Below are 72,089 nucleotides of genomic sequence, written 5' to 3'. Positions count from 1 at the left end.
AGGAGAACTCTAGCAACTGGGAAACCTAATCCCAAAACCTTCTGTGTGATACTAGTTGTATTAGCTAGAGTCGATTCTCCTTTAATCTTAGGTTTCTTATCGAGACCCTGTAGGTTAACGACTTGAAGACTTCATTGGGATTGTGAATCCAGACCCAACTATTTTCTTTGTAGTTGCGTGATTTGATCTTGCTGTTTCTATCTTATTTGAGTACAATCGTAAGATTGGCTTGAGATTGATTTCTCCGATATGCAAGATATAAAAGAAGTCACAAACACATTCGTCTCATCGTTTGTGATTCCGCAATATCTTCTTTTGCTAGTCGATAAGATTATTGTGAGGTGATTGATAATTCTTAGCTGTTTTTCGGGAATATAAGTCCGGGTTATCAACTGGTTCTTGTTCACCTTGATTTATCAAAAGACGGAACAAAAACTCGTAGGTATTTCTGTGGGAGACAAATTTATCTATTACCATAGACTTTTCTGTGTGATACAGATTTGTTTATTAAAGTCTTCGACTTTGGGTCGTAGCAACTCTTAGTTGTGGGTGATATCAACTAAGGGAATCAAGTGCATAGTATCCTGCTGGCATCAGAGACGTAAGGAGCACAACTTTACCTTTGAACAGTGTGAGATTGATTGGGGTTCAACTATATTCCAGACCGAAGTGAGTTTGTAGTAGGCTAGTGTCTGTAGCTGAAAAAGCGGGGGTCTAACAACCACACCCAATATTTTTTTTGGTAATCTGAGAGGACTTACAACGATATACTTTCAAGAGAATCAACTCGACAGTTAGACTCAATCTTATAGGAAGGTATATCAATGAGCGATATCTTTATTCTATTTCAACACAATCAGAGTTAAACAGAAACAAGTCTGTAAACCTGATTTTAGTGTGAAGCTCTTGAATCAAAATCGTTTGTGTTAATCACAACCTATTCAATATCCACCGTGTATAACCTTTTTAATAAACAATCACTAAAGGAATATTTCAACACAGTGTCCACTTGAAATAGGGTTAGTCCAGACTGGTCTAACAATGTGAAAAATAAGAAAATTAATTGATCAAGATCAATCAAGTCTTATCCAACAAACAAGGTCGGATTTAACAACTATGATTGATTAACGTACACCCTGTATTATTTCAATTATATAAATAAAATATAATGCGGAAAAGAAATAACACAGACACTAGAAATTTTGTTAACGAGGAAACTGCAAGTGCAGAAAAACCCTGGGACCTAGTCCAGAATAAACACACAATGATTATAAACTGTTACACCAATTTCCTACTAACTATTCATACTATATATAATACCCGCTTCAGTTGTATTCAAGCACTTATAGAACTCCTATCACAAAACCAATTTTCTTTAGGAATTCTTCTCGTAAATCTTCTAGCAGAACCCAAGGCTTTCTTTATTAGAAGATACAACAACACGATTGATACGATCCAATCTTTTGTTTGCGCAAAATACTGGTTTGATTTCCCTTTAGATGTGAATCAAGGTTTTCGAAATCTTGTGTTTGTTTTGAACAACTACCAAATAAAAAGTAGTGAAATCAAAACAAACTTGTAGATTAGTGTTTTAAATTACAATCAGTATGCGTACTCACAAGAAGTCCGTGAACCTGATTTTCATAAGTGAACTTGGGTGATTCCAAAGATCAATTTCCAAGTTAAAAACACCCTAATAATTCTACAACAAGAACAACTAGATAAATCTAGAGATATCTTATTTAAAACTTCTTATGGATTTTTACGAGATAATCGAAGTTTTCTTTCTAGCTTCCGATTTCGACTAACAAGTGTTGGTATATGATCGGAAACTGAAATCTATCAAAACCTAGGGTTTATGATCAACAAATCTTGAATGTTTTTATATCAGAATAGACAAGAGGTGAAAAACCTAGATTATAAGTTGTATAATCAATCACAAAGATTAAACACAACTTGGCTTTGTGATCCCAATACAAATACTTTTATCTCACTCTTGTTCCCAAAGAACAGAAGACATGGAAAACAACCTTATGAGCTTACACAAATTTTCCAAAGGGGATGAAAAACGTGTAGCACTCACGAACCCTTTATTTATAGTGAAACGTTGCTTGAAAGTTAAGCAAAGCTATTTTCCTTTTTCAAGACTCTCCTAATTTTGGGAGTCTTTCCTAAGTTACAACTCTTGCCAAAATAATTAATTAGAAAATATTATATTTATGTGAATAAAACACATTCTAACTTAGGAAGGAATCACAAACACTTTAATATGGTAATCAAATATGTTAGGATTAATAGCCATCTTGACTAGATAAGGAAACATCACCAATTTGACTAAAAAAGACTTCTAGTCACGTAATTGGGCCCAAGTCCGTGAACCGTTACAAGCAGTCCATGGATTGTTTTGTACTTTCGAACTGTAACAGTTACATCAACACTTATAACTGTTACTTTAATAAATTACTCATAACATCATCGTTATAACTCGGAATTGAGTGATTCTTTGCTCGTTGAATTCGTAGGCTCATTCACTATTACACGAGAACCTTTCCAGGGATAAAGGTTATTGTCACAAAAGTCGTGGCTCAAATAACCTCAAGTATATACACAAAAGTGTACATTTACCGTCATAGGAATTGTTCCATAGGGTGAGCATTTGTTTCGATAGATTAGAAAGGTAGAATTGAACAAGAATCCAAGTGAAATCAATTACCACATACCTTTGTTGATGAAGTCCTTGTTAATGTCTTCTTGTAGTCTTCAAACCTCATCCTTCAAGAATAGCTTTAATTCTACTTCTTAGACTTAATCTAGCCCGAAACTGTCTATAGTATACTTAATCAAGAATGCATTTTGGCAACTAAAATTGACAACTAACTTGACATACCAACGATAGTGGGTTCAACCGAGAAATGCTCTAACAGTAGCGGCATAATACAGTGTGTATTCAATCTGGACTAGGTCCGGGTTTTTCTTCATTTGCAGTTTCCTCGCTAACAAAACTTTTGGTGTCTGTGTTATTTCTTTTCCGCATTATATTTTGTTATATAATTGAAATATCACAGGTTGTGCGTTGAATCGATCAATTGGAAAATCTAACCTTTGGTTGTTGATTGAAATTGATTGATCCTTGAACATTGGTCTTGGGTACCGTTCAAGTAATTTCTCTTCTATTCAATTAGACTCGCAGATTTCTAGTTGCTTGAGTAAGTATTGAATCGAGAAAGAGAGATGTAACTCTTTGATATACTTTTATTAAGATTGAGTCTGAATGTCTAGTTGATTCTCTTAAAAGTATATTGGAGTTTGTCCATACATATTGCTTAGCGAAATATTGGATGTGGTTGTTATACCCCTGCTTTTTCACTTACGTCTCTGAATCTCAGCAGGACTCTATGCACTTGATTCCCTTTGTCAATTTTAGTGACAAAAACATTTTACATATGAATTGTACCTGTTAAAAGCATTACAACTCCAAAATCCGACATGCTTGATTTCCTAAGTTCTTCTACTCTCCGTATGTTCATCTTGTACTTGTTGAAGATCCATCATAGTATTATTACACAACATCAAAGTTTCATTGTATCACAACTTTGACAATAATACTACGGTGATATGTATCACTCCCCCTTAGTCAATACTCCATCTCAACATGAAAACCACTCCCCCTTACATAATGATCCGTAAACCATATGTATTTGTAGTGTGAACTAGACATTAATTCTCCCCCTTTTTGTCAATATAAATTGACAAAGGTACGAAAACTAGTGGGATCCTCATGAAATTTTCACGGAGACATTTCATGACCAAAAGAAAGAAACATATAAACTTTGTTTAATCATACTCGAAACTTAGTGACTTCATCAAGAAGTTTATTAAGATACAAGTTAACCCCTACTTGTTCCACAACCGCTTCTCCCCTCAAAGATATACTCCCTCTGTTTCCAAAAGACAGTCCGGTTTGACTTTGTCAAGATATTAAGGAGACTATGGTAGTTTACATTCCCACCCTTAATTACTTGCCTAATTTATTTCAATAAATATGTTAGTAGTAAAAACTACCAAAAATTGTATTTGGATTGTCAATAGAAAATAAAAAAAAAGGAAACTAAAACATATTGATTTATAGAAACAGTATCGATAAAGATTGTATACTTATGGAGTATAACCTTAATAAAGAATTTAATTTGGAATCATACATATATTGTCTTCAAAAGGATATATTTTTTTCCTTAATTATACATATTTCATTAATATTCTAGATTGGGTCTCATTAAAATAAAAATTATGAATATAAAAAACTTAAGGGCATGTTGGAGAGTTCATTGGAAAAATATGACTATAAACAGAAGCTGGACATATTTTTGAAACATACCAAAATGGAATAGAGGACGCTCTTTCAGAAACGGAAGGAGTAGTAATTAATCACAAGTTCATTTAAGAGCTCTCCCACATAAAATGTCATTCCCAATAGAACGACAAGAGTGACCTTTCTCTAGGGAGAAGGATTTATATATTGGTTTTTAGAAATCCTACAAGGAGATACGATTTAAGAACCAATCATTGAAAGTCTCTCATGATATCGTGTTACTAAAAGTTTAGAACTATCTCATGGTAACGATACACAATATGTAATCATGAAGATCAAGTATTGTGATCATCTTTTCTAAGATACAAACTTTTATAAACAAGAATTGATATGCTTAGAAGGAAGAATAACCTTTTCCACAAGGATTTACACCAAGAATGGTTACCATAAGTGTATGAAAAAAGTTTCTTTGACAATAAAAACCAATATCCAATGACTTTGATTATTGCTTCTAACCTGTTTATGCTTAAGAATTTTAATCATAAATCAAGTTAGGTAATTAAGAATCATATGCGTGGTATTTAGCCATATTCATCTTAACCATAACTAGTTCAATTTCTTAGATCTCATATAAGTATACAAGACACAATCGAAGAAAAATCGGTTTGATTCACTTGAATCGATTCATGAAAATTATAGCCATGGTTTGCAAATTGCATTCCTTATTATATAAATTTTTGAGTTCATGAATGGAACGATTTGATAAAGTAACCAGCTTAAGTATGCACACTTAAGCAACCGGATTTGAGTTTGTTAAGTTTCCAAACTCAACAGAAATTTTTGGTTCAAAAATTTCCACCAGTATGCGTACGGGTATGCATACTTAAGGTGACTAGTTTAGGAGTTTGTAATTCCCAAACTCAGCAGATATTTTCGGTTCCAAAACTTCCTCCAGTATGCGTACGGGTACGCATACTTAACCTGTCCCCTTTACCAATTTTGTATACACACATATGCATACTCTTGATTCCCGGTTTATGGATTTATACACTAATGTGTGAAAACACTATATATGCTTATAGCTAAAGATTGTTACATAATCTCAACTCTTCATTTCAATCATTGAAACATTCTTCTATAATGATAATAGCCGTTTTCACACACTATTAGCATCAACACAATGTTCAAGATATTGAAATAGTCAACATGACTTTTGTCAAGAACGTAAGATGAATCTAGCTAAAGCAAAAATGCTTCCACATATATATATAAAAAATACCCAACATAATATGTGCGCCCCAATTCTTTTTCAATCCTCACCGCATTTACAAGGGATTCTTGGTGAAAATGCAGTTCCAACACAATCGGGTTGTGTTGGAGTGAACAAAATCTTGCTCACAATAGGTATTCGAAACAAAATCATGCATGGACTCTAAGAATTTAACAGCTTCCTTGAAACTTTCAATAACTGTTCCGTACCTTTTTAAGATGTTATCCTTTGTCGAACTCTTGTCTGGGAGATCCTTCTTAATAGTACTCGTTGCTTTATTAATCTTCTTTGGTACCCATTTCTGAGTAACTTTTGGAGCAACATATTTTTTTTTTCTCCCCAATATAATTATGAAACTTCTTGGAGGGAATACTAGAAGAACTGAAATTATGAGTCTCAATTTTTCTCCAGTTTGGAACATCAGATCCTGTAATCTTAACAGAATCAGATCTAGTTTTATCTCGTTTAAAATATCTGCAGTTCCTTTGCAAGTGACCTGATTTTCCACAATAAAAGCAATGTTTAGTATAATGGAAAAACTTATGTTTAGTGTTACCTGAATGTGTATGTGCTTGCTTTGGATCTTGACAAAAAAAAAATTCGTCATCGACAATTGGTAGAGATACTTCACTTTTGTCAACCTTGGAAGGTTTTGATTGAGAAGAAACTTTAGCTCTGACAAATTTTTACCTCTTTGCAAATACCAGGAGCGTATATTCCTTTATATTTGATAAGCACGCAAGTGCGACACTTTTATACTAACTAAGGTCTCGATATTTTAGCTAATAATATTATTTTAAGTCATTTACAGGAATACCAAGGAAATCCGATCACCGGACCAAAAAGTGACCAAAGTGTCTGGCCTGGTATCTCTCTATATATCAGCAACCCTCAGGTTACTCACGGAACCAAGAGACAGAGCTCAACGGATGAAGTTTTGAGCTGTTAGGTGAAGGTCACCTGGGGTGAATAAACAAAGTGGATGATGTGGCTTCATTACATCCACATTTCATTAGTGGAATGTTCAAGCATCCAACATGTTCTTCTCTTTGCTTTACCTTCTTCATTTAAAGCAGCTGCAAACAATAAGGTTAGAAGAGAAATGGTAATCATTTCACGACTTCAGAGACCGCATAGTGAAATTGATGATAAAACAATAGAGGTTGATGTTGTTAGTGAAAAAGCGGGGTCTAACAACACCACCCAATATTTCGCTTAGCAATCTGTGTGGACTAACTCGAATATAATTTTAAGAGAATCAACAAGACTCAATCAATTAAAAGTATATCAACAAGTTTATATCTCTCTCTTGTTTTGATTTGCTCAAGCTAATAGAAATCAGAGAGTCCTAATCAAACACAAAGAATAACTTGGACGGTACCAAAGACCAATGTCTAAGGATCTATCAATGATAATCAACATCCAAAGGTTGGATTAATCTAATTGATGATCTAAACGCACAACCTGTATTATTTCAATTATAAAGATAAACAAGATAATGCGGAAACTGAAATAACACAGACACCAGAAATTTTGTTAACAAGGAAACCGCAGATGCAGAAAAACCCCGGGACCTAGTCCAGATTGAATACACACTTTATTAAGCCGCTACAGACACTAGCCTACTCCAAGCTAACTTCGGACTGGACTATAGTTGAACCCCAATCAGTCTCCCACTGATCCAAGGTATAGTTGTACTCCCTACGCCTCTGATCCCAGCAGGATACTGCGCACTTGATTCCCTTAACTGATCTCACCCACAACTAAAAGTTGCTACGATCCAAAATCGCAAGCTTTAACAATAAACAAATATGTCTCACACATACAAGTCTATCAAAGGATCAATCTGTCTCCCACAGAAAAACCCTAAAGTTTTTGTTCCGTCTTTTGATAATAATCAAGGAGAACAGGAACCAATTGATAATCCGGTCTTATATTCTCGAAGAACATCCTAGATTAATCAATGACCTCACAACAATCTTAATCGTATGGTAGCGAAACAATATGTTGCGGAATCACAAACGATGAGAAGAAGATGTTTGTGATTACTTTTTATATCTTGTCTATCGTAGAAATCAAACAATCTCAAGCCAATCAATATGATTGTACTGTTACGATAGAAGATGCAAGATCAGATCACACAACTATGATAAAAGTAGTATCGTTCGGGCTTCACAATCCCAATAAAGTCTTTAAGTCGTTAACCTGGTCTTAGAAGAAGAAAACCCAAGGTTAAAGAATAAACGACTCTAGTACGCAAATTAGTATCATACATAAGGTGTGGGGATTAGTTTTGCACAATACTAGATATCTCCTTTATATAGTCTTTCAAATCAGGGTTGTTCTTAGTTACAAAGCAATCAATATTCACCGTTAGATGAAAACCTGATTTAGATTCAAGCTAATATTTCTCAACCGTTAGATCGAAAATTTAGCTTGTCATACACAAATGACTGTACGCTTCTAGGTTTGTTAACCGCACCCAAACGTGTACATTGTTGGTTCAACAATAGTCTACCCAACCATATGAGAGTTTCATACCAACCATGTTCTTCTTCACCATAACTAGTTCAATTGACTCAAATGAACTAGTTAAGAGACTTGTTCAATTAGAAGGAAATCTTATGTAACTACACAAGACACAATTGAAGCAAAGATGATTTGATTCACTCGAAACGGTTCATGAAATTTAATAGCCACGGTTTGCAAATGAATTCCTTAGTCTTTTAAGATTGTGTTCAGAAATCATCTTTAGATATATAACCTTCTCAAGTTCGCAGACTAGGTTCGCGGACTTAAGACACCGGATAGAGTTTACAAACTCCAGCAAAAATTCTCGGGTTCGAGAACTTCGCTGGTTCGCGGACGGGGTTTGTGGACTTGGCTCACGCAAGTAGTTTGTCAACTTAGCAGAAATTCTCGGTTTTGAGAACTTCGACAGTTGGCGTAATTAGTTCGCGGACTTGGCACTTTCCATACTTCCGGTTCTCTTGATCAACAAAGTTCGAAAACTTCGATTCAAGGAATCCATTGGTTATGTACTCTAAACTCTCATTACAATCATTGAAACATTCTTAGAGGACTTTATATAGTTGTAACACTATCTATCGTCAAAGCAATTTTCGAAGTGATTGAAACATTCATGACTTTCGTCACTAGGTAAAGATAAACTTGGTCGAAGCGAAAAGCTTACCAACACATATTTCGAGATATAGATAGGCGAGGTATACTCGGCTCGAAATACCAAATGTGTATAATCTAGTGTATATATATAGTATACGAATTTTGTCTCAAAGAGTATGAGATAAAATAGATAGACTTTTGAGTGACAAATAAGTTCAAGTCTCCACATACCTTTTTGTCGAGAAGTTCCACCGGTTCCTTGAGTAGATCTTCTACTTGTGTGATGAATCGCCATGAAGTCCTTGAGCTCAACTACACTTATTATCCTAGTCCGAGATTTAGCTATAAGAGACTACAAATCAAGACTTATAGTCTTGATCACTAACATTGACAAACATGATTGAGATAGCAATGCATGCGAGTTTGACCGAGCAGTGCTCTAACAATCTCCCCCGTTTTCAATTTGGGTGACAAAACTATCAATACATATATAATACAAAAAAGATAATGAAACTTTAGTAGCTCCTATTCCACATGTCTAATCTTCAACATTCCTCGAAATCTTCTTCAGTTACAAGTACTCCAATGATCCCAAAGGTTGTAAGTTTAGCATCACCGTTGTTGAAGATCCGTAGCTACAACAATGAGAAAGCATCAGTCTCGATCATTGTTATACAGTGTCATAGTATTATTACACAGTGTCAAAGTTCAATTGTATCACAACTTCAAAAATAATACTATGGTGATATGTATCACTCCCCCTTAGTTAATACTCCATCTCACATGTAATCCACTCCCCCTTACACAATAATCCGAAAACCATATGTATTTGTAGTGTGAACTACATATTAATTCTCCCCATTTTTGTCAATAAAATTGGCAAAGGTACAAGAACGGGATCATAATGAAATTTCCGTAAGAGACATTTCATGAATGAGAGAAAGAAAAACACATCATCTTATTTAGATCCAATCATATAGCTGAAGCTAACAACATTCATCAAGGAGTTTAAAGATACAAGAGAACCTCTCTAAAATTCCACAGCCGCACACCCCTCAAGATATGACCATTAAGCACAAGTTCAAAAGAACTCTCCCCCATTTGATGTCATTCCCGAAAGAACAACAACGAGCGACCTTAATTTCAAGAGAAACGAAGGATTTTTATTGGACACCAAAACCATGAGAATGATTTTTATATCCAAAACTCAATCAAATTATTCATAAGTAAACCCATGAATAATTCAATCGGAATACATAATCAAATTAAACACAAAAGTGATCAATTTAATTCATTGTGCTCAACATAAGTAAACTTACGGAGCAACGACTAAGATAACCATACAAGAGAGTGATTGGCTTAATCATTCATATACTCAACACAAGAGAACTTGTGGAGTAATAACTAAATAAACAATAAGATGATTAATTTAGTTCTAAATGCACAACATAACATACTTCACGGAACAACCAACAAAGCTAATCAAGAATAATCAACTTGGTTGTATCGTGCTCAACATAAGATACATCACGGAGCCTCACGGTAATACAAAAACATGGATCAATGAAGATCAATACCGTGGAATACTCAAGGATTCATTCTTTTGCACAAGCATATACAATAGCAATAATCCTTGGAAACAAAAGATTTTAACTTTCATCAAAGATTGACAATGTAGGCTTAACTTTTGCATTTGTCAAAAGTCTATTTATTCTTTAACCAATACATGAACATCGATCACAAACGACTTTACTTTTGACAAGGTATGGGACAAACATAGTTCACGGACGTAAACACCAATATCCCATAACAAGTTGCAATATAACAAATCATAAAGATTAAATACTGCAAAAACATCATCCTCCAAATGTTTTTAGAATTTTAAACCAAAAAACCTAAAAAAAGAACAATAAGATGAAAAATAATAGTTATGTGTAGTCACAATCATTGCTTTTCCAAACTCTACTAATCCTTCTCAAAAATAACAATAAATTCTCATAAGAAGTTTCCTAGGAAACAAGACAAACTCGTAATGCACATACAAGATGATTTGTCCTTATAGGGTAGAATCAATCTTTTTCGCATGGATTTACACCAATTATAGCTACCAAAGGCGTATAAAAAGATTTTCTTAACAAAGAAGAACATACAAAGTCAATAACGACTATGCAACATAGTTCACATTCAAGAATTCCATAGCACTGCGTACTACTTTCCATTCTTGAACTTCCTTCTTTGTGATTAACCAACAACATTCTTGTAAAATCTAAAAATTATCTTAGAAGATAGTACTCCAAGAATCCAAGTTCCCAAGTTCAAGAGAAGTGGAACAAGTGCAACGAAACGGAGCAAAATACTCAAAAACAAGAGACAGGACAAACACCAATCTTAACTCATCCAAATTCAAGGTTTTTCTTCTCCATTTTGAAGAGAATTCAAAGAGGAAGAGATTCAAAACTAATGAGGTCAATCCGAGTTTGGAAAAAGTTACAACCAAAACAAGTTTACCGAATATCGACTTCAAGTATGCATACGCGGGTTTGCAAACGAATTTTCGTATCCTAAAGCAGTATGCAGACGGGGTTTGCGAACTTAAACCCATGGATTTTGGTTTTAAATGATGTTATGCATACTTGGTATGTGTACCATGAAGTCCAAACATCCCGAACTAATGTTTTTAAACCTAAACATTTAAGAACCATAAACACAGATCAAGTTAAGTAGAAATGAACGATAAGCAAGGTACATGGAACATTATAAGTACTCAAACAAGTAATAAAAACATAAAACTTGCTCAAGTTTATAGACATACCTTTTTAGAAAAGTCCAATTGAATTCTACAGCCTTACCGAATATAATCTGTGCGCCCCAGTTGTTGTGCTTCCCTCACCGTATACATAGCAGGGCATTTCATGGTGAGGATGCAATTTCAACACAAATAAGTTGTGCTGAGGTGAACAATGTCTTGCTCACCATGGCACCAAGAAAGAGTTTCTTTCCAACAACTCTTAAATCTTGTAGTGTTGAGAAACACCCACTTCAAGAGAACCCAAAAAGATTTGTGTTTCTGATTTCTTGTTTTCCAACTTATAAAAAACAGTTTCTGCAGATAGTTTTTAGTACTGCGAAGGGAAACTTTTTTGATAAAAGGAGATGTCATAGATTCTTCATAAAATAAGACAATACTACTATCTTGATAGGAAGTATCAGGAATTGAGCAACGAATCAATTCATGCTTTGAGGTGATACACTCAGATAACTGAGATTTAAACTCCTTTTGTAATTCGTTTAATTTATCACAACTAATTGGATTACGCAGAGGAGGAGCATTGTTCTCAATGATTAGTAAATCAATATCAACCTCAACATGAATATTCATCATAACTTGATTTAGCCTGTCAAGAGATTCTTGCTCTTTCTGGAGGTATAACTCAACATCAAGAAATAAGCTCTCAAGCTTCTTTTCAAGCCCTGAAAACACTTCAAGGGATTTTAAACCTGGTGGAGGTTTACATAGAATTTCTTCTACAGATTTTATTAAATCAGTCATGGAAGATAATTCTGAAATCCCTGGATCTGGTGGTGCATTTATTGAGATAGCACTACAATCCATAGAATCAGATCGCTACAAACACAGACTTGTACGGTCTTGAACGTGTTTGCATGCTCTGATACCAATTGAAAAAGCAGGAGTCTAACAACACCACCCAATATTTCGCTTAGAAATCTGTATGGACTAACTCGAATATACTTTTAAGATAATCAACAAGACTCGATCAATTAAAAGTATATCAACAAGTTTATATCTCTCTCTTGTTTTGATTTACTCAAGCTAATAGAAATCAGCGAGTCCTAATCAAACACAAGGAATAACTTGGACGGTACCAAAGACCAATGTCCAAGGATCTATCAATGATAATCAACAACCAAAGGTTGGATTAATCTAATTGATGATCTAAACGCACAACCTGTATTATTTCAATTATAAAGATAAACAATATAATGCGAAAACTGAAATAACACAGACACCAGAAATTTTGTTAACGAGGAAACCACAGATGCAAAAAAACCCTGGGACCTAGTCCAGATTGAATACACACTGTATTAAGCCGCTACAGACACTAGCCTACTCCAAGCTAACTTCGGACTGGACTATAGTTGAACCCCAATCAGTCTCCCAGCTATCCAAGGTACAGTTGTACTCCCTACGCCTCTGATCCCAGAAGAATATTGCGCACTTGATTCCCTTAGCTGATCTCACCCACAACTAAGAGTTCCTACGACCCAAAATCGCAGGCTTTAACAATAAACAAATATGTCTCACACAAACAAGTCTATGAAAGGATCAATCTGTCTCCCACAGAAAAACCCTAAATTTTTTGTTACGTCTTTTGATAATAATCAAGGAGAACATGAACCAATTGATAATCCGGTCTTATATTCCCGAAGAACAACCTAGATTAATCAATCACCTCACAACAATCTTAATCGTATGGTAGAGAAACAGGATGTTGCGGAATCACAAACGATGAGAAGAAGATGTTTGTGATTACTTTTTATATCTTGCATATCGGAGAAATCAAACAATCTCAAGCCAATCTATATGATTGTACTTTTACGATAGAAGATGCAAGATCAGATCACACAACTACGATAAAAGTAGTATCGGTCTGGCTTCACAATCCCAATGAAGTCTTTAAGTCGTTAACCTGGTCTTAGAAGAAGAAAACCCAAGGTTAAAGGAGAAAAGACTCTAGTATGCAAACTAGTATCACACGTAAGGTGTGGGGATTAGTTTTGCACAATACTAGATGTCTCCTTTATATAGCCTTTCAAATCAGGGTTTTTCCTTAGTTATAAAGCAATCAATATTCACCGTTAGATGAAAACTTGATTTATATTCAAGTTAATATTTCTCAACCGTTAGATCGAAAATTTAGCTTGTCATACACAAATGATTGTACGCTTCTAGGTTTTGTTAGCCGCACCCAAACATGTACATTGTTGGTTCAACAATAGTCTACTCATAGAGGTTAACCATATAAGCGTTCCATTCCAACCATGTTCTTCTTCACCATAACTAGTTCAATTGACCCAAGTGAACTACTTAAGAGAGTTGTTCAATTGCAAGAAAATCATATGTAACTACACAAAACACAATTGAAACAAAGATGATTTGATTCACTCGAATCGGTTCATGAAATGGAATAGCCACGGTTTGCAAATGCATTCCTTAGTCTTTTAAGATTAAATTCAGAAATCATCTTTAGATATATAACCTTCTCAAGTTCACAGACTAGGTTCGCGGACTTAAGACACCGGATAGAGATTACAAACTCCAGCAGAAATTCTCGGGTTTGAGAACTTCTCCGGTTGGAGGACTGGGTTAGCGGACTTGGATCACGCAAGTAGTTTGTCAACTCAACAGAAATTCTCGGGTTTGAGAACTTCGGCAGTTCGCGGACTTGGAACTTTCCATACTTCCGGTTCTCTTGATCAACAAAGTTCAAAAACTTTGGTTCAAGGAATCCATTGGTTATGTAATCTAAACTCTCATTCCAATCATTGAAACATTCTTAGAGGACGTTATATAGTTGTTACACTATTTCTCGTCAAAGCAATTTTCAAAGTTATTGAAACATTCATGACTTTCGTTACTAGGTAAAGATAAACTTGGTCGAAGCGAAAAGCTTACCAATACATATTTCGATATATATATTGGCGAGGTATACTCGTCTCGAAATACCAAATGTGTATAATCTAGTATATATATATAGCATACGACTTTTGTCTCAAAGAGTAGGAGATAAAATAGATAGACTTTTGAGTGACAGATAAGTTCAAGTCTCCACATACCTTTTTGTCGAGAAGTTCCACCGGTTCCTTGAGTAGATCTTCTACTTGTATGATGAATCGCCATGAAGTCCTTGATCTCAACTACACTTACTATCATAGTCCGAGACTTAGCTATAAGAGACTAGAAATCAAGACTTATAGTTTTGATCACTAACATTGACAAACATGCTTGAGATAGCAACGCATGCGAGTTTGACCGAGCAGTTCTCTAACAGTTAGGTCAGTGAAGAAGATAGGTATTGTTGTCGGGGATTTGAGAGAGAATTTGGGTATAAGAATCAATGGTCTGAGGTTGGTTTTGAGAAGAAGTCGATGGTCTGGGAACTACAACAGCAACAACACTGAATTTGGGGGTTTGGCATGAATCAATTTCTAGGGTTTGTATGTTGGGTATGAATTGAAATTCTCATTTTTGTAAACAAGCAGCACCAAAACTCGTTTCGTGTGAAGCTATTAGATCAGTGGAGATGGATCTGTTTTGGGGGTTCGCAGTTAAATGATGATGAGTACTTGGTTGTGGATCTGTAGTTTAAAGTATTGAAGGGTCCTTACTGTGAATTTTGGTCCGAACAAGAAGAGATTATGAGCGGCAACGTACCAGCAGGCGATGAAGTTGGATGAATCGGTTTGATGTCTATGGAATAGAAGTTGGGGGTTTCTCGGTGGTTGATTAATTGTTTTTTTTGTTTCAATTCGTAGCCATGACTTCGTACATGGATGGGATTAATCAAGGTTTGTATGTTGTTGGTTTGAATGATGTAGAACCAGTTAATTTAATTGAAAATGTTTGAATCTGGCTCTTAATTGCAACGGGGCGGATTTGTGATCTGGAGTATTTAGTATCGAGAGCGGGCTTGATGGAATTGAGAAATTATCGCAGTCAACTCAATTGGGAGACGAGATGGACATGAAAGAACAACTGTTGGTTTGATTGCATTTGTTAGCAGTGGTGCTACTGATGAGGTCATGTAAGAGAGATTATGAAGGGTTTTCGAAGAAAAATATTGCAAGTTAATGGTGATTTGTAAGATGGAGATGCTGGTGTTGGCTGCATTGGTTTAGTGGGTCTGAAATGGTCATGGCAGGTGGTGCTGAGATGCTGGTGTTATGGGTTCGATCTACAGTTTGGACCTGACTGTTGATCAGTAAATGTATGATTAACAACAAAGGAATTCTGGCTGGTGTTTACAGTGAATGAATGTTGAAAAGATGAAGATAGGTACTATTGGTTAAGCAAGGGAATAAGATGAGTGTGTTGCAGAACTTTGGTGTTGTAGTTGTACCAATTGTTAGCAGTTGGTGAAATTAGCCGAGGTGAATGTAAGATGAATGTAAGAAGTGTTGTGGCTGGTGTTTAAATGGACAGGGAACAGAGCTGGTGGGAATAGTAGTTGGCCAGGCTATGCAGTTGGTGGCTAGGAGTTCAGAAGATAGACAATTTGGTAGTGGTCTAAAGCACGATTGGGATTTGGGGTATTTGCTGGAGTCCATCACAAGGGGAGCAAGAAGACTATTTAAGCCTTGGCAGTAAGGAAAAGAAAGGAGGATGTCAACAGAGAAGAAACTAGGGTTTGTTGTTTTAGTTTTCTTCTTGCTATGATTTGCTAAACCATTGTTAGGGTGAAAGGATGAACTTGTAGGTTGTTTTTCTTGTGTCTTCGAACAAGGGTTTCTTCTACCATTTGAACTTAATGCTAAAGTTTTGTCTCTTTATCAATGTTTCATCATCTAATTATAACTTTTCATGTTCTATGCCATGTATAGTCCATTGTTAGGTTGTTAGAAGAACTCATTGAACCTTGATAATAATTTCCTTATGAGCATTCTCTCACTTTGTATGCCATGTATACCTAGTGGTTAGAAGTTTTACTTTAGGATGAGAACAAATACATATTTTTGTGAATTCTTGTCTATGATTATTAAATGCCATATCTTCCATGTATGAGTTGCTAGGTTTTCCACTATACATGAGTAAATCCGAGACCTTGGTAAGATAACATAAGTGAACCTAGCCTACAACAGATTCTTGAATCCTTAACACCTTCACATCCTGGTTACATTTTTAATTATTGTGCATTTCTAGTTTCGTAATCTTAGTTGACAATCCATAAAACTCTGAATATTGATTTTGATTAGTTAATTGATTGTATTAGTTAGAAGTAAAGAACACTCCTCGTAGGAACGAACCACATTTGCTACTGTGTGCAATTTTGACACCGTGCACTTGCGGTAAAACAAAGTCGGTTATCCGACCCATCAATATCCCAATCCTCGTGTATCACGATGAATTCTACATGCTCCCGATATTGAGGTTAATTTATTTAAGCTGCTATTTCTAGACAAGCTCTCTTTTAAGCTCGAGTTTTTTTCTTCCAATCTTTTGACCTTTTCAAGCGCAATAACTAGATCATTCTTGGATGATTCATATTGTACTTTGAGATCTTCTAGTTCTGAATTAAATAAAAAGTTCATCTCAATGTTCTCCAAGTTATCTAGCTTTGCTTTAAGATTAATTTCCCGATCACGACCTTCGGCAATTTCTTCTTTAAGGTTTCTTATTTCGTTGAGATAATCTCTTGCACCAATAGAATCAAGTTGGTCTTGCAGGTCTTTATTCTGACTATGAAGTATGTCATATTTAACTTTCTCACTAAAGAGTTTTTGATCACATTCCTTAAGAAGATTATTAGAAACTGGATCTTTATGGAACATTTCTTCGTCAGAATCAAAATCAGTATCCGAAAGAATTTTTCCAAAAGCTAATGCAACCTCGCCTGCGTACTCTTGGTGATCATAATCAGGTCCATCATCAAGAGTAGGCAAAGCTGCTGCATATGCCGATTGTCTACGACTCTAGCTAGGACATACTGAAGACAAGTGCCCGAAACCACGACAGTTATAACATTGTACATCATCATTAGGAGATGTTGTAACTTTAGAAAAAATCTTTTACTGTCTCTCAAGAGTTTTCTAAATTTTCGTGGAGTAACATCCTTAGTAGCTGGTCAACCAGATTTATCCTTAAGGGATTCAGAATTGTTTGCATCTTTAAGAGAAATCACCTCTTTTCTAGATGCGTGTTCATTATCAAAGATCTTTAACTTTCCAACAAGAGTATTTCTATAGAGTGTAGAAAGATCGTTTGCTTCTTCCATGGCATGTTTCTTAGACTCCTATCTTAATGTTAGAGACCTGAGAATTTTGCACACAATAAATTTCTCCGGAATAGTTCTTCCTAATGAATAAGAGGAGTTAACTATTTGAGAAAGTCTTTGGTTAAACTCATCAAAGGTTTCATCATTAGACATGCGAAGGTTTTCCCAGTCAGAAGCTAGATTTTGAAGCATTGCTCCTTTCTCTGCAGCATTCCCTTCGAATACGGTTTCTAAGATATCCCAAGCATCTTTAGACTTATTGCAAGTAGTCTCATGATGCTGGAGATCTGGAGTAATGGCATAGATGATAGAATTTTATCCTTTCGAGTTTTTCTTGGCAGTAAGAATCTCAAGATCATCATAATCACCAATATCCTTCAACAGTTACACCGTCTATTGTAACTAATGGAGGATTATAGCCATTAACAATACGAACCCATGATTGAAAATCCCGTGCTTGTATAAAAGCATGCATACCTACTTTACATCATAAATAGTCTGTTTTATCGAAGGCTGGTGGTACGTTTATAGAGATAGCACTTATGTCCATAGAATCAGATTTCTACAAACACGTACTTATGAGGTCTTAGTGTGTTTGCCTGTCTGATACCAATTGAAAAAGCGGGGGTCTAACAACCACACCCAATATTTCGTTTGGAAATACAAGAGGACTTACAACGATATATTTTCAAGAGAATAACTCGATAGTCAAACTCAATCTTATAGGAAGATATATCAAGGTCTCTATTCTATTTCAACACAATTAGAGTTAAACAGAATCAAGTCCGTAAACCTGATTTTAGTGTGAAGCTCTTGAATCAAAATCGTTTGTGTTAATCACAACCTATTCAATATCCACCGTGTATAACCTTTTTAATAAACAATCACTAAAGGAATATTTCAACACAGTGTCCACTTGAAATAGGGTTAGTCCAGACTGGTCTAACAATGTGAAAAATAAGAAAATTAATTGATCAAGATCAATCAAGTCTTATCCAACAAACAAGGTCGGATTTAACAACTATGATTGATTAACGTACACCCTGTATTATTTCAATTATATAAATAAAATATAATGCGGAAAAGAAATAACACAGACACTAGAAATTTTGTTAACGAGGAAACTGCAAGTGCAGAAAAACCCTGGGACCTAGTCCAGAATAAACACACAATGATTATAAACTGTTACACCAATTTCCTACTAACTATTCATACTATATATAATACCCGCTTCAGCTGTATTCAAGGACTTATAGAAATACTAGCACGAAACCAATTGTCTTTAGGAATTCTTCTCGTAAATTTTCTAGCAGAACCCAAGGATTTATTTATTAGAAGATACAACAACACGATTGATACGATTCGATCTTTTGTTTGCACAAAATACCGGTTTGATTTCCTTTTAGATGTGAATCAAGGTTTTCGAAATCTTGTGTTTGTTTTGAACAACTACCAAATAAAAAGTAGTGAAATCAAAACAAACTTGTTGATTAGTATTTTAACTTACAATCAGTATGCGTACTCACAAGAAGTCCGTGAACCTGATTTTCATAAGTGAACTTGGGTGATTCCAAAGATCAATTTCCAAGTTAAGAAAATCCTAATAATTCTACAACAAGAACAACTAGATAAATATATAGATATCTTGTTTAAAACTTCTTAAGGATTTTTACAAAATAATCGAAATTTTCTTTATAGCTTCCGATTTCGACTAAATCAAAACCAAGGGTTTATGATCAACAACTCTTGAATGGTTTTATATCAGAAGAGAAAACCTTAGAATAGACAAGCTAGGTGAAAAACCTAGATTACAAGTTGTATAATCAATAACGAAGATTAAACTCAACTTGGCTTTGTGATCCCCAATACAAAGACTTTTATCTCACTTGTTCCCGAAGAACAGAAGACATGGAAAACAACCTTATGAGCTTACACCAATTTTTCAAAGGGGATGAAAAACGTGTAGCACTCACGAACCCTTTATTTATAGCTAGTAAAAGGTAGCTTGAAAGCTAAGCTAAGCTATTTTCCTTTTTCAAGACTCTCCTAATTTTGAGAGTCTTTCCTAAGTTACAACTCTTTCCAAAATAATTAAAGAAATAATTAATTAGAAAATATTGTATTTATGTGAATAAATCATATTCTAACTTAGGAAGGAATCACAAATACTTTAATATGGTAATCAAATATGTTTGTATTAATAGACATCTTGCCAAGATAAGGAAACATCACCAATTTGACTAAAAAAAGACTTCTAGTCATGTAATTGGGCCCAAGTCCGTGAACCGTTACAAGCAGTCCATGGATTGTTTCCTGCTAACGAACTGTAACAGTTACAACAACACTTATAACAGTTACTTTAATAAATCACTCATAACTTCATCGTTATAACTCGTAATTGAGTGATTCTTGGCTCGTTGAATTCTTAGTCTCATTAATAAAACATGAGAACCTTTCCAAGGATAAATGTTATTGTCACAAAATTCGTGGCTCAAATAACCTCAAGTATATATACATAAGTGTACATTTACCGTCATAGGAATTAATCCATAGAGTGAGCATTTGTTTCGATAGATTGGAAAGGTAAAATTGAACAAGAATCCAAGTGAAATAAATTACCACATACCTTTGTTGATGAAGTCCTTGTTGATGTCTTCTTGTAGTCTTCAAACTTCATCTTTCAAGAATAGCTTCAATTCTACTTCTTAGACTTAATCTAGTCCGAAACTATCTATATTATACTAAATCAAGAATGCATTTTGGCAAATAAAATTGACAACTAACTTGACATACCAACGCTAGTGGGTTCAACCGAGCAATGCTCTAACAGTAGCGGCTTAATATAGTGTGTCTTCAATCTGGACTAGGTCCGGGTTTTTCTTCATTTGCAGTTTCCTCGCTAACAAAACTTCTGATGTCTGTGTTATTTCTTTTCCGCATTATATTTTGTTATATAATTGAAATATCATAGGTTGTGCGTTGAATCGATCAATTGGAAAATCTAACCTTTGGTTGTTGATTGAAATTGATTGATCCTTGAACATTGGTCTTGGGTATCGTTCAAGTAATTTCTCTTCTATTCAATTAGACTCGCAGATTTCTAGTTGCTTGAGTAAGTATTGAATCGAGAAAGAGAGATGTAACTCTTTGATATACTTTTATTAAGATTGAGTCTGAATGTCTAGTTGATTCTCTTAAAAGTATATTTGAGTTTTTCCATACAGATTGCTTAGCGAAATATTGGATGTGGTTGTTAGACCCCCTCCTTTTCACTTACGTCTCTGAATCCCAGCAGGACTCTACGCACTTGATTCCCTTAGTTGATCTCACCCACAACTAAGAGTTGCTACGACCCAAAGTCGAAGACTTTATAAACAAATCTGTCTCCCACAGAAAAGTCAATTTTGATAGATAAATCTGTCTCCCACAGAAATAACTACGAAGTTTTTGTTCCGCCTTTTGATAAATCAATTTGAACAAGAACCAATTGATAATACAGTCTTATATTCCCGAAGTACAACCTAGTAATATCAATCACCTCACAATAACTTAATTTTATGGTAGTAGAAAAAGTTATTGTGGAATCACAAAGAATGAGACGAAGAGCTTTGTAATTACTTTTTATATCTTACCTATCGAAGATAAATCTCGAGCAAATATTAGATAAGATAATACTCAATACGATAGAATAAGTATGATCAGAACACGCAACTACAGAGAAAATAGTTGAGTTTGGCTTTAGAATCCCAATGAAGTCTTTAAGTCGTTAACTTATAATGGGGTTAGGAAAAACCTAGGTTAAAGGAGAATCGACTCTAGGCGTAACTCGTATCACACATGAGGTGTGGGGATTAGGTTTTCCAATTGCTAGAGTTTTCCTTATATACTTTAAATCAGGATTTGATAGCTTTGAGACAAAGCAATCAATATTCACCATTAGATGAAATCTTGATTTAAGATTCAAGCTAAGTTCACTTAAAACCAAAGAAATATCTCTCCACGGTTAGATGGTCTTATCTTGTTACACACAACAATACCTAAACGTGTATATATGGAGAGAAAGAGGGTCGCTCTGCCTTACACCCCTTAATCTAGAAAAAATTGGTCTCGGGGATCAATTAAGCAGAATGGAAAAAGAAGTAGTGGAGATGCATTGAGAAATGGGATTTACCCATTCATCACTAAACCCAAAGGTAGATAAAGTTTATTTAATGAAGGGTCACTCTACTCTATCAAAAGCTTTGAATATATCAATCTTCAGAGCTAAGAAACCCTTCTTTTTTTTGGAGGTTTTTCATCGACTGTAGCAGTTCATGTGCTATGATTATATTATCCGTAATTTGTCTTCCTGGTAAAAAAGAAGATTGGTTTTGGGGATATTAACCTATTTAAAATGGGTTTTGATCTGTTGGTTAGGATTTTTGAGATGTGTTTATAAATTATATCGTTGAGGCTGATTGGTCTAAAATCCGCCGGAGTCTGAGGTGTCGATATTTTTGGTATGAGAATAACGAACGAGTGGTTGAAATATTTTTCCATAATCCTTATTCTAAAGAATTTTTGCGTAGTACTTATTATATCCGGATCAAAGATATCCTAGTTAACTTTGAAATAACTCGATTAAAAACCGTTTAGGCTTGGTGCATCCCAAAAGTTCATGTTAGAAAGAGTTGAGAGAATTTCTTCTTTGGATGGAATTTGGGTTAAAGCTATGTTTTCCGAGTCTGGGATACGCCATATTAGTCACTCCCATGGAATTTGGTATCTCGGAAGAGCTTTACTACACACACCGAAATCAAGCACCGTGATGGGTACTGAAAAGGATCGCACGGACACAGTGGAAGATTTTGTGCATTGGGATAGGGGTGGGCAGAAATGGGTCCCACCACTCCTCTCAAATGGTGCCCATCTCGATCCTTCTCCTTCGGTGCATCTATACTTTTCAACCCCATCTCGATTCAGTCTTAGCTTTACTGAAAGCATACGGATTTACTGAACCCCACTTTTCTAAATTAATCCCTAGATACCCAACCATCCTCTCATCTAAACCAGATAAAACCCTTAAACCTAGATTTGATGTTTTTCAAATCCAAAGGGCTTTATGGAGTTGACCTTGCTAACTTCATCTCAATTAACCCAACGATCCTGAAGCAGAGTTTTAATAAAGATATAATACCTTCCTTTGATATCTTTAAGAGCATTGTTCAGTCTGACCAAAACGTCATTAAAATGATTAAACGAAATTCTTGGGTTCTCTGTTCAAACCAACTTAAAAGAGTGATGGTCAACCTAGAGTTTTTGAGAAATCAAGGTGTCCCTCACACTAATATTTGTAAGTATCTAATTGACCAGCCTAGAGCATTTCTGGAAAATGCCAACAGATTTAAAGAGATTGTAGAGAAGCTTCAAGACATGGGTTTTAATCATTTGCAAACCACATTTCTCAAAGGCATAGTTGGATTCACAGCAATGAGTGAAGCCAATTGGAAAAATAAGATGGATGTTTACAAGAGATGGGGTTGGTCTGAGGATCACATTCAAACAGCATTTAGGAAAAATCCTCAATGTATGACAGTCTCTGAGAAGAAAATTATGGCGGTTATGAATTTTCTTGTGAATAAATGGGTTACGAGTCTTTGAGTATTGCGGAGTGCCCAACAGTTATTTGTTGTAGTTTGAAAGAGAGGATTATCCCAAGGTGTTCTGTTATCAGGATTTTAGTCTCCAGAGGTCTGATCAAGGAAAAGATTGCTATAAGCACAATTTCTAAAATGTTAGACAAGTCGTTTTTGGAGAAGTATGTAATAAAGTATGAGCAAGAAGTTCCCGAACTAATGGAGATATTCCGAGGTCAGTTGAATTACCAACAGCTACTTCAGAACTGAATGATTTTTCTGAGATGAATGTGAAGTGCCGGTACGTACATTATCTGAATTTACATATTTACAGCGTACATAGTCCCTTTTGGTTTATGCATGTTTAGTTATTTACAAAGTAAAAATTGTGTCACCTTTTATGTATGAACAACATGAACAACATGAACAATATATATCATCATGGTGTAGTTGTTTGAATCTTCATTATTGCCATGTTTATCTACAATTGCTGCTAGGACTTATGAATTTTCAAGTGTGAGGACGAATACGTCAGGCAGCGTATGGCTCATTAGAGAGAAAGGAAGCGTATGTGAATTCTGTGTATCGTTCAACATGGTAGGATAGAAAATGGGGGTAAATGAAAGCCAATTGCTGCATAGGTTATATGAATCTTAAGTGTGAAACCAAAGGATGTATGCTTACAGGCATGGTATGTCTCGATAGAGAGATGGGTTATGTGTATTGTTTTAATATGGTAGGATAGAGGATGGGGTAAGTGAAATTTTTACGAAAAGATTCGTTGTATGATCTGTTTTCTTATATTCTCCATTAATAGTCTACTGACGATGAGTGGTGACAATTGATCGGTCTATTTCTTTTGCTCAATCAGCTATCATACTGCTGACTAGCTATTGGCAATCAGTCAGAGTTCTGCCTCCTGCAGCATCAACATAAGTTTTCAATGCTGCAAGCAGAACTGGGAGTCCTCATGACAGGCTGCTGCAACAGATTCTAAGGCAGTCAAAGCACAGCTACACAAGCCTGGTTATCAAATTTCCGTTTTACTATTCTAGTTTGTTTGAGTATCTTGAGTTAAACCTTTCCTAGTTTGATATCGAGAGTTACTGTCAGAACGATACTTTGAAGTTTTACTTAGATACTAAACCAATGTAAGTCTCGGATATAAGAACCTAAAAGTATTATTTCTTAGTAAATCCTGGGAGTACTCATAGATAACAGAAAACCCCATTGTGGTTTGATTGTGAGTTTTTGTTAAGAATATGGGAATTTGCCGAATCTACAGGGCATGTGATATTTCGGATAGTGAAATCCTGGATTCTGTTGCATTTTGAGCATGAGGGTCTTTTCTCACTTAGGAAGAGAAGTTGGGGTTTTTGCTGCCACTAAAGATAGGAAGTTTTGTATTTTGGTAAAACTAGAGAGGTAAATAATAAAGCATGTCTTAGAGATGAAGCACTACCAGCTCCTTGGTATCGACACTACTATAGTATTATGTTGATTGGCAACTACAGAAACGTCACCGTCAGTCTTTATATGAAGGCTAAGATAAAGTACAAGTCCATGTCATATGGACCTAAAATATAGAACCCACTACCAGATGTGGTCTCAAGAACACTCTGCTCTTTTTTCCAACTGCTTCATTAGCCAGATATGGTACTCTTGCCTATGTGTGGAATAGGATATAACAAATCTTTTTAAGAACAATCATAATGTAGTTTTTCTACCTTCATACTCAGAGACTCAGATTGGTTTGTTTGTACGGACAGCTTGAAGATAAGTAACAATTGCATCACCTCTTATGTACGAACAACATGAAGATTATATGTGAGTGAAGTTGTTTGAATCTTCATTGTTGCCATGTTTATCCACAACTGCTGTGTAGGATTGGTGAATTTTGATTGCGAAACTAATGGGTGTATACTTTTGGCAGGGTATGCCTCGATAAAGAGAAAGGAATCATACATTGTTTCTGTATATTTTGTGACAACACGGTGAATAGAAAATGGGATAAATGGAAGCTTCACAAAGATTGGTTTTATGCTCTGTCCGGCTACCACTGAAAGGCCTTTGCTCAATAAGCTTTTAAACCATGACTAGCTATTGGAAACCAGTCAGAGTTCCACCTCCTGCAGCACCAACATAGTTGTTTTTGCTGTTAAGATAACTGGGTGTCTTCATGGACAGGCTGTTGCCAGAGGCCCGGAGGCAGACAAAGTGCAAGTCTGATCATCATATTTGTCTGTTTTACTGGTTTAGTTTGTTTTGAGTATCTTGAGTTAACTCTCCTAGTTTGATATTGACCAATGTAATTCTCGGTTATAAAATCCTTGGATCAACAATTCATTCTCTCTCAATAAATAGTGAGTACTCATAGATCACTGCAAGACCTGTTATGGATTAAATTTGAGTTTCTGTCAAGTAGGTTGGAGTCGGTGTGAGAGAAAGTTCTGTTTTTGTTGCATTTTGAGAGTGTTTTTTTCCCTCACCTAGGATACACATGAGCCGCCAGTAAAGGCTGGGCTTAACAAAACAAAATTAAAAGCTCCGGCCCAGCTATAACACCGCCAGAACCAACAACTCACTTCTCCTCAACAGAACAACATGGAGCTTCTCACATTGCGATGAAGTCTGGGAAGTTCAGGAACTGGAACACTAGTGGAAGATGTTACCCCACCGTGGCTCGAGGAGGATTCAGACATCTCGTCATACTTGAGAAACTGTAGCATCTGAGCTGCAGCAAGATGTGCATAGCATACAGGAGCAACTGGAACAAACATGACAATACAAATCACAACTTAGAAGAATTAACCACAAACTTTAGATGCACAATCCGACCATATTCATCAAAATCCAGTATGAAACAATTCAGGATGAATTCAAAACAGGCTTACCAACAGATATCGCGGTAGTGCTTCTTTGGTACCTGCAACAAGTAAAGAATTTAAGTGTGTTATTACAACCATGAACATTCATTCACTCCCACAAGCAAGGAAAAGTAAGAAGCAGTCTACTTGCACATAGGATAGTGAGTGCACTAGCTCCTGCAAGTTATCGGCTGAAAACCCGATTTCGTCCCACAGAACATGATAATGAGTAGGTCTCGTTGTTCCCTGAAATTTTGAGAAAAGAACGCACCCAAATCAGAAGCTATAAAAATCCAGGAATGTTGAGAACAAGTGATGAACTACAAGGAACTTTGCAAACACACATGGACAAATTTTAAGTGCAAAGAGCTTACTATCATTCCAGCATGTGCACATAAGTAGAAATCATTGTTGCGGGGATGGCATATTTGTTTGTCGATAACTGTACCTGCAAAACCGGAGCAAAATGTGTTACACCATTTCAAACCGAAAGAAGGAAGTGATTTATAGATAATCCAAACCTGGTGGAACATTATCAGGAGATCCTTTCTGAAAGAACTTGGTGTGATGGTTTTTCTGTGCAATAATCACTGTAAACTTTGGCTTCGACTCCGGATCGAGTTCCTTGCAGGCCTACAGCAACAGAGAAAACTTGATGCTTATAATTTGGTCTACCAAACAATTACCCAGACAGTATCAACAATCAAAAGATGAAAATGCCACCTCTATGATTTGGTCTAGCTCAATGTTTAGAACTTGGTTAAACTGGGACTCACTGACCCCATCCCTGAAACCAAACATGACATGAATGAAAAATCTATTATTAGTGCAAAGCATTAGAAAAATATCAGTACGTACCTGAAAATTATTATTTGTTCAGGCTTCTGTCCCCGTGAACTGTGATAAATATCCAGAAGCAGCTCCCTGGCAATGAAATAAAATGCAAAAATAATTCAGCTAGGGAGGAGAGAAACTGACCATTGTTGCCGTGAGAAAATCAACTGATACATAAAAACAAGTCTTCCAAAATTATTATAGCAAAAAACATACTTAACAATGCCTTCATCCTCTTTATCTGGTAATTTCTTGAACAAAGGAATCAATCATATTGGGTCCTCACTGATGCTCTGTATTTGGAGATAATAGGCCATCCCCTGGAGCTAACCACCTAATGAGTATGTTACGAAAAATGATCAAACATAGTAAATCAATATCTTTTGTTCTATGGGTAAAGCCGTAAAGATTCTCTTCAAGCACCATCAAAATCATAAAAGTACTTACAGCAGCTATAGATTGTACATCAGACTGTCCAGGAGACCCATGGGAGACATCCATCCCAAGGATAATGGTGGGAGTCCTGCCCACAATGCTACTAGGAGAGCATTCAACAGCTAAATAGGAGTTCATTCCACCAAGCTAACATGAAACAAATGCAAATTTTAGACAAAATACCACAACGAAAAGATCAAATGCAAGAAAACAAAATTATCAAAGCCAATAATATACTTTGGCATTGATCTTCAGCAGGACGTTAGTAATATACTGGTCATTCACTTTAGTTGGTGCAATGCACTGAGTGACAACTCCAATATCTGTCAGGCACCTCCTCTTCCATGGTCCTACAAAATTAAACATGATGGGTAAAGCTCTAGGCGCATGGTTATGAGACGGATTATGAGATGACAACAAAATAGGAATATCAGCTAACCATAGACATCTGAGTTTTTCCTGTCCGCCAGAATACAGAGTAGAAACCGAGGGGGATTGGGAAATGTTGCTTTCATTTGATCACAAATACGATCCACCCGGACGTTCGCTGGGCTGCGTCTGTGCTGGGCGAAGACACCAAGTGGCTTATCTATGACCTAAAGAAAGAAACTAGTAAATGAGAGGAAAATCAAAGCACCAAAATAAAAGCTATGGCTTGCAGGAAAGCTAAATGCTCACAATTCCTTTTTGCTGACAACACCTTGCGAGGTTTTCAACAAGAGCACGGGTATCACATCTAGCAGAGAAATCGACAACATCCCAACTACCAATCTTGGTTGGTTCCGCTAGTTTCTGAAAAACAAATTGCAACTTGTCAGGTAAAATAATATGCTGGAACTTGCCAAATTAAACAACAATGTGAAAAATTCACCTTATTGTTAAAATTCCATCTCCCATTACGTGGGAGGAATTCTTCACCGTTGCCCACCTTCAACTGAAGCAACAGGAGCCAAATTAGCACAATCTTGCATTTTAAGCTTTCAAGTAAAATCCAGTAGAGAACAAAAGCGATGGAAAATACAAAAGTACAACTCCAGAACAATGAATAATACCTTGGGGGCCAAAAGAACTCGCCCTTCGATTTGAGTAGGATCAGGGCTAATTGTAACACGAGTAGATTTTAACATCGTCTCATTACCATAATTGCTGATTTGCAGTACCTGTAACAAAGCAAAATCTAATAGGAACAGCAACAATATAAAGAAAAGATTTGGCTTTGTGCAACTAAAAATAAAATAAAACTATGGATGCTTACATTTCTCAAAGCAGTCATACGCTCCTGGGGTTTTTGCCTTGATTTTTCCACAAGTGAAGATCTTTGGAGATTGGACAGTGCCTTTGTGTATCGTTGCAAAGATAACAGCTCACAGAGCTACAGAGGACAACAACCACGAGCTATAGTATGTACCAAACGCATTTTTTTCATTATGCACAAAACACTTGAAAAACAGTAGATGCAAAAGGTATCATCCTTTTACCTCAATAGGGATGTATGTTGGCCTTTTCGGTTTACCTACGTTGATGCATGGGAAATTAGCAGAGTCATGTAACTTGGTATTCTTGTACTTTGTAACAAAATAGTCATACACTGCGACTTCTGCAGGTTGAGCATCTGGGTCTTCCCCCTTTCGGTTGATAGTAAATCTGCAATGTTAAAAGGAAAGAAATCAAAGTCCCAAATTGTAAGAGAGTGGAGTGTGTTAGAATACGGACATCCAACTCAAAACCAATTGACAATGAGTGGAGAGGCCCAAAGGATTATAAACCGCAGGATCTTAGAAATCCAGACAATGTGGGACTAATAATCTCAACACGCCCCTTCACGTGTAGCCTCGTTGGGTCTAACACGTGGAACAATAAATCGGGTAACGCGGAGTAAAGGTGTGGTCATTTGACTTGACACAAATAGCCTGCTCTGATACCATGTTAGAATACGGACATCCAACGCAAAACCAATTGACAATGAGTGGAGAGGCCCAAAGGATTATAAACCGCAGGATCTTAGAAACCCAGACAATATGGGACTAATAATCTCAACAGAGTGCCTTCATTTGCTAACATTAGGCGGGTGTCAAACTAACATCCTATTGCCTAGGCGCCCCTTCGGCGACTAGAGCGCCTAGGGCGCCTTTCACAACATAGCGAACATCAGCATTCTACTATCTTCAAAAAAAAAACATGGAAAAAGAATTATAATGAATCTTACGTTTGTCTACGACAAGGCAACTCACTCAGTCCAGTGATCTTATACTCTGAATTTGAGGTACGAACCTTGATCCTTAGATTTTTAAGCGTTCGCTTAGCCTGTCAGCATTCAAATCTTTCAATGAGAAAACATATAACAACAAAAGATATGCCAATGTTTGAAGTAAAATTACTCTTATTACCTTGTCCCAATTAATGTCATTCGGGTGCCTCACATTTTGGTTAGCAAGTAAAAATTCAAGTACAGGCCCTGGACGTATTGTAATGGTAGTAGACACATCTGCGGTATAATCAAAGTGATTAAAATATGAATCCAACCAAAACAACAAATTCGCAGCACCAAGAGAATATGAAAACCTTACCAATATCCAGAGATAATCCCCCTGAGTTGTCCTGAAACTAGAATGAAACCCTCTGCATCCTTGGACTCCACCACCCAATTCAACAAAGTTTCGTGGCTCGTTGTGGAAGAATGACTTCCGAACAAGAAGACAACCCCTACAGTTAAACCAAAGCATGTCAGAAGAAAGGCATTGTATAACAGGACAAAAACCTTGTCAGAATTCACTCACTGTTTCGCTGCATGCTGTCGTAAAACTATATCCAGAACTCTGAGAGCTTCTTGTGAGTTCTCAGTTTCTTGACCCCGTAATGCGTTTGCAATGGCCTGCATTGGGATCTTGGCAGCAAAACTTATTTCTACCTTGAAACTCTTTGTATTGCATGGACGCTTCATCCTCTTTTTATCTGTTTCATTTGGACTGTCACTCCCACTCGCATTCCTATTAGCAGCATGCAGTTATAAATTAAAGTGACTTGTAACTAAAAAAATTGTTTAATGGAATGAAGGGAGAAGCTGATTCTACAGCATAAGATGATACCTGTTTGAGGAAACTTCTGCAAGCACAACAGGGAGCTCAAATTTGTTATTTTGGAATTGGCTTCCGACAGTAAATAAACTCCTTTCCCCGTCATAAGCAAAATGTTTTTCAGCCAACTCGGTATGGATCTCTTTCGCTCGATCCATCACTTTCCTACTATGCCTTTTCCATCTACTGGTCGACCATCTTCGTAAAATGTAGTAACCTGATCCACAGAAAAATAGCTAGCAGTATGAAGGATTTTGTGTATAAATTAGAACAAAATTATTAGCCTGGCAAAGACGTACGCAGTAGTGGTAAAAATAGTCTTCCAGATTCGCAACACGGACTTCAAAATGATTGGTTTGCAGCGTTATCATTTTTCCTTTGCGTTCAAAGTCCTTCCTGGCTATAGGAAGACGTTTAGGCTTTGACATCTTCTCAACCGATCTAGAACTCCCACCAATATCAGCCGGGACCGGTGGAGGTGGTGGAAACCCTGTGGGTTTAGCTCCGCGTGGCTCGCTAGATCTCATCTTTGAAAACTAAAAACAAATGCACCAAGTATTATGAGATAACTGAAAACCCTAGTTAAATCATCAAATTCAAATAATTACGAAAACTAACAAAAACGGATCAAAAGAAGATCACACCCAAAACACAAGCCAAAAAAGCTAAAAAAAATATTTGGAAAAACAACTACAAAAAAACATATAGAAATCTGGAAAAATCTTGGTCAGTCCTTTGCAATGTATCCAAAAATGGAGGCATAGAGTTAAATTTTTCTAAGTGCCTCTTAGCCAACACGGCAAACCGAGATGAACATTCAACAGATAATAATCCAAAAAAATAATTTAGAGATTATTACCAGTTTGGGCAAAAAATAATTATATCCAGAAAAAGGAAATGCAAATGCATTATTTGACCGATCCAAAAACAAAACATTGTTTGTTTTTTTTTGATGAGAAACACAAACATTGCATTAAAACAAAAGGTCATTACAAATATTCGTTTAAGGGTTCTTCCCTCATGATAGAGTGCAAGAAATGAGGAGAAGAATTCCAAGTGTTTTTCAAGCTGAATTTCCTATCTCGACGTGCAAGTCGATCAGTTATCTTATTCTTAGAACGCTTAATAAAAACTATCCTAGAGTTCACACAACTAGAAAAAGAAATCCGACAATCTTTTACTAAGTCTTGACTTCTCCAGTCAATATCACCCTTGCCTTGATTAACCAGATCCACTAACTGAGGACAGTCATTGATGAAGAGGACTCTGGAGAGATTCATCTCACCCACCCAAGAGCAAGCCAAAATTAGGGCCATTGCCTCAGCCGCAACAGCACCATGAATCAAACCAAAATCCGCTCTACAACCTTTTATCCTTCCTGCATTGTCACACAGAATCAAACCGATACCCATGTTAAAGTTCTTGAAGGAGCCATCAATGAACAAAATATGATTAATTTGCTGATTAGGAAGCTTATTATTGAACACAGACACTCTAAGGGGATAAGGAGTAACAATATAAGTATTTAAAGACCTTCTAATATCCATAATAGTAGCATCCAGATTAATTTTAACCTTTCTAAAAATAACATCACATCTAAGCTTCCATATTGACCATAAAACCACAGCACCAATACTCGGCCAATTCACAGCATAAGGAGAACAACCCAAATTTTTATCAAACCAAGACAAGAAAATATCATCAATCCAATAGTATTCACCCGCAATAAGATGCTGAAAAGGGAGGGCAAACCAAATATGAGATGCTATAGGGCATTGAATAAATAAGTGCATGACAGATTCCACCTCAATAGAACATAACGGACAGCATTCATCAATACCAGGATTATAAAACTTGATAAGGGAATTAACATGTAGCATATGCGCAAATATCTTCCAAATGAAGAATTTAATTTTAGGTAAACATTCAATAGACCATACCCTTTTCCAGAAAGTAGCATCATCAGTTGAGACATCCGCATTCATGAAAGCTTTATAGACAGATTTAACTGAATAATTACCATTATTAGTGTGTGCCCACATTATTTCATCTGATTTATGAACATTTATCTTAAGTGGTCTAATTCTAATACAATCCTCAGGGGAGAAGAGCGAAGAAAGAAGATTAATATTCAAGTTGTTATCATGATGATTAATAAGCTCATTGACATAGACATAATTTCCATAATCAGAATTAATCGAAGAAGGGGGACAAGTATAACCAGGCAACCAATTATGATTCCATATCTTTGTAGACTTACCATCATTCACCTTATAAACAATATTAGCTCTAAGAAACACCAGACTGTTGACTATACCTTTCCAAATCCATGAAGAGGTGTCTGCCGCCTTATCGATTTCTAACAAGTTCTGATTAGAGTAATATTTATCCTTAAGAAAAATATTACCAGCTGAGAAGGATTTTTACACATTCTCCATCCCAGTTTTGCAATAAGGACCCTGTTAGTAGCAAAGAAATTCCTAATACCCAGACCACCAGAAATTTTGGATTTTCCTATATCCCCCTAAGAACGAAAATAAGCCCCTCTTTTAGAATCTTCCTTTGACCACCAAAAAGATCTTTGAATAGAGTCTATTTTAGAGGTAATTTTCTTAGGAAAACGGAAACAAGACGTATGATAAATAGAGAGACTAGAAAGAACATGTTTTGTCACTACAGTTCTACCTGCCCCATTGAGATTAGTTTTTTTTTTGAGTTACCAAGCCTGTGATAAAAAATTTCAATGAGAAAATGAAAAGCTTGAGTTTTGTCTCTATTAACAAACAACGGAGTACCAAGGTACTTCTCTGTACTACTTAGAAATTTAATTCCTAAAACTTTAGAGATTAATTTGATATGTTTATGATGCATTTTTTTACTCGTAAAGAAACCAGATTTTTCAAGATTAATGGCCTGCCCAGAAGCCTTAGCAAACTTATTAATAATTATCATTAAATTCTTAGCATAAACAAGAGAAGCTTTTGAAAAGAGCGTGCAGTCATCTGCAAAAAATAAATGCGAAATGGCAGGGCTATTTTTTCTAAGTTTGAAACCCTGAATAACATTCTCATTTTCGCCTTTAATCAAAAGTTGAGAAAGAGTTTCCATGCAAATGATAAATATATAGGGAGATAAATACCTCTAGAAGGAAAGAACATTTCCCGTGGAGATCCATTCACAAGAATAGAATAAGAGACAGTGCTAATCCAAAAACAAAACATCACCCATAGAAACTTGTAGAAGATCTATAATACAAAACAGCCACGGAATGAAACCACAAACAAACAGTGATCAAAATCATGAAAAAAATAAAAGATAAAAAAAAAAGTTCAGAGCTGGTTACAAAGAGAGAAAGTTTTAGATTTTACCTGGTTGAAGCTTAATGATCAGATGGAGTACAAACTGTGGTTTGCTCTTCCTCATCTTCTAACTCTCACTCTTTCTCTCTAAAAGTAGTAGTTGCAAGACAATGTTCTCGGTTCATGTTCTAAGCCTCCACACTAAGTGAGCTCTTAAGTATAATGAGTTGAATAGTGGGGTGGTTTCAAATTCAGACACGTTATCAAAAGCTCTGAAATTGCACAGTAGACTTACTTATCTTGCCAGCTTCATTAGAATCGACCCAACAAACCGAAAATTGCAAAAACGATTTTGAAAATCTTTTCTATTCCAATTTGGGTAATTTTTTTATAGGACCATTCCTATGTGGTTGTTTAAATTCAAAAGTGCTAGCTGTAATAATTTAGTGCATTAGCATTTCTTTGCAGAATAAAGGTTTTCCATTTAAGATGAATTCACTTCCGGTGTTACCAAAGTTGTGTTGTCAAACGTTAACACGAATGATCTGTGACATCGTTTTTATTTTAAGAATATATTTTAGGGACCACAAAAAATGAAAAAAAAAAATTACTTGCATTCAAGAACTAAAATAAAATAAATGAGAGATAATGTTAATATGCATTAAAAGTGCAAGTTTCATTGGATTCTATAGACTTCTCTTTCTATGAATTTTTTTTCATATTATCTCTCTTTTTTATTTTTTATTTTTTTACATTCACCAATGTTGTGATTGATTGTTATCATGCACAAGAAACAATATCTAGTAAAAAACATATGTTAAAAAGAATTTGTTATACATGTATCTTGAAAAACATTAAAAAAGAATTTGTTATACATGTATCTGGTAAAAAACATATGTATGCATTGGAAACACCAAAATATACCTAGGTAATATAAATAGTAATTAAATTTGGTCCACTTTCATTGATTCATATCTCCTCCATTAACCCCTTCCCTAGATTTGGTCCTTTTTGGACAAGATCTAAGTAAGATTCATTCTCTTCTTTTAAAGTTTTAATTGAATAAAATTAGTTTTGTTTTGATGTCTTTTGACATATTTCTTCGCTATTTGGAGCGATTTTTCTTCGCCATTTGGGCTGAGTTTCTTTTCGTTTTGAGAGCGATTTTTTCAAACCATGGTCGCTGGTACTGACTTGGTATTCTCGATTCAAGAACATCGGCTATTTAACACGGTATTACTTTGAGTTCATATCAATCCAAAGGATTTAGGGCGTTGGGGTTCGTTTGAATCTACAAGATTTTGGGCAAAATACTCCTTTCTTCTAAGAACATCTCTTATTTAAGAAGAAAAAATCAGATTAAATGGTTGCTATAGACTATCAACAATATTCATTTATTAATATGAAAATTTTGTTCAAAATGATTAACGTGAACGTTTGAAATTCCCGGCTAAGAAAAGATTAAAAAACCAGCATCATCCTCAAGTTCAGAAATGGAACTCATCAGAATTGACCCAACTAATTAAAAATTCCAAAAACGATTTTGAGAATCTTGTCTATTCCATTTTGGGTATTTTTTATGGAACCATTGCCATGTGGTCTGACGAAACGTATACGTCATCATAATTAAATTCATAAGTGTATTGCAGAAACGGTCAACGAGTGATTAGATAGATGGTAAAAATTAAACTTGAATCATGCGTTGCATTCGGGAGAAAGGGGAAGATAGATGGTAAATACCCAAAATGGAACATATCAACGATTTGGTCGACTCATATGATATAACATGGATTAATGAGATTATTCTGAATCTTCCTACGAACGAAATGGCAATCAACTTCGATATGCTTGGTTGGTTCGTACAGGATTTTCAGCAATATGAATTGTTGTTTGACCATCACAGTAAGGTGTGAAAGGTTCTAAAATCGGAATACGTATGTCCTGTAAAAGATATTTTAACTACTGTAATTTTACAGTTAAATTAGTCATGGACCTATATTCAGCTTCGGCAGAAGATTGAGAAACAGTTGGTTTTTTCTTAGATTTCCACGAAATAGGACTATCACCCAGCATTGTGAAATAATCCGTGGTTGAGCGACGGGTGGTTGGGTAACCAACCCACTCTGAATCTATATAACCTCATAAATGTAGAGAACTTTTGGAAGATAAAAGAATTTCATGTCCAATCGTTCCCTTGAGATAACGCAAAACACGTAAAGCTGCATCATGATGAGCAGTTATAGGATTGCATAAATTGGCTTAAAGTATTCACTACATACGTGATGTCCGATCAAGTAACCGTTAGATACAAAAGTCGAAAAATAAGTCTGCAATATGTTTTCGGGTCAGATAAAGGTTCACCATCTGTAGGATTGAGGCGAAGATTTTGCTCCATGGGGAAAAAAACACTTTGGATGCGGTTATCCCCATATCTTTGATAAGATCAAGGATGTACTTTTTTTTACAAAGAAATATACCTTGATCCAAACGGGAAACTTCCATACCTAGAAAATATCGTAGATGCCCCATATTTTTACACGAAAAACGCTTTTTAGAGACACTTTGGATTTTGATATAGAGGTTTCATCAATACCTGTAATGATAGTGTTATCTACATATACTAAAACATATATATATACATATACACAATTACAGGTAAAGAGTGAATAGTATGTTTTAATTTAACAAAAACCTTTACTAATAAGTGCAGATGAAAATGTAGCAAACCACTGTCGTGATGCCTGTTATAATCCATATATGGATTTATTTAAGCTACATACTTGCGTGTCATCAGAATTTTCAAATCCTGGTGGCAGTTTCATGCATACCTCTTCTTCTAAACCTTTACTATTATCTTGTATTCAACTGGATTATCTAGTTTAACACCATCATTCACAGACAATCTAGCTCCCTTAGCAACTGGTGTATCACATGGCTTAGACTCTAGCATACCAGCTTTTTCTAACAATTCTAATGTGTATTTCTGTTAAGTTAATGTAATGGAATTGTCATCTCTTACTGCCTCCAAACCAAGAAAATAACCTAATTAAGTCACCCAATTCTTTCATAGCAAACTCCTTTTTCAGACACATAATCAGATTATTTATCATTGTAGGAGAGCTCCCAGTAAGCAATATATCATCCACATAGAGAAGTAAAACAATCATACCCTTAGTAGAATAATACACAAACATTGAATGATCTGAGATGCACTTTTTAAAACCACAAGACATAAGAAAAGTGCTAAACCTATGAAACCAAGCTCTTGGTGCTTGTTTCAATCCATATAAGCTTTTCTTAATCTTGCAAACATAATTTGAAGGAAAATTTGGATTGACAAAACCCTGAGGTTGTTCCATATAAACATTTTCATCCAAAAAACCATGAAGAAAAGCATTACTCACATCCATTGTAATCTATTCCATCTTGCTGATTATACCTTTTTGCAACTAGTCTTGTCTTCAACCTATCTATAGTACCATTTGCCTTTTGTTTAACCTTATAAACCCATTTACATCCTAAAATGTTCATATGTGGCTCAGGTGGAACATAATCTCAAGTATCATTATCCCTCAAAGCAGTATACTCTTCTTTCATGGACACCTGCCATTTAGGATTCTTAATTGGTTGCTTAAAAGTCTTAGGCTTAGTAATAGTAGTTAATAAAGAATGATAAGAAGAAGGAATAAAATGTTTAACAGTAAAACGAGAAATAAAATCAGGAAATTGTTTGGGTTTTGAAATAGCTCTATGAGACCTAGTAACAATAGTACTAGTAGAAATAGAAGAATCAGAAGACACAATTTGAGTAGGCAAAAGAGAATCAAAAGGTAAGTCAGAAACAATGGATGAATCAGTAATAGACGGTTGAAAATAAAACTGACTTTCATCAAAGATAACATGTCTTAAAATATATGATTTCTTTGAAACTGGATTATAACACTTATATCCCTTATGCAAATTACTATATCCAAGAAAAACACACTTGACAGATTTTGGAGAGAGTTTGTCAGCTCTTGAATGAGCTAAATGAGGATAACAAATAGTTCCAAAAACCTTTAAAAAGGTATAGTCAGGAACAACACCAGACAAAACCTCAAAAGGAGTTTTAAATTTTAAAATTTTGGATGGAGTCCTATTGATCAAATAAGTTGATGTAAGATAAGCATCATACCACATATCTTTGGGACAATGTGCATTAAAAAATAAAGAATTATCCATTTCAGTAATGTGCATATGCTTTCTTTCAGCAAGGCCATTCTGCTTTGGGGTTTTGGGACAAGAAATTCTTATAAGTATACCACTAGTTTCCAACAAATGCTTAATTAAAAGGACCTTTTACAAGTTCAGCTACACCATCAACTTGAAAAGCCAAAATCTTTGAGGACAACTGAAGTTCAGTAGAAGTTTAAAAATGAGAAAAACATTTAGTAGCATCTGAGTTGAGTTCCATTGGATAAATCTAATGAAATCTACTAAAGTCATCTACAAACACAATATAATATTTGTAACCTTGTAAAGATGGAACTGTTGGACCTCAAACATCACAGTGGATCAAAGAAAGAGGTTTATCAACATGAGTAGGAGAAAGCTTAAATGGTAGTTTCTTGCTTTTAGCAAGCTGACAGGGATGACACAAAGATGAAGACTGAGGTGATGATAAAGAAATGTGTTTGGTAAAATTTAATTTTAGTAAAATCATACTAGATGGATGACCCAACCTGTCATGCCAAACTTTAGAAGAAGCACTCAAAGTTGAAGAAAAGGCACAAGGAGTATCTTTAGAAGTAGGAGCATATTGAATGTGATACAAATTATTAACTACTTTACCTTGAGAAAGAAATGTATCAGAATGTAAATCTCTAATTTCATATCCATATGGATGTAGCTTAAAATAGCAAGAGTTCTCTTTTGTAAACTGAGCAACTGAAACTAAGTTATGCTTCATGTCAGTAACTAAAAGAACTGTGTCAAGCCTAAAATTAGTTTTAGGTGTCTTAACAACTAAAGTACCAGTAGATGTAATGATCAAGGACTTACCATTGCCCACTTGCACCTTCTCTTTTCCTTGGAAGCAAGAAGTATTCTGAAAAAGATTCATATCACCAGTCATATGAGTTGTTGCTCCAGAATCAGCTAACCACTGTTGAGACTCAGATGTAGAAGGATCACCAAAAACTTGATCTTCAATCATAGTAGTGAATGCATGTTGAGGACCCACATTTGTTGAATTATTAGCTGAAGTAGAAGCAACAGTTGGTGGATAATATCTAAAGTGACATCTGCTGGTACTTCAGTAGAAGCCCTTTCTTTCTACAAATCTGACAATCTACCTGAGAATAATCCCTTCTACCACCATTGACTTGACTTGAACCACCAGTAGAAGCATTATGATAAACAGAATTATTACTTGATTGATTAGAAACATGACCCTGTACATTATTCTTGAACCCAGAACCAATAGTTTGTCCATTCTTTGAGTTACCCTTTGACTTTCCTCTACCATTACCATAACCAACATTTATAGTACAAAAAGCAGATGGATTTTTTGTGCATCAAAAACAATACTAGAATCTTGTTGTTGATCAATGAGCCATTGCTCATGATTCAAAAGTGTAAAGACCCTCAAGCTCGTCAACGTTATTTGACTGGTCTAGCGATGACCAAGAGACTTGTTTTGCAGCAACTGTTTTCTCGAACAATCTTTGTTCATAAGCTTGTAAAGAACCCAATAACTCATTAAGAGTCATAGTTGCAGCAGTATTACACTCTTCTATAGCAGTTACTTTTGCTTCATACTTCTCAGATAAACTTCTTAATATCTTTTCAACAATTGCTGAATCTTCTACAGTATCACCATTGGCTTTCATCTCATTGAAAAGATTCAATGTCCTTGAGAAAAAATTTGATATTGCTTCAGTAGTTTCCATCTGCAACAGTTCATACTTTCTTTTTAGGGTTTGTAATCTAACCTTCTTGACCTTGTCAGATCCTGTGTAATAGCTTATCAAACCATCCCATGCTACTTTAGCTTGATTAATATAGATAACTTTGTCCATGAGAGATTCATGAACACCCTGATGAAGAATATATGTAGCTTTAGAATTCTTCTTTCTGTTTTCAGCTAATAGAGTTTGCGCAGCTTCTTCAAGCACAACTCCTTCTGCTGGTTCTACATAACCATCCTTCACAATATCCCAAACCTCTTGGAATATGAATATATTCTCCATCTGCAACCTCCAGTGTTCAAAGTTTTTACCTTCAAACACCGGCACCTTGATTGAACTTAAACTTGTCATCTTCTTCAACTTAACTTCTCATACCCACAGTCCTAGAACCTGATACCAGTGTTCTGATACCAGATGTAGAAAATCTGATATCAAAGACTTAATGAAAAACACACAGATTTAACTGAAAAAAAAACTCTCTCTTCTATTGTATTCGATTCATGTCTCAACAAAAAACTATTTATATGAATAACAGACTTGACTCTCAAGCAATAAAAACTTCCAAATATAACCAAACTCTAACAAAAAAACTTTTAGACAATTCTTACGTAAACCGACTCAATTACCAGTAAAACTTGCAACTCAAGTTTACTTCACGGACACCATTCCATTGAGTCAAAAATACATGTTGATCCATACCCTTTTTCCTTATTGGATCAACAACACCTGTTGGTCCCTCTTGTCTTTTTCACAGTATCTTGTTTTATTCTTCAACATGGATTGTCAAAAAATGAAGCTATTATTGCTTCTAAAAAACTCAAATTCAAAACCACAACCAAACCAGATTCAGTCTTAGCTTTACTGAAAGCATTAGGGGTGTGCAAAAAGTCCGGAACCGCGGATTTTATCTGTATCCGTCCGCGAATTTGTGGGTGAAACCCAATCCGCAAGACTAATGGGCCGGACACGGGTGAGATTCTCAAATCCGCACTTTTAAAGGTTTGGTTGCGGTTGGACTTTGAAATCCGTGGATTCACCCGCACCGCAACTGTTGTACATTATTATGCATATTAGCAGTTAGTCCGACAAAATCATAGCTCATTTCCTCCTCCACAAATGGTGGATTTTCTGAGAATTTTCGATGAAACTAATTCTAAGGTTCTGTTCTATCCTGTTATTGGAGGTAATAATAAATTGAGTTACAACAAGTGGTGTTGAAAAGGAAAACTTAGTTGCTGCAAGAAGATGGAATTTAAATTGAGTATTAGTTGTCGATAGACTGCTGCAGAGACTGTACACAAAATTTCTTTAACAGATACACATTTATTGACCATGATTCATGATGCTTGAGTGAGATGGTGACGTAGACTTTAGGGAAAAGTCAAACAACATTACTGGCATCAACCTTTTAAAGTAGCAAAGAAAATGAAACGAGTAGTAATCATCTTGGCAGCAAGGATGAAACAGTCTCTGATTGAGTCTGTGTGAACTAATGTGTTTGTCTCGGATTATTTGAGCCCAGCGAACTAATGTCTTTGCCTAGTTTTGGGTTATCATTTCTCGTTTTGATTCTGGATGTTACTTCTTCTTTAAGACCAAAACGTCATTAAAATGATTAAACGAAATTATTGGATTCTCGGTCCAAACCTTGTTAAAAGATTGATGGTCAACCTAGAGCTTTTGAGAAATCAAGGTGTCCCTGAAACCAATATTCGTATGGGTTTAAGCTCCCAAGCAAGAGCATATACAGAAAGTGCCAATAGATTTAAAGATATTGTAGAACAGGTTAAAGATATGTGGTTCTATCACTTATAAACCACATTTCTTAGGGCTGTAGTAGTGTTGACATCAATAACCGAAGCCAATTGGAGAAAAAAGGTGGGTGTTTACAAGAGATGGGGTTAGTCTGAGGATCAAATTCAAGCAGCATTCATGAAGAGGCCTAGTTGTATGGTGGTGTCCGAGAAGAAGATTATGGCGGTTATGAATTTCCTTGTGAACGAAATGGGTTATCATTCATCAGTCGTTGCTGAAAACCCAATAGTTTTTAATTATAGCTTGAAGGAGAGGATTATCCCAAGGTGTTATGTTATTAGGATCTTATGGCGGTTATGAATTTCCTTGTGAACGAAATGGGTTATCATTCATCAGTCGTTGCTGAAAACCCAATAGTTTTTAATTATAGCTTGAAGGAGAGGATTATCCCAAGGTGTTCTCACCATGTTTGTTTACTCCTGACTCATCTGAGTCGTCTGGATCTGAATCATCTGGATCTGAGTGAAATCACCTGACTCATCTGAATCTGAGTCGATATGTTTGTTTTGAGTCAGATCTGACTCATCTGACTCGGAAATAAGTGAGTCAGTGGTTTGGTCCCATGAGTCAGGGGTATTTTGTTACCTGACTCAAATGAGTCCGAGTCAGGGGTTATGTCTGAGTCAGAGGTCGAGTCAGATCTGACTCAAAATGGAAAACAAACGGTCTGACTGTTGACTCGGTCCGAGTCAAGGGTTGACTCAGATTCAGACGCCGAGTCAGCTGCAAACAAACAAGTTCTCCAGAGGTCTGATCAAGGAAAATTTCTCTAGGTATAAGCACATTTTCTAAAAGGGTAGACAAGTATTTTTTGGAGAAGTTTGTACTAAAGTATGAGCCACAATTTCGTGAACTCACGAAGATATTCCAAGGTCAGTTGACTTACCAACAACTACTTCAGAATGGAAGGACTTCATGAGATGAATGCGCAGTACGGGTACGTAGATTATCAAAAACTCACATATTTGCCTCTTACCTAGTAACTTTTGGTTTATACAATTATGAGTCTGAAAAGTCGAAAATGCTTGGATTGGAATTGTATTGTTTTCTTTAAAATCTGTAAAGTCGAAATTGCTGGAATTGGAATTACAATGTTCAACTTTGCAGGCGAATTCAGTGAAGTTAGAGCCGCAACAGAAGAGAATCAAGCGATATGCATGAAGTTGCTCTCAGGCTATCACACTGCAGTACATTGGAATCAGGTGCTGGTAGTCAGGAGGTTCCAGCTGCAGGAGATTGCGGTGCCGTAAGCCAGTATTTCTCTTTCAAGTGTTACACGTTTTTCTCAAGTAACACCATGTTTGTTTACTCCTGACTCATCTGAGTCGTCTGGATCTGAATCATCTGGATCTGAGTGAAATCACCTGACTCATCTGGATCTGAGTCGATATGTTTGTTTTGAGTCAGATCTGACTCATCTGACTCGGAAATAAGTGAGTCAGTGGTTTGGTCCCATGAGTCAGGGGTATTTTGTTACCTGACTCAAATGAGTCCGAGTCAGGGGTTATGTCTGAGTCAGAGGTCGAGTCAGATCTGACTCAAAATGGAAAACAAACGGTCTGACTGCTGACTCGGTCCGAGTCAGGGGTTGACTCAGATTCAGACGCCGAGTCAGCTGCAAACAAACAAGTTCTAAGTTAGAATTCTGTAAACTGATCCTATAGTAATCTGATCTAGTACAAACAAAGGAATGTATGGTTGGAAATGTGAGCCAAAGTTGCTTTAGAATGCGTCTGTCTTGTTGCCTGAAACGAGAAAATTTTCAATTCCATCTTACTCTTTTGGTTGTGGTTGGAAGAAGAAAAGAAGTATCTGTGGAACTGCATACATGGTCCATTAAATGCTTATTTCAGTTCCCTCTTACTCTTGTTCGTGCATGAGTCAGGGATGAACGAGTCTAAACAACAGATTTCAATAATGTTGGAAAAAATTGGGTTTCACAAAGGATGAATGAATCAGAGAAGAAAGTGTTGCACTCCAAAACTTTCAAGGCTTGTATAAATTTCTTTTAGACAAATATTTCTACCCTCCCAATAACAATTGGCGATTACAACAGGTATGCGAAATATTGCCTTCAGGATACAATGAAAGCCCTGCAACGAAAACTGAATTCAAGGTTTGTACCCCTTGATTCAATCAAGAACACACAAAGAGATTTCTGATTTCTGATGATGCTTTTTGAAACAGAGAAAACAGATTGATTTTTCTTATATGTTTAAACGAAACTGGGAGAAGCTATTTATAAAGGGTTTTGCACCTGTTGGGAATAGGTTTTTATTCGCCAACAGGTTTCTATTCACGAAACGTCGGGTTCCTTCATCAACAGACATCAATGGTGTCTTTTGGATTCGAAATTTTCGAACAGGCTTTTATCGGCCAAATAAAACCGTCAGTTCAAAAAATTCTTCCGGGGGCGTTGCCCCCTTGAAACCCCCACCAGGGGCGGTCTCCCCTGGACCCCCACGACCTGACCTGTCAGGTCGACCACAGCCTGGGGGGCGATGCCCCCCAGGACCCCCCTTTGGTAAGCGGTGTTGAAAATATTCCAACAAATAATTGATCTCAACACTTGCTTCTTTACGATGTGAGACTAAACCTTGGTAGGAGAAAGTAAAACGAGACAAAGCCAATGGCTGTTTTCCTTTTAAAGAGATATGGTTGGTTCAAATGTCACATTCGTACAACTGCTAGGAAAAATATTAGATTATGAATATCCTTAAGAACTGAAATGGGTTACAGTTCACTAAGCATTGCTGAACAACTGTAATTTTTAATTGCTAAATCCCTGGTAGAAGAGGCTTAACCCAAGTTGTTCTGTTATCAGTATTTCGATCCCCAGATGTCTGATTAAAGAAAACACTCCTATAAGTTCACTTTCAGTAATGGTGGACAAGTCATTTTTCAAACAGTATGAGCTAAAGGTTTCTGAACTAATGGAGGTATTCCAAGGTCAGCTGTATTGCCAAGACCTATTGCTGAACTCAAGGATTTGATGAGCCGAATATGCAGTAATTATCTACCTTCTCAGATTTTACTGTATTTTGCTTTATTGCTGCCTCCCTTAGAAAATACAATTAGCATTTGCTCTTACATTTTAGCGCCACGCTTGTTTATGCCTGTTTTGGTATAATTATAAGCAAAAGGGAAGTTGTGTATGTTAACCATTAGTATCTTGATTATCATCAATGGAATCTCTGTATTTGATCATGTTTTCACTCTCTTCTCTAATCTCTATGCCATTCCAACAGATGCTTGTTATGGATTTCTGACTAGAAGCAGTGATGATGATTTCTTAACTGCTGTATCCGGAGGGTTGGGACTGCCACCAGTTATATAGCCGAAATATTTGCAGTATTTTGGGATGAGCAATAGCAGTTAGAAATTAGTCCACCCAAGTGCGCTTTCGTTCTGATTTTAAAACGGTGCTTAATGCTTTCGCAATAATGTGCCCTTGTCTCCTGCTGCTGGATAGAATAGGATTTGTGATCGGCTGATAGCTTGACTGATACAATAAACTTGAGTGTTTGTGCCACTCAAGGACGGAATCCTTTATGGTTAGTAAATAATTCGTGGGACTAATCTAGCGAATCAAGTCGTTGTAGTATAATGGTTGGGTTCGATCCCCGGCAACGGCGCCTTTTTTTATTTTCATTTTTTTGTTGCCTGCAAAGCTATGGGTGTCCGTTCCCCAGTTCCCCTCATTACAAGCAGACTTAAACTCTATGTTTTGAAACATGAAGTATTACACCTTGGCAAAGCAAGTACGAACCCTGAAATTAAACACAAAGGCTGCTGATTCTCTAGCTATACCTTATTATCTTTTTACTTATAGCCGGCCATTGTCATACCTTTAGAGGATACGGAAGTGGTAGATTGATTAGCTCCATGGCACAAGCTATTAGCCCACTGTTGCAAATCAAAATTTCAAAAAGACGAAGTTAAAACTCCGTAACTTTAACATTAAGTTGAATTTTGAGGTTTTACCTCTTTCGATTCTAGGGATATCGATATTGGCTGGCAATTTCATTGTACCAAAAGACACACCATCCTCCACCCTTGACTCAATTTACTAGATGGAGTACTAAAATTGCCATGGGGTGGAAATATCACTTTCAGACATTTTTTACCTCGTTTAGGTTTCTTTTTTTCATTTCTCTTCCCCTGCTGCTCCAAACCAATCTTCCTTCTTCTTATTCTGGGGTGCAATGTTTCGATCCTTGTTGTGTAAATCAGGGGCAGCTGCCATCATCCGTGGAGAATCTTCATCTTCATCATCATTACCAGCTAAGTATTTTCTCTTTACAGCATCTCAAAATCAAAATGTTGTTGTAATTTCAAAATCTAGGATTGTTACTTCCCTCTTCTATTCCTTCTCTACTTCTTCCGATTCTGATTCTGATACTTCATTTGTGGTTTCTTATTTGATTAATTCATGTGGATTAACACAAGATAGAGCTATTTCTGCTTCTAAAAAAATCAAATTCAAAACCACTTCTAATCCTGATTCAGTCTTAACTTTACTCAGAGCTCACGGATTCACTGAACTTCAAATTTCTAAAATAATCCCAAGTTTCCCAGCCATCCTATTATATAATCCTCATAAAACCCTTAAACCCAAATTAGAGTTTTTCGAATCCAAAGGGCTTTATGGACTTGATCTTGCCAACTTCATCTCTGGTGACCCATTGATCTTATCTCGGAGTCTTAGTGAAGCACTAATCCCTTCCTTTGATATCCTTAAAAGCATTGTTCAGTCTGACCAAAATGTCATTAAAATGATCAAGCGAAATGCTCGGATTATCACTACAGTTAAAAGAGTGATGGTCAACCTAGAGCTTTTGAGAAATGAAGGCGTCCCTGAATCTAAGATTTCTAGGTATATAATCGACAAACCAAGAGCATATACTGGAGATGCGGATAGTTTTAAAGAGATTGTAGAGAAGGTTAAAGACATGGGTTTTAATCGTTTACAAGGCACATTTCTCAGAGCCATACAGGGATTGACATCAATGAGTGAAGTCAATTGGAGAAAAAAAGAGGATGTTTACAAGACATGGGGTTGGTCTGAGGATCACATTCAAACAGCATTTAGGAAAAATCCTCAATGTATGACAGTCTCTGAGAAGAAAATTATGGCGGTTATGAATTTTCTTGTGAATGAAATGGGTTACGAGTCTTTGAGTATTGCGGAGCGCCCAACAGTTATTTGTTGTAGTATGAAAGAGAGGATTATCCCAAGGTGTTCTGTTATCAGGATTTTAGTCTCCAGAGGTCTGATCAAGGAAAAGATTGCTATAAGCACAATTTCTAAAATGTTAGACAAGTCGTTTTTGGAGAAGTATGTAATAAAGTATGAGCAAGAAGTTCCTGAACTCATGAAGGTATTCCAAGGTCAGTTAAATTACCAACAGCTGCTTCAGAACTGAAGGATTATATGAAACGAATGCGTAGTAACGGTGCGTAAATTGTCATTCACATATTTACAGCGTATACAGTACCTTTTGGTTTATACATGTTTCATTATTTCCGCAATAAAAACTGCGTCACCTCTTAAGCATGAACAGCATGAAGAATATAAGATATTGCCATGTTAACTGGTGTGTAGGATTCATGAATTTCAATTGCGAAAACCGGACGGTGTATACTTCGGGGAGTGTATGCCTTGACAGAGAGAAAGGGTGCATAGATTGGTTCTGTGTAATGTGTGGTAACATGGTAAGATAGAAAATGAGATAAATGAAAGCTTCACAAAGAGTTGTGGTATGCTCCATTATGATATTTCTTTCATTAACAGTTTACGGTCCTGCTCTATTGTCCGCCAACCACTGAATGGCTTTTGCTCAATAAGCTTTCGTACTACGACTAGCTATTGGCAGTCAGTCAGGAGTTCCACCTCGTGCAGCATCTATATAGTTGTCATTGCTTCTATAGGTTAACTGGGCTCTTCATCGATGACAGGCTTTTGCAAGAGCTGCCAAGGCAGACAAAGCACAACTCTGATGATCATATTGTCTGCTTTATTGTTTTTGTCGGTTTTTTTTGATTCTGTTGCCTTTTGACAGTGTGGGTCTTCCCCACTTAAGAAGAGAAAGTTGAGGTTTCTGAGGCCACTAAACGTTGGGAGTTTGAGTTTTGCTGAAACTTGGGTTTGGATATAAGAAAGCATGTCTCAGAGATGAAGCACTGCCAGCTCCCAGGTATTGACGCTACTATAGTACTATGTAATCTACACCACACTACTGTTGTTTTTCTGTTGGCTCTTTTGGTAGACAGAGCTTGGCTGTGACCTTGGCTTGTATATGCACTGTATGTGTGTTTTTATTGTATTCTTCTTTTTTTTTTTTTTTTTTTTTTTTTGCTTGTTGGCTCTTTTGGTAGCAGTCTGCTGTTTTTGCCAACTGCTTTTGGTATGCAAATCGAATCCTACATTCTATTGATTACTCATTTTAAGTGGAATCCATTAGCTAGATATAGTACTCTTGCCTGAGAATGTATGGATGAAATGGATTATGATTCATCAGTTGTTGCTGAAAACCCAACAGGTTTTAATTATAGCTTGAAGGGAAGGATTATCCCAAGGTGTTCTGTTATTAGGATCTTAGTCTATACTCGGAGCTTCCTGGGAAGGGTATGCCTCGATAGAGAGAAAGGATGCATTTATTTGTTCTGCATAATGTGTGGTAACATGGTAAGATAAAAAAAGATACTTTGAACACACGTCTTCATGGTATGGATGCATTTATTGTTTGCGACTATAGGTTAACTGGGCGTCTTCATGGACAGGCTGTTGCAAGAGCTTCCAAGGAAGAGAAAGCACATGTCTAATGGTCATATTGTCTGTCTTACTGTTTTATAGTCTGTTTGAGTATCCTGATTCCTAGTTTCATATTGATAGTTACTCAGAAGGATACTTTGAAGTTTCATTTAGATCATAGACAAATGTAAGTCTCGGATATAAGAACCTACAGAAAACCCAGTTGTGGGTTGATTTTGAGTTTTTGTAAAGAATATTTGAGTTTTGCTGAATTTAGCGGTTCATCCTAGAAATTGTTGCGTTTTGAGAGTATGGGTCTAAAGTTGTGGTTTTTCCTGCCACTAAAGGTTGCAAGTTTGAGTTTTGCTGAACTAGAGACTGGAAAAATAAAAGCATGTCTAAGAGAACTGACTGCTGTTTTTACCGACTGTTTTTTTGTGCAGATTGAACCCTATATTCCGCTGATTGCACATTTTAAGTGGCAATTCATTAGCCAGATACAGTACTCTTGCCTAAATATGTACCAGTGGAATGGGCTATAACAAGTCATTTTTAGAACACTCTAGGGTAGTTTTTCTAGCAGTTTTTGTATGGAACAATGAACAATAATGATAAAGAAGGCAGCAAAAATCATCACTCTTCTGAATCAATTCCTTCATCCAAAGCAGTCCTTCTCAATCTTTTATCTTGCATCTATGTATATCCTTTGGAATTGCTTTCGGGAACAGCTATTTGTTTTTTGTTTTTGTGTGGTGGTCATATTCAATTTCAGCGTAAACGGCAATAACGCATTGGAAATTGCAAAAGATACCCGTTTTCGATGGAGACATTTCTTAATTCTATGGGTGGAGTTTGGACTTTTGTCCTTCCAATATTTCAAATTGAAACCTTTTTTCTTTCTCTACAAACTTCATAACGCGTTTTCTTTGACCCAGCATCACCTACCATTATGGCCGGGTATGAATGCAAAAACATTGAAAGGTCAAGACAAGACTTTCAAGTTAAGTTGGAAAACCTTAATTTGTCCGGCAGCCCTAGCCCCAAATTCTTTATCAGTGACCTAGAAATCCTTTATCAGTTACCTGAATTTGAAACTCAGCGACCTAAGTTTGGAACTCGTCGACACAAAAAGTTTTACCTGACATAGAATGGAAACTCATCGACACAAAAAGCTTTACCAACTTTTTACCCGAGGCCATGAGGGCAAAACTTGTTCCACCAGTGGCCTAAATCCGAAACTCCCCGGTACTAAATTTTTTTTACCAGAGACTGAATTCGAAACTTTCCATGTTGAAGCAAAATGACGCACCACTTGTGTCAACTAGTCAATTTCAAATTGCAAAACACACAGAATAATGTACTAGTTGCATAAACTAACATGGCATTCAATGAACAGAAGAAAGAAACTAAAATTTACACAAGCAACATGAGATAATTAAAAAGGAAGAGAAAGGTAATGGTTTTACATAAACCAGTACAGAGGAGCAGCTAGAGAGATACATATACATAGCCATTGACAATACCATGATTCCATAATCTAATCTAAAGGCAGAAGACATGATTTAACAACAACATCTGCACTGCACATTAGTCTCAGGCTCTGATAATAAATACTACCTCTCATTGCTCTCAAATTTTTACCCGACTAGACCCGACCGGCCAATGGATGGTTTTCATTCCGGTCATCGACCAAATCATAAAATCAAATCATTCTGATTAATAAAATACAGAGAACAATTCAAATTCAAATTTCAAATATACCCAATTTCCAGCTTTTTTTGCTGTGGTTCAAATCTTGTTCTCGAGCTTCTCGGCTTTAACGATCGGATTGGCTTTGATAATTGCATCTCTTCCAACAGCTTTGTAATCAAATGTGCACCCATGTTGTTCTGGATACCTATGTGTAGAACAAAATGTAATTCCACATTTGCATTTGAATCCCGTCAATCCGACTCTTTTTTTACATGTCAAGCATCGGTTTGGTTTCGCTGCAACCGGAGTTTCGGCCGGCAACGGATTCGCAACCACTGGTGGATTTCTTAATTCAGATGAAGACGATGACGGTAGAACTAAAGCCGGCGCAGAGAACAATTTTGTTGTTGTTGTTGCGGGAGAGGATGAAGCAGATGGGACGGCGGATGGACCTGCTAGTGATTTCTCAACGGCAAATTTAGCCGACGAAGCTTGTTCTTCGGTGAGACGGTGATCTCGGTAACATTTAGAACAAAGATTTAACGTCGCCGGACTCCCGAAGAATCCACAGTTGTTTGCACATAGTATATGACCTTCTGGTTGTGCTTGACATCTCTGTTCTTCTGCCATATCTTAAGTTTCTTGTGTGTATTTTTCTCTGTATTCCGATCAGCTGATGAATCTAAAAAGTTCTGAAAATCCGGATTTCTGAAACAAAAAAAAAAAAAAAAATCAATTAGTCCAAAATTCAATCAAAAGTCCTCTGAATCATAATTTACTAACAAAAAATCTAGAAAATTGAAATAAAAACTCAATTTCATGAAGATATATCAAAGAATTTTTATCAAAAAACAACAAGATGAAGATGATAATCAGAAGGAGGAGGGTGTGGATTACAAACCTGATTGATTAATTCAAGACTTTGAAGATTGATTCAGTTGATCGGGAAAAGAAATAATGGGATATTATCTCTTCCTTCCTGAGCTTCTGTGAAAAAAAAATGAGAGAAATGAAAGAATTATAGAAGAGAGAAAGAAGATTTTTATATATATTTATTATGAGAGAAAACAAAGACAGGCTGGAAGCAAAACAAGGAGAGATGAATTAAATAATTAATTTTATATTTTAACTTTATGGGAGTAATTTAATTAATAATTAATTAAAGAAAAAGGCCATTTTTTTGTTCATCCTAATCTTTTCCTCCACGCTAAACCACCGAATTTCTCACCTCCTTCACCTAAACAACCAACTTTCTCATTTTTTTTTTATTAAAATAAATTATTTTTACTGGTTTTGCGAAGATTCTAGATACTTGTCCCCTAGCCATCATCGTCATCTTTCTCTTTCTCTCTCTTTCTACAAAAATATTCTTAGTTTTGGTTCTGGCGTTGGTATAATACATGTGGATTATTACCGTGCCACGTGGTACCACCGTCGTGGCATGTGTTTGTGTCTTACCGGCCGAATGTTGTCGGCAGATCAGTTGCTGAAGAGCACGAGTAAAAGTAAGTACTCCTATGTTGAATTTAAAAAGCCAACAACCAATTATGAGTTGTAATGTACTAGGCGTAGAGCCGTGTGCATTTTTGATAGAGCGTCCACTAAATTGATTGCACTGATGACATGTGATCTTTTCGATCTCACAGATCACAGCTGGTATAGCATTTGGGTCGGCAACAACGTTTTAACCGGAGGTGGCCAACTGAGGCACGCCATTAGCTGCATTGAACCCTGAACTAAAAGTCAGATTAAGTAACATGGCATATTAAAAATGAGTCAATGACGTTGGAGAAAGTCACAACCTACACCAGACCAGACCAGACGGCAGACAACCCTCTTTATAGGCTTATACGGAGTCACGTGGTCCCACATTCGGTTTTCGTGGGACCATATCACATGAGTTGGATTATCAATCATTTCGCATGATTGATGGTGACATGATCAGCATCATCATCATCATCATCATCACATCTTGCCTCCTACTGTATTAAAATGAATCTTCTCCATGATACCAAACATCATTTGGGCCTTTAAAAGACAAAAATAGGATGGGCTGAACATGAATAGCCCATGATAACTTAATATTCTATCAATTCTGGATTATTAAAAAATTTAAATCAGGATGTTGACTGCTTCTGACCGACTCATGCCATGAGTTGACCGCCAAATGAAAGACAATGTCAAAACTGGGGGGCGTTACTTAAGACTTAAGAGCCGTCGGCCATATTTCTTCTCCTCCATATTGTTTGTTGTCAGGCGGACAGTGGGAATAAATATCATTCATTATTCATGCAGCCGATTTTGAATAAGAACAATGAATTTTGGGTTGTTGTAAAAGGTATCATTTTCAGATTACTATTAAATTTGTTTGTTAAGATTTTGTTTAAGATGATTTTCAGCATAATTTAAGGCAGTGTTTTGGTGATAATGATGGGAATTGTGGTTGAGTAGGTGATGGACATCATCTTATCTTATCTTTAAGTTTTATTTTAGGTCATATCCATCATTATAATACGGAAAGTGTGCACACTGATATTAGCATTACGAACAGCAAATTATAGGTAAAATGGAGGAAAGAAACCATTAAATTCGCTAATCAAATCAAACCAAAACTAGGCAAGAAAAAAGTTGGCTAGGAAATAGAAAAAACTTAAGATAGTGGAGTTGTTTGGATCGATTAAACGGAGCAGTAGGTGGATCGATTTTCATTAGTGAGGATTGAACTCCTTTTAAAAAAAGATAATTAGTAAAAAAATTAGTGTTGGCGAGTTTTAAATTCAGGTCACTCGTATTATCACCCAATAACTTTACCATTATACTATAATGACACTGGCTTATCGTGGAATAAGTCGGTCTAGCTGGTTGAGTTTGCTCTGAAAAATTAACACCAAGGATGTCATATCCTTGCATTGTCATATTTGGTGGTGCTAACAATTTCATTAGAAACAACTTTCATTAAAAAGGAGTGTCTCTTTTCACTTCTGAAGTTGTATCCGCGTCAATGGTGGATATTTGTTCCTACGCTTTTGCGAATGTTGCCGCTCCCGTGGTTGATTCATCAATTCCTGTTTCAAAAGATACCACTGCCGCTCCTCTCCCCATGCTTGCTACTGCCACTCGAAGTGTTTCTGGATAGGTTGACTCTGGGACCAAACCCCTGTTGGATTTTGTCAGTGTCGCTCGTTCATCTATCAGTGATCCATTTCAAGTATGTTTCTATAATGCTCTTGCTAAATTACTAAGTGAGCCTCCTCCAGATAAATCAACTAGAAGCGAAATTTTCTCTCAGCTAGACCCTAGTGCTAATACTGCTTTTGATCTGTTGGTAAGTGTTTCCTTATCAGTATCTTTTCAACTCGTGCTACCTTTTCGCATTCTCATATCTAAAACTATTTCTTTCTTAGGAATCTCGTCGTTGCTTGGTTCAGGCAGAAGGGTTCTCTGAGTCTAGTCATACCATTCTAGAACTTTCTCGTTATGTTGCTAAGTTAAAGGTTGATTTTCTTGCTGAAGCTGTTGTAACTGAAAATCTCCGTAATAAAAATCAAGAGCTCAGAGGTACATTTTTATTTTTGAAAAGCTTTTACTTAACCGCACTTATGTTCATTCATCATGCTCCCTCGCATGCTCCTTTTTAAATTGTTTCGCACTTTCGTAAAGATTTAAACCAGAAGTGTCGCGGAGAGGTATAATTATCAGCATTCTGTCGAGGATGCCCATGCGGATAATGAGAGGTTGAAGAGCCAACTTGACCAATTAATTAACAATTACTCATATATACTTGACCAAATTTATAATTTTAAGAACGAAAATCTTCGCCTCTATAGTCAAAATGATCTTCTGGGTTCCCAAGTATCCAGCCTTTCAGGGCTATTGTATAGTGCTAAATTGAGAGATCGAACTCTGTAAGATGAGAGCACGAAGAAAAGCGTACTTTCTTAAGTGAGAAGGCGATATTTACGCACCAATATCATGCTCTTCGGAAGACTTGCACTGAACAGGAGGAGTCTATTCGCGCATTGGAAAATCAGTATGACAAGGATATGAAGAAGTTGACTATGGAGAATAACAAGATTATGAAGAGTAAAATAAATGTGACTATGAACATGAATAAGTTGCGTGAACAATATACACAACTAAAGGAATCTCATGATATTCTGACAAAGAAGAACGCTTCTCTTTACCAAGGTGAAATGAAAATTTGGTCCCGTCTTCAAGGTTTAGTAGATGATGATTTTGATAAGTGTATGGAAGATATGAAAAACAGTGGTCCTGCCCTGTCCCAATATTTTATTTCTCAGCAGGAAGGTAGTCACATTGGGCTGACTGCCTCAACTCTTATTTTGAAACTTCCTCGTTTGACGTGATTTTGTCGCTCTTCTATTAATTTGTTGTCTTTTGTATTCGCAGTGTCTGAGAGATCCTACCAGTATACCATCCAAAAGTTGAGATCTGACATGTCTAAAGCTCAAAGAGAGCGCGGGAAGCTCTCCGTGGCACTTTCTTCTTCCCGGGACAGGGCGAATAGGAGATGCTCGTATCTTGGGAGATTGATGAAGGTTTATGTGGAGAATACCAAGAATGCTGCCGCACGGGAATGCCATATCAAAGCCCATTCTTTCGTCGATCGAATTTGTCTCAGTAATTCACTCCCTTTGTTGGATGTGGATCCTCTCGATGTTGCTGATGATGATAAAATTCCTCAACCTGACAGTGATTATGACTATGATAACTGCAATGATGAAGGAGATCTTTTTTTTTTTTTTTGCTCAATCACATTTTTTTATTAAATTGAAAAACCAAAGTTTTACAACAAACAACTAAAAAATAAAAGAAAAATTACAAAAGACAGAATTGAAGAAGAAGTTAAGCCAAGATAGCTATGGCTTAAGATAAATTAGCCTATACTGTAGGTTGAAGAAGTTGATTATTTGAGAATCATAGTCATGAGACCATCATTTACCTTGCATTCTAATACCTCCTTCATGAACAACTTGAATAATTCTACTTTTAAAGCTATGAATATTGATCATTCCATTCTCAAATAGAATTGAGTTCTTTAAGAACCACAATTCTTTCATTATTGCACAAGCTGCTGTGATCCAGACCTCTTTTATCAGTGGACTATGAAGTGTTGCTGCTTGACAGACATCTGCAAATGATGATGGCCTGGGAAAGACAAAGACAGAACATATCTAATTCCAAATTTGAGTGCTAAAATCACATTTCCACAAGGTATGTTCCATGTTGTCTTGTTCTGCCACACACACATAGCATCTATAAGGCATTTCATAACCTTCATTTCTCATTGTTTCATCATCTACATATACTCCTTGCAGGAGTTTCCAGATATTACAAGCAATGGAAGGATGTAAAGAATTTTTCCATATGAAAGAAGGCCATACCAGTTGCTGCTGCTTGAATCTCATCTTTTCCACTGCCAAAGTTGTAGTGAAAACACCATTTGTACTTCCATTCCATATAATGTTGTCAGCTCCACCATTAATTGCAGGCATGTTGCTCATAACAAAAACAGATTGTAATTCATTGGGAATTTCCCATTGATTTTCTTTAATCAGATCTTTCACTTTCATCTGCATGTTGTTTTTAACAAGGTCAGAATATCCAATTTCATTCATCATGGGATATGTTTCATACCATGTGTCAAAACTGAAATCCCAGCTCCATCACCAACAATCCACTTAATGTCATATTTCAAGGTTGACCAAGCCCATTTAAGACCTGAGTAAACAAAAGATGGTTTCCAGTTTTCAAACCATTGACCTTGTTTATTCTTAAATTTTGCAGCAAAAAAAAAAGCTCATTCATCTTGAGAATTCACCATTTTCCACATTATTTTCATAAGAAAAGCCTTGTTAATAATTTTCAGTCTTCTAATACCAAGACCTCCTTCATTGTATGGTGTACAAACCTTCTTCCAAGATAATGTTTTGAATTTTCTAATTTCACTATTGCCAGACCATAAGAAATTCCTTATAAGTTTTGCATAGATTTTCATGACTGAAGCAGGCCATCTATAAATAGTCATATTGTATAATGGAATACTACATAACACTGATTTTAAAAGAACTAACCTTTCAGCAAAAGATAATAATCTGCCTTTCCATTTTGCTAGTCTATGTTGAATAATTTCTACCACTGTCCAGACCATTGCTGAAGTTACTCTTCCAGGAGCTAAAATCACTCCTAAGTACTTATCAGTAAATTTAGATAATTCCATATTGACAATCTCACAAATTTGTTGTTTCCTAGCAGAAGAAACTACATCTATGAAACATTTGCTTTTATCCTTATTGATTAGCTGACCTGAGCTAGCTTGATATTCATCAAGTAATGTGAATAAACTGTTTAGAGATTTCTTGGATCCATTGCAAAATATAAAAACATCATCTGCAAAGAAGAGATGAGTGGGATGAATACAATTTTTAATCACCATAGGAAGTATTTTACCTTGATTTACCAGCTGAGAAATATTCCTGCTAAGAACATCTTCCATTAGCACAAAAAGAATAGGTGATAATGGGTCACCCTGCTTTAATCCTCTTCCCATTGAAAAAAATCCACAAGGTCCACCATTGACCATAATTGACATTTTTGCTGATTCAAATAGTGTAAGTAACCAATAATCACACCATGAAGAAGAAAAACCATATTTTTTCAGGACTTGAAAAAGAAACTTCCAGCTTATAGAATCATAAGCTTGAGAAATATCAATTTTGAAAGCTACATTACCTCATCTTCTTTTTTTTTCATTTCATTCACCATCTCAGAGGCAAGCAAAATTTGCTCATGAATACTCCTACCCTTGATGTAAGCTGCTTGTTGAGGAGATATCAATTTAGCCATAAGACTATTCATTCTTACTGTGATGATTTTTGTAAAATTTTTGAAGAGTACATTGCTCAAACCAATTGGTCTAAACTGGTTTGCTTTTTTTGCTCCTTGACATTTAGGAAGAAGAACTAGTATAGTTGCAGGAAATCCTACATTACACCTTCATATGATTTCATTGTTGATCAGCTCATTTTTAGGTTACACTCTCAATTTTATTGATTAAATTTTGAATGTTCTTACAAGAAAGATAAATAAGTCAAGAATGATCTCTGCTCTGAACTTTCTCTCTCCTATTTACTTGTTTCTTACTCAAAAAGATCCCCCCTTCTTTTACAACTCGAATGACTATTTATAAGGAAATACATAATGGATGACAGATAATCTGTCCTTTATTTTCTGATATGGTTTGCGACATTCTCGCAACCTTACAAATGTTAATTTCGCAAGCTCTCTAATTTCGCAGGACTATCACATCTTTCTCATGATCCTTGTTGACGTCGTTTCTGAAATTGTTCTGCGACGCTATTGTGATGTACCATTGATAACTTCGCTGAGACATAATTGTTGCGATATTCTGGTCCTACATCTTGCCTCTTCTCATATCTTCTCTACCAAGTAGAGAATGATGTGAGAAATACCGCAGTTGTTCTCTTCTTTATATTCTGCATTTATCACACGTATTTTTTCTTCCGTTTATTTCTCGACACGTCTTTTGTAACCGTTACCTTTTAACCGCTTATATCTTTCCGTATTAATCGTGTTGATTTTCTCGAGGAGAAATTCCCTCTATATATATTCCTTCTCACTCTCTTTTTTCTTCTTTTTATTTTCTCTGCAACTTCATCGTTCTCCTGCAAATTCCATTATTGCAGCTTTTCTTCTTTCTTCTTCAACCTTCTTAAGTTCTTCTTTATCTTCATACTAGATCTTTATAGTTCGTAATTTTCTTCGAGACAATCTCCTTGCTATTATTTTTCATGGATTCATCAAGGTTAGTCTTCTCTTTTCTTCTTTAGGAGTTTTGCTGAATTGATATATTTGAAATTGATCTTTTTTATTGCCTTATTTGATGTTGTCTATGTGATTCCCATACTCTTGTTATTTTAGCAAAAGGGGCTCCAACACTAAATTTACAGTTCAGAACCCTAACAATCCAAAATCACAGCATAAGGTTGTCGCACATAAAAGAAAGTCTGCAAATGAGAAGGTAGTAAGAAACACTATCTTTTTCTAATAACAATATTGTTTCCTCTGTTTCTTATATGGATTGTAATTCGCAGGGTGATAAAGATCTTCATAAACCTCACAAGAAATCTCTCCACCTTAAAACTGTTCCAACTTCTATTCCCTTCCACCTACTCATTTCTTCCAAATCTCCTGCGACATCTTCGCAAGATAAACCTTTATCTCCAATTCGCGAAAATGTTGCCTCTGATTTCATTTCTTCCAAATCTCCTGCGACATCTTCGCAAGATAAACCTTTATCTCTAATTCGCGAAAATGCTGCCTCTGATTTCATTTCTTCGGTTGACCTTTCTATGATTGAAATTCCCCTTATGGATCCTTCTGCGAATGAAACCTCTTCTCTTCCCATTGAGAATGTTTCTCAACCTTCTGTCTCTACCAGTTCTCTACCCAAGTCTCTTCCTCTGTCGAAAGAGACCGTTGAAGGGATAGATATTTCTTTCAAAGTTTTATCTGGATGGATGATGGCAAGAAGTCTTCTATTGATCCCATCAAGTCTAATGTTTGCGAGATTCTGAGCAAGCATTTGGGTTCTGGCAGAGCTGCTTCGCAGACAGCTTTAGAAAAAGAATGTAATGCTCTTCGTCTTGAAAATCAGAAGCTTCATAATGTTTTGCTGGATCGCGACAATCTTCGCAAAAAGAATGATGAATTAAGAGGTATGGTTTCCTTATCTATGTCTTTAATTTTCCTTTTCGATGGTTTTATCCTTCCCATGTTTAATTATCCTTTAAATACCTCTTTCGCATGTTAAGCATTAAATCAGAAACGAATAATGGAGAGATATCAATTTGAATCAGCTATTGAAGAAGCCCGTGTTGATAAAGAAATCTTGATGGATCAATATAACCAATTAGATAACCTCTATTCATATTCTCTTGATTAGATAAATAATCTTACCAATGAAAATACCCAATTAGTTCAAAGACAAGATCTATTAAGTAATGAAGTATCTCGTCTTTCTTATTCATTAACTAAAGCTAATTTAGGGATGGAAACTTTATCATATGAGAATAAAACCTTATCCCAAGAAAAGCGAGCTTATTTAAACAAGATGGCGATATCTTCGCAACAACTAGTATTCTCCAAAAAGTATGTGCTGACCAAGAGCAATCTCTTCGCTCTTTGAGAAATGAACTTAAAGAAGTAACAGAATCATCTATCGCTGAAAGAGATACACTCATTCAAGGTAGAATAGCTTTAAGTGTGAAGGCAAACCAGCTTAAATAACAATATTCCAAATTAGAAGAATCTTATTCTTCTCTTGCGAAGAAGATTGCCTTTCTTATTTCTGAAGAGAAAAATCTTCAGTCTCGACTTAAAGGTTTAGTTGGAGATAAATTTGATGACGCAATGGACCATTGGGAGAATAGTTGTCTATCCTTGATTCAACACCTTATTTCGCAAAAAGGAAAGTAGTCATAATAGTTTATCTGCCTTAATTATCTTTTCTTTGTCATATCTCTCTGAATTCTTTATCTTAATAAAATTTTGTATTCTATTTTTCGCAAAGTCTAAGAAGAATCTTCGTTCTTCTATTTCTGATCTAGAGGCTAAATATGATAAAATTCGCAAAGAGAATGCATTGCTAGTATCTACCCTTACTGGTTCTCGCGACCGAGCATAAAGAAGACTTGATTATCTTGCTTATTTTAAGGATATTCAAGATAGGAATCATCAAAGAGCACTTCTTCGCCAAGTTCATCTCCGGGCTGAAGTCCTTGTAAATGACATTTTATTATCCAACTCTCTTCCTCCTTCATCAATTGATTCCTTAGAAGTAGATGATGATGAATTTCCTCGTCCTGCTGATAGTGATTATGATTGCGAAAGCGGTGCAGAGGATAATTTCCTGGAAGATGAAGAAGATGTTCCTTCTAAAGAAGTATCTGCTGGTGTTAATCAGAATGAGAAAGTAATTTCTCCTGATGAAGTAATTGCTAGCGATAATCAAGATGTTAGTCATGGCGAAGATCAAAGCCGAAATGAAAGAGAAGCTTGCGAAAATGTTGGCGAAGAATTTTTGTCATCTCCTGCTACTGACATTAATATTGAAGCTTGAGCTTCTTATCTAACTTTGTTTTCTTGAACTGTCTTATTTTTATCACTTTTCAGAGATACATTTTTCAATCGACTTTGGACTCAACTTTTCCATTTAATATTTTGTTGATAAGAAAGATAATGCTTCTTGTGTATTGATTCCCATACTTGCCTCTCATTATCTTTCTTGCAAAAAATAATCTGTTATGAATTCTTATAATTAATTAGTTTTATTATATGGTCTTATTTTGCCTTCCTAATTAAAGGTCTTATTATGCCATCTCTTGTCATTGCGACGAAATCGCAGGACGTCTTCGCACTTTCATGCGAAAACCCATTAATCTCGTCTTATCCTTTTCTTTTGTATTATTGCCTCTTCAGGATTGTTTCACAAATATGACAAGCCTTAATATCCTTGCGAATAAAAAGCCTCATGACATTTTCCTCTTAAGACACTTATCAGCTCCCTAATGGAGGGTTCCGCCCTTATCTCCCCCTGGTTGCCCCTTCAAGGAGGCGTACTTATACCATACAAGGTTAGCTCCTCCCATCCAGTCTTAACAACAACCAGTTGTTTTCGCAGCCTCTTATCCATTTTGCCTATAGGGCTTTGGTTACGAGACTGCACCCTAAGTGGGGTTTTCTTCAGGCCGAGTGAAGTATGATCCAAGACTTGTCAAGAATGGAAAGGACGCTTCAAACGCCCCCGGCACTCTTGACTCAACCGTGTACCTCGGCGCCTTGATCAGATTCTGCACTCCTTGGGAGAGTCCTTATTACCATAGTCGCCCAACCTAAGTCATATGCTTAAGTTAAGAATCCAAGGTGCCTCTCCCGGATGGGATTCATTGACCCCAAATCTCCATGACTCAGGTTCCGGTGGCGGTGTAGCCTTTCCCTGAATCATACAATAGGTACCCCCTTATATGACGTACTTTAGGTCTTACATTTGCCTCTTTCGTATTCGCGAACTAGGGTGTACGCCATAAAGGTTCGGCTCTTTCTCTTTTATCATTCTTCTCTGATTATTTTCCGTAAAATTCATTATCTCTGCGAGAGTCTCGCAAATCATTATATTGTATCTGAATTTCCCAATCACAATTTTGTTGTTCAATCAAATGTATTTTTGAGAATTTTACTTATTGCGAGATTATCGCAACAACTTAATCATTCATACATTTCTTGTTTTTATTACCTTTGCCATCATCCACTTCTTTATTATTTTTTGCTACTGCTTCCTTGGTAATGGTATGTTCATCCTTTTTATTCTGAGCTAGAATTAATTTCACAACATCTCTTCTCCTTTATTTTCGATTGTATCCACTATCAACCTCTCACTTCTTTGTACGTCTTTGATTTTGTGTCGCCAGTTTTCCTTCTTGTTTGCTCTTCCTTTGCAAGATTCTATCTCAGTTTCGTAACATCTCTTTCCTTCAACCCAATCTCCTTTTATGATTCCTACACCATTGGGGTGAGGAAATTTGATGCATTGGTGGAAAGTTGAAGCTACACTTATAATCCCATGTAGCCAAGGTCGACCAATTAATGCATTGTAGGGTGATTCTACATTAACAACATAGAATGAGATTTCAGAAGATATTCCCTTCAATAGAATTTGCATAGTAACCTCCCCTTTAGGCTTGTTAGCAGTACCATTAAAACCATATATCTTATGTGTTGATGGTATAAGATCATCATCTCTTCCACCCATGGTTTTATAAGTATGATAAAATAAAATGTTCACAGAGCTTCCAGTATCGACTAGAATTCTATTGATTTCCCATGAATCTTCAGCTTCATCATCCTCATCTTCTTTCAGTTTTGGATTAATTTCTAATTTTATTACCAATGGATTGTCATGCACCTCTTCTCCTTCGGGAATTTCTTCTGCGGTAAAAGAAATGATCTGTTTTTGTCGTTCCTCTAGTCGCGAGATTTTCGCAATATTCATAATTTCTCTTCCATTATTATCTCTTGCGAACACTCTAGTCAAAACATTATCATGAAAATCTTGTGAAGTATTCGCCACTGTGTTTATTAGCTTGGGTAATAAGCTTGCATTCGCCGTTTGTGAGCTGGTGTTCGCAACTGGATATGATTCCATTTCATTTTGTCTTTCCTCTAAAGAAATGTATTCTTATTGAAGTTCTCGCAATTTAGTCATTGTAATCGTATTCTTGACTCTGAAAATTTGGACATACAACAGGTTTGTTGCAAACATAGCATTGATAAATGATAATATAAGATATCTCTCATCTACACGGCCATCCATTTCGCTACACATAGTTCTCCATCTTTTAGTCAAGTGTTTCAAACTTTCGCCAATCCTTTGTTTTAATCCAAACGCATCTTCTATACCAGGTCGTGAGGAATTATTACTTATATATGCTCCCAAGAATGTGGTCTGCAAATGATTGAAGGAGGTTATTTTATTCTTTGGTAAACCTTCAAACCATTTTAACGCTTCTCCTGTTAAGCTGGATGCGAAATATTTGCACAATACCGCATCATGATTCTCCCATTGTAACATGCACCTCACATAAGCTTTAATGTGCTGAATTGCACAAGTTGTTCCATCGAAAATGCTGGTTAATGTGGGTAAATTGCATTTCGGTGGTATTCCTCCTAATTGTACTTCCATTGTAAATGGAGTTTTCGCAGCTTCTTCTATTGCTTCATCCAATTGTCTTCTACCTATTTCTCCTCTGTTATTTAGCAATCCTCTCATTTCTTCTAATTCTTTCAAGATTTGTTTATTTACACATGAATCTTGACCCATTGGTCTCTTTAATTTTGCTTCTCTTCTTCTGCGTTCACGTCTATCTTCTCTTGCGAAATTTTGTATCTCTTCTTCATTATCCTCATCTCGTCTTCTTCTGCGATTCTCTTCCTCATCTCTATCTTGAATTTGCAAATGATGATGTCGTTCATTTTCCCCTCCATAATTTTGTTCATTTCTTATCAATTCAATTCGTTGTCTTTCAACCATTCTCTTTACTCTATCATACTCTTCATTGAGATTATCATTATTCCGGTTTTGTATACACATTCTTTCTCGACTGTCATGATTGTTCTGGCGAATCGTCTTCTGAAGTTCTTGTTCTTCCATTTCCGCTCTCAATCTTTCACGTTCGCAGATTAAACGTGCTTGTTCAACATTATGTCTTTCAATTTCTTCTTCAATTGTTTGTTGATTTCTTTGAGTTTCCCTCACATGTAAAATTCTTCTTCTTTCCTCTTGATTTCCTTCGCCATCTTGGTTATTTTGTCTCTGATTTTTCCCGTTCTCTTGATTTCATCCAATTTGCCCATCATCAAAAGTTTCATTTTGTGGAATGTAACGATTATCAGTTCTTTCTCTATTTTCGCGATATTCTTCATTAGGATTTGATGTTTCTTCTTGAATATTATTTCCAGCATTGATCGTGGGTGAATTTAGCCTCATTTCTCTTCTAGTCGATCTTGAATATGATTTTGTGATACTTCTCGATCTTCTATTCTGCAGTCTTATATTCTCCATCCTTAATTCGTGATTTTGCCTTGTTAAATTCGCACGTTCTTCTGCCTCAGCTCTTCTTTCTTCATGTATTCTTCGCCTCAATGTTTCTAACGCTCCAATTTCCTCATCTCCATGAATTATTCCTTCATCTACTTCTTGATTTCTCTCTTCCTGTCTATAATTTCTATTTTGTTGCTCTTCTTCTATTTCTTCTGCTGAATTTGGTCGCCAAGTATGTACGCGCACTCTGTCATAATCTGTATTCCTCTCTTGAACTAGTGTTTGTTGAATTGGCGATTGAATTAGATTTTCTCTATTATTTCTCATTCTAGTAGATTCTCCCATTTCACTTCTTTCTCTTCCAGCAATTCTTTTGCTTCTTCTAATAGTAGTCGGTTGTTTGGATGTATTTCTTCTTCTAGCCATTTCTTCAATGCTAACAGTATTGCAAGAAATTATGAAAAATTCTTAATCAATCACTTTAAATTTTCACAAATATCAATATCAATCTTTAGCTTTTTCCAAAATAATCTTCAACTCCTCCCTGTTTCTAGCGCCATTATGTAGTTGCAGGAAATCCTACACTACACCCTTCATATGATTTCATTGTTGATCAAATCATTTTTAGGTTTACACTCTCAATTTTATTGATTAAATTTTGAATATTCTTACAAGAAAGATAAAGAAGTCAAGAATGATCTCTGCTCTGAACTTTCTCTCTCCTATTTACTTGTTTCTTACTCAAAAAAGATCCCCCTTCTTTTACAACTCGAATGACTATTTATAAGGAAATACATAGTGGATGACAGCTAATATGTCCTTTATTTTCGGATACGGTTTGCGACATTCTCGCAACCTTACAAATGTTAATTTCGCAAGCTCTCTAATTTTCACAGGACTATCACATCTTTCTCATGATCCTTGCTGACGTCGTTTCTGAAATTGTTATGCGACGCTATTGTGTTGTACCATTGATAACTTCGCTGAGACATAATTGTTGCGAGATTCTGATCCTACAACTAGGAAGTTAGAATTCAGTCCTCTTGGTATGAATCTTCTTTTCCAACAAAATTGAATTGCTGCCACTAAATCAGTACCAATAATATCCCAACAAGTTCTGTAGAAAATACCTGAAAAACTATCAGGACCAGAAGAACTCTCTAGATCCATTTGAAAAATGATATTCTAGATTTTTTCATGACTTGGAAATGCATCCAACATTTCTTGATCTGAAGTACTTACTAATGAAGGAATAACATCCAATAGTTTCTCTGAGATATTAACTTCTTGAAACTCAAATTTTTGCTGAAACTGATGCACTAAAGAATCATCAACGAGAGATGGGTCAGAGATGATATTACCATTGTTATCTTCAAGGTCACTAATTAAATTTGTTGCTTGCCTTATCTTCATCTTGGTGTGAAAGAATTGAGTATTTGCTGCTCCTTCTTGAATCCATTTTTCTCTAGATATTTGCCTTAGCATCACATTAGCTTGGACTTCTCTACTGGCATGTTCATTTTGAGCCGTTACTAAGTTCTTTAATGTTTCTTCATCAAATGGATGGTCATCTGAATATTGCATTGCTACATTCACTTTTTCCTCTGCTTCTTTTATTTTAACTTGAACATTGCCAAAAACCTTCCAGTTCCATTCATTTAACTCCTTTTTTAAACTTTTTAATTTCTGCATGAAGATGTAAGTTGGATCACCTGGAATATGCTTAGACCAACATTCTTTGACAACTGATAAAAATTCTGGGTGATAGATCCACATTTTTTGAATTTTTCTTGGACAATTATGAGGTTTAGGAATATTAGAACAACCTCCCAATAATGGTGCATGATCTGACACTATCCCAATCTCCAAACTCTTGAAGCCATTGTTGATTAAAGACAACTCTATCTAGAGTGCACAAAATTCTGTTTTTCCCTTGCTGGCAATTAGACCATGAAAATTGCAGCCCTGTTTTAGGAGCTTGAATAAGTTCACAATTGTCTAAGCAAGTTGAAAATTCCAACATTGAAGCCCTGTTAGGAGATTTACCACCTTTTTTTTCATCAAGTGAAATCACTGCATTAAAGTCACCCAAAGCTATCAAGGTTTATTAAGCTCACTGATTATTTCCATCTCTGACCATAAAAATCTTCTTTGAACTTTCTTTACATGAGCATGAACTCCAGATACAAGAACATCTCCAACACTCACTGTGATCATTTGACTAGAAACAAATAGTACTTGAGGAGATGAAATATTTTTACTCCAAAATAACCATATGTTACCTTTATTATTTGATGTAAAGTTGTGAATCACCATGCTCTGCATTCCTGCTAAATTTAATTTCTTATAAAAAGAAGCACTGCATTTTACTTTTGGTTCTGCAATCCAAACTAAAGAGGGACTAAACTGGTTGACTAAAGACCTCAATTTATCATGAGCCCTAGGTCTTCTAAGGCCCCTGATATTCCAATATATTATCTTCATTTGATAGGAGGAGGAGGATTTTTAGCGCCTATTTTTCCTTGATTTTTCCTGAAATTATACTTGTTATTTGCTTGAAATTGTTTAGTTACCTTTACTGGATCAGTTGGACTTGTAGCATTTGATGATGATGTTGTATTAGATACCATTTCCTTTTCAACTATTTTAGACCAAGAGATCACTTTAACAACTTCATTGGATACTTGACCAGTTTTTCCATCTACATAATTGATAGTGGTACTTTCTAAACTGTTTGCTTTCTTTGGTGTTAAAACATTTGGAACTTCTTTAATGACAACTTCGTTATCTATTTCTCCTTCTTCACATACAAGAAGACTGGATTTTCCTTTCTGGAGTATATTGTTTCCTGTAGATAACTTGATAACTTGTGTTTCATGAATAGTATTAACTACAGAATCCTCACCTGCTCTTTCTGATATATCACAAATATCAAATGGAATTTGTTGCTGCTTTTCTGGTGTAGTAAATTGCTTATTCTCTCCACGTGCATTGTCTACTTTAGTTTTATACTACTCAATCTACATTCAGTAGTTAAGTGACCAATGATTTTGCAGTTATGACAAAATTTAGGACATACAGGAATTGAAATATCCTGAAAAAATCCTCCAAACTTTGTATCAATCCAGATTTTGTTAGGAATAGAATGAGCAAAATCTATCTCAACTAGAACATTAACATAATAACCAACTTCACAATTTGCAGTAGCAACATCAATCTTAATAGGAGTTCCGATTTCCTTACATATTTTGAAGAGAATTTCCTCCTTCCGAAATTCCAACCCTAAACCAGGTAACCTAACCCAAACTTGAGCTTTAGATGTACGTTGTGATGATGGTCTGAAGTTTGAAACCCAATTTCTAACTTATAATACTTGATCATTAACTTCCCACAGGCCAGCTTTGATGGTCATTCGATCAACTTCATTATCCAGTTTGATTGTGAAGAAACCTCTTCCTAGAGGAATGAGTTTACATTCTCCAACTAATTTCCATTGTTGACGTAAAATAATAGCAGCATCCACAAATTTAATCTTATGTAAATATAATCTACCAATGGGTGAAAATTTCCACGGATTTAAACCCTCCTCAAAGAGATCATCAGGTAAATCTATTGTTGGAATTTTTGATTATGTATTATTTTGACCTAATTTTGTTGAATTCATCAGGCCAAGTGGTTCTCGGACAAGAATCCGTGAAAACCACCTGAATTAATGTCTCTAATCATGAAACTACGAAGAAAACAAGAATTAATGACTTTGATTCCACCTGAATTTATGAAGATGAGCACAGAAATTGAGATTCGTCGGAAGAAAATTTCGCCGAGTCAGAGCGTGACTCACCGATTCCCTTTTCCTATTCAATCAACTGGTGTCTTATGAAGGAGCTCTTTTTCTCAATGATCCACCTAGAGATGATGATGCTGGCAATGATCTTCCTAGAGACCCAAATCCTGATGTTGTTCCAGATGTTGAAAAAGATGCTGGAATTGTCAATAATGAAGCTGAGATTGCTGTACCAAGTGATGATTTGCCTCAGAATGATCCCTAGTGGAGAGATCTTTAGATTCATTTCTTCTTTTGTCTCTTATGTTTCTGGATATTCTCTAGTCTTGTTTATCTGTTTTTGCTGCACATTAAAGAAACGCATTTCTATTTCTATGCAAAGTTATTTCTAAGAAAGCGAATAATACCTCCCTTATGTTATTCCCATGCCTGGATCTGTTATTTTCATTGTGAGAAATAACTTTTGTGTGAATTGAGCATGTTCTACACTTCTTTCTGTCCTTCTGCGAAATTCATTTCATGCGTTCTTTAAGCATTAACTACGTATTTTCTTGCTTTGTGCGTCAAATACATCACCTGCAATATTTGTTTCATGCGTCATATGTATCACATGCAATATAATAAGCGTTATATTTAAATTGGTCTATGTGTTTTATAGTGAGGTCTTATTGAGCCTCCCTAAGTGGAGGTCTTAGTCAGCCTCCCCCTGTTGATGTGACTTATTTTTGCCCCAGGGTATTATTTTGGTCGTGCGGCAAGATCACAAGTGGTCATTACCTTTGCAAGTAATAACCCATTGATCTTGCCTTATCATTCTTCGTATTGTTGCCTCTGCAAGATATATTGACGTGTCAATATAACAAGTATAATTTCTCTTGTGAGTAAAAGTCTTGTGCTATTGACGTCTTTGACACAATTCAGCTCCCTAGTGGATGGTGACGTCCTTATATTCCCCCTGACTTCCCCTTCAAGGAAGCTTTCCCCTACCGGGTTAGGGTGGGTCTTCCCATCTAGTGATGCCAACAATCAGTTTTGTTCGTGGCCTTTTATCCGTCCGCCGATATGGCTTATGGTTACAAGACCACACCCTAAGTGGATTTTCTTGAGGACCGAGTGTATCAGAGTCATGACTTGTCAAGAATGGCCAAGTACGCTCCAGACGCCCCAGGCACCCTTGACTCAACCGTGTACCACGGCGTCCTGATCGATTTTTTACACTCCTTAGGAGAGAGCTTAGTACCTTCGTCTTTCAACTAAGGAGTTTCTGCTGGATAGGTTTTGTTTCTCCCCAATTCTCCATGACTCAGGTTCCATGGAGGGTATGTCTTTTGCCCGATCCATGCATTACTAGGTTTTCCCCAATTATGACGCGTGGTAGGTCTTATTATTGCCTCTTGCATTTACACGAACTAGGGTGCACCCCGCAAATTGATGCGTAGCCTCCCTAGGTAGAGGTTTTAATTTTTGCTGCCTCCTATTAAGGTCTTATTTATGAGCTTTTATTGTTGCCTCGTTCTTCTACTTGTATTTTTTTAATGAAATATTCATTGTTTCGCATAAAAGAAAAAAAAACATTTTTATTCTTCTTTCTGATTCATACAGTTTCCATTCTCGACGCATACATATCATTTTCTTCATTCTGCCGCATGTTCTATGGATAATATTTCTTCAGATATATTCGGTTCCATGGATGGTCAAGTTTACGACCCGTGTTCTTCCCCTCAGGATCCATCGGCTCATATGCCCCATTTCCAACTATCCTCTTTATTATGTAAGGTCCATCCCATTTCTTCTCCAACTTTCCATCTCCTCCTCTATGATAGTGCGATATTTCTCTCAATACTAACTCCCCAGGCTAGAATTCTCTTTCTTTTACGCGCTTGTTATATTCTCGGGCTAGCCTTTTATGATAGTTCTCCATATGTTATAGAGCAACTTCTCTATTTTCTTCTAAGTCATCAAGCTTTGTTAAGATTAAATTTGTATTTAAGTTCTTCTCCCATGCTTCTTTCTTTGTGGTTGGTATGATGACCTCAGTTGGCAGCACTTCCTCTACACCATATGTTAGACAGAAAGGTGACATTCATGTAGCTTCTATCCGTGTTGTTTTATACGCCCACACTGCATTATGCACTTGTTTACACCAAACTTTTTTGTGCCCTTCCAACTTATTCTTTAATATATCCGCAATTGTTTTATTAGTTGCTTCAGCCTTCCCATTGCTTTAAGGATATAAAGGAGTTGATTTTCCACTTTGAATCTTGAATGCGTTGAGTAACATCTAGATGTTTTCACCCTCAAATTTCTTTCCATTATCAGAGACTATTTGCGCTGGGATCCCAAACCTGCAAATTATATTTTCAAATATGAAGGTGTACACATCTTTATCTCGGATATTTGAACTACTTTGACCTCTGCCCATTTAGTGAAGTAATCTATCGCAACAATTAAATACTCCTTTGCCATGTTCCTGGTATGAATGGTCCTACAATATCCAAGACCCATTTTGCGAATGGCCATACACTTGCCGATGAGCTTAACTCTGCACCTGGTGCATGTATCCTCTTCCCATGTCGTTGGCATTCTTCGCACCTTCTTGATACTTCTTTCGCATCCTCATGCATGTAAGGCCAATAATATCCTTGCATCTTTGTTCTGTAAGCTAATGATCTTCCTCCGCTATGATTACCTGCATCACCATAGTGCATCGCCTTTAAAATTTTCATTCCTTCTTTTCGCGTCAGGAATCTGAGTGATGGTCCAAGATAGGATCTTCTATAAAGGACGCCCTCTCTTAGCTCGTAATTTTTCGCTCAGCTTTTCAACTTGTGCGCTTCTAATCTGTTTCTTGGTACTTCTCCTTTTTCCAGATATAAGTGGATTTGCTTTCTCCAATCCTCTTCTTTATTTGCTTGATCTTCTTCTTCATTTTCTACCATCATAACGTCTGCGTATTCTTCTTCTTTCTTGATTGATGGAAAAGAGAGCGTCTCTACCTTTATGTACCGTGCGGTGGGATCCACTAACATAGATGCGATAAAATCCAGTGCATCTGCGAATCTATTGTCATTTCTGCATATATTCCTCCAGTCCACATTTTTTATTTTTGTTGACAGTTCTATGACGAGATGCTTGTACTTTTGTAGAGATGGTTCATTTGTACTGTACATCCCATGTATTTGTCGTATTACCAGTTTTGAGTCACTGGTTATTCTGATGTCATCTAACTCGATTTCTACTGCGAGTCTTAACGCATGTACAACTCCCTTATATTTTGTCTCATAATTAGTGGATGCGGACTCTAATCTGAATGTGTGCACCACTCTTGCTCCCTGCGGTGATATGATCACTATCCCTATACCATTTCCTTCTCCATTTACTGATCCATCTACGAATATTTCCCATCTTTTTGAGTTACGCTATGTTAGAAGGTTTTTGGGATTCCTTTCTATTCATCTATGTCCATTATTTCTTCTACGCCTTCGTCTTCTTCTAATGGAAATTCTGCCAAGAAATCCGCAATAACCTGAAATTTTTGGGAAGACAGTATTTTGTATTTGACTGCGAATTGTCCTACTTGTGCATTCCATCTTTCTATTCTTCCCGATCTCTTCGAATTCTTCATTACAGATTCAATTGGTATTTTTGTTGGCACTTTAATTGGGTGAGCTTGAAATTAAGTGTGGAGATTCTCTGTTGCATAGACCAGCGAGGATAAACTTTTCGATCTTTGTATAATTTCTTTCTGCGGACTTGTAAGTTTTGTTGATGTAGTAAATTGGCTTTTTGTTAGAGCACTACTCGGTCAAACTCGCATGCGTTGCTATCTCAAGCATGTTTGTCAATGTTAGTGATCAAAACTATAAGTCTTGATTTCTAGTCTCTTATAGCTAAGTCTCGAACTAGGATAGTAAGTGTAGTAGAGCTCAAGAACTTCATGGCGATTCATCATACAAGTAGAAGATCTACCCAAGGAACCGGTGGAACTTCTCGAAAAAAAGGTATGTGGAGACTTGAACTTATCTGTCACTCAAAAGTATATCTATTCTATCTCCTACTCTTTGAGACAAAATTCGTATCCTATATATATAGACTAGATCATACACATTTGGTATTTCGAGCCGGGTATACCTCGCCTATGTATATCTCGAAATATGTATTGGTAAGCTTTTCGCTTTGACCAAGTTTATCTTTTCCTAGTGACGAAAGTCATGAATGTTTCAATCACTTTGAAAATTACTTTGACGAGAAATAGTGTAACAACTATATAACGTCCTATAAGAATGTTTCAATGATTGGAATGAGAGCTTAGATTACATAACCAATGGATTCCTTGAACCGAAGTTTTCGAACTTTGTTGATCAAGAGAACCGGAAGTATGGCAAGTGCCAAGTCCGCGAACTCAGTCCGCGAACTGCCGATGTTCTCAAACCCGAGAATTTCTGATGGAATTGACAAACTACTTGCGTGAGACCCATTCCGCGAACCGGCATAGTTCTCGAACCCCGAGAATTTCTGCTGGAGTTTGTAAACTCTATCCGCTGTCTTAAGTCCGCGAACCTATTCTGCGAACTTGAGAAGGTTATATATCTAAAGATGATTTTTGAACTTAATCTTAAA

At 36.2% G+C, this 72,089-nt stretch overlaps 5 protein-coding genes and 1 pseudogene across 7 annotated transcripts; 2 read left to right on the top strand and 4 right to left on the bottom strand.

Moving 5' to 3' along the window:
* Nucleotides 1-22,520: 22,520 nt before the first annotated feature.
* On the top strand, nt 22,521-23,353 carry LOC113311479. Its single transcript, XM_026560312.1, has 2 exons — nt 22,521-22,640; nt 22,910-23,353. Exons 1-2 carry the CDS (start codon nt 22,521-22,523, stop codon nt 23,351-23,353), a joined length of 564 nt encoding a protein of 187 aa, XP_026416097.1.
* A 2,566-nt stretch (nt 23,354-25,919) lies between these two features.
* LOC113311478 lies at nt 25,920-31,065 on the bottom strand (annotated as a pseudogene).
* A 13,382-nt stretch (nt 31,066-44,447) lies between these two features.
* Nucleotides 44,448-48,921, top strand: LOC113308634. Of its 3 annotated transcripts, none has more exons than XR_003339949.1 (3): nt 44,448-44,608; nt 44,849-47,797; nt 48,798-48,921. XR_003339949.1 is itself a non-coding variant. In XM_026557099.1 (3 exons), exon 2 carries the CDS (start codon nt 45,806-45,808, stop codon nt 47,024-47,026), a length of 1,221 nt encoding a protein of 406 aa, XP_026412884.1. In that variant the 5' UTR covers nt 44,448-44,608; nt 44,849-45,805; the 3' UTR covers nt 47,027-47,056; nt 47,206-48,035. The 3 variants fall into 3 exon arrangements, 2 of the variants coding, with proteins under 2 accessions (XP_026412884.1, XP_026412883.1); XM_026557099.1 differs by lacking the exon at nt 48,798-48,921 and having other exon boundaries at nt 44,849-47,056; nt 47,206-48,035; XM_026557098.1 differs by lacking the exon at nt 48,798-48,921 and having other exon boundaries at nt 44,849-48,035.
* A 791-nt stretch (nt 48,922-49,712) lies between these two features.
* Nucleotides 49,713-51,136, bottom strand: LOC113310706 (zinc finger A20 and AN1 domain-containing stress-associated protein 5-like). The gene is made up of 2 exons (XM_026559456.1): nt 50,948-51,136; nt 49,713-50,754 (listed from the first exon to the last, which is right to left on the bottom strand). The coding sequence occupies exon 2, from the start codon at nt 50,674-50,676 to the stop codon at nt 50,143-50,145; it is 534 nt and encodes a 177-aa protein (XP_026415241.1). The 5' UTR covers nt 50,677-50,754; nt 50,948-51,136; the 3' UTR covers nt 49,713-50,142.
* A 3,865-nt stretch (nt 51,137-55,001) lies between these two features.
* LOC113311477 lies at nt 55,002-56,659 on the bottom strand. Its single transcript, XM_026560310.1, has 5 exons — nt 56,142-56,659; nt 55,979-56,081; nt 55,742-55,840; nt 55,315-55,640; nt 55,002-55,215 (listed from the first exon to the last, which is right to left on the bottom strand). The coding sequence occupies exons 1-5, from the start codon at nt 56,657-56,659 to the stop codon at nt 55,002-55,004; spliced, it is 1,260 nt and encodes a 419-aa protein (XP_026416095.1).
* A 9,506-nt stretch (nt 56,660-66,165) lies between these two features.
* On the bottom strand, nt 66,166-67,179 carry LOC113311476. Its single transcript, XM_026560309.1, has 3 exons — nt 67,160-67,179; nt 66,765-67,023; nt 66,166-66,696 (listed from the first exon to the last, which is right to left on the bottom strand). Exons 1-3 carry the CDS (start codon nt 67,177-67,179, stop codon nt 66,166-66,168), a joined length of 810 nt encoding a protein of 269 aa, XP_026416094.1.
* Between the last annotated feature and the right edge of the window lie 4,910 nt (nt 67,180-72,089).

Source organism: Papaver somniferum, chromosome 9 (assembly GCF_003573695.1).
Source record: "Papaver somniferum cultivar HN1 chromosome 9, ASM357369v1, whole genome shotgun sequence".
NCBI lineage: Eukaryota > Viridiplantae > Streptophyta > Magnoliopsida > Ranunculales > Papaveraceae > Papaver > Papaver somniferum.
The sequence above is the reverse complement of the archived record's forward strand: the minus strand, read 5'-3'. Positions and strand labels throughout refer to the sequence as shown.

What these genes read in the sequence shown, in the direction of transcription:
- LOC113311479 (XM_026560312.1), top strand. Translation starts at nt 22,521, where the DNA reads ATGGGTACTGAAAAGGATCGCACGGACACAGTGGAAGATTTTGTGCAT. An exon ending in ATCTCGATCCTTCTCCTTCG is followed by an intron (nt 22,641 to 22,909) that starts GTGCATCTATAC and finishes GATATCTTTAAG; the next exon opens with AGCATTGTTCAGTCTGACCA.
- LOC113308634 (XM_026557099.1), top strand. Translation starts at nt 45,806, where the DNA reads ATGTTTCGATCCTTGTTGTGTAAATCAGGGGCAGCTGCCATCATCCGT.
- LOC113310706 (XM_026559456.1), bottom strand. Translation starts at nt 50,676, where the DNA reads ATGGCAGAAGAACAGAGATGTCAAGCACAACCAGAAGGTCATATACTA.
- LOC113311477 (XM_026560310.1), bottom strand. Translation starts at nt 56,659, where the DNA reads ATGTCAATTATGGTCAATGGTGGACCTTGTGGATTTTTTTCAATGGGA. An exon ending in TTATTATCTTTTGCTGAAAG is followed by an intron (nt 56,082 to 56,141) that starts GTTAGTTCTTTT and finishes GACTATTTATAG; the next exon opens with ATGGCCTGCTTCAGTCATGA. An exon ending in AATATGACATTAAGTGGATT is followed by an intron (nt 55,641 to 55,741) that starts GTTGGTGATGGA and finishes AACAACATGCAG; the next exon opens with ATGAAAGTGAAAGATCTGAT.
- LOC113311476 (XM_026560309.1), bottom strand. Translation starts at nt 67,179, where the DNA reads ATGGAAATTAGTTGGAGAAT. An exon ending in ATGGAAATTAGTTGGAGAAT is followed by an intron (nt 67,024 to 67,159) that starts GTAAACTCATTC and finishes TTCAAACTTCAG; the next exon opens with ACCATCATCACAACGTACAT. An exon ending in TTCAGGATATTTCAATTCCT is followed by an intron (nt 66,697 to 66,764) that starts GTATGTCCTAAA and finishes TAGATTGAGTAG; the next exon opens with TATAAAACTAAAGTAGACAA.